The sequence below is a fragment of the Erigeron canadensis genome, chromosome 9, assembly GCF_010389155.1.
Source record: "Erigeron canadensis isolate Cc75 chromosome 9, C_canadensis_v1, whole genome shotgun sequence".
NCBI lineage: Eukaryota > Viridiplantae > Streptophyta > Magnoliopsida > Asterales > Asteraceae > Erigeron > Erigeron canadensis.
Window position 1 is genome coordinate 25,425,970 of NC_057769.1, and position 72,089 is coordinate 25,498,058.

Here is a 72,089-nt window from a genome sequence, read left to right on the forward strand (position 1 = left end):
GAGTAGAGCTAAGTGAAAAATCTGAAAAACTTATGAAATTGAAAAATGTTCATATTGAACTTCAATCTCATGAGTTAATGACTCAGAAACTCCAACTCGAGAATGAAACTCTCAAGGCTGAAGTTTCTAATCTGAAGAAGATTGTGACCTCCTGGTCAAAGGCTTCCAAATTTTATCATCAATGTTTGAGTGAGCAAGTCCCTGCTCAAGTACAAGCAGTGATTGTGGCAATTTTGATGTTGTTGCCTCAATTGCTGACTCATTTAATGATGATGTAAAGCCTAAAATCTCTATTCCTCCACCCTTTTCAGCTTCCATCTCTCCTGAAGAGATGAAAAAGTGTATTTTGTCAAGGGACAAAATGACTACCATGCTGAGATGGATTCTAAGGCTACATCTTCCACCAATGTGCCCTCTTCCCCTAATGTTAAAAGTACCTGTCCCTCAACCAGTACTTATGACATGTTCTCTCATCTTCCCATTGTTGGCATGATGCTACATGAAGGGAGAATTCAACATTCTCCACCTAGAACCTTTAAAGGGGATATTTCAAGTAATGGATATGTACCCATTGCTCTTCAGCGACTATCTGTAAAAGGTGCTGAGCCCTTTAAAAGAAGCACTATTGCTGCTCCCTATGACTATGGTACTCCTTAGCGAGTTAATCAGGTCGTTCAGCAACATTCTAGTGCTCAATCTTCCTCTCAGCTGGAACCTACCCATGCTAATCCCATGACTGAACATGATCGTCTAATGAATAGACGAGTTAGGTTCGCTGATGCAAGACATCAGCAAGTACTTCCCACAAAGGCTGTACCTGCTGATGTTCAAACTCATATGGCATCTTAATCTATGCCTCTAAAATCCAATCTAAGGCATAACACTCCTAAAAAGGGAAGACTGCCCTCAAAAAATAGGTCTACCACTTCTCAGCGGGGACACTTGCCACATCAGCAAGTAAGGCCTATAACTCCTCAGCAGGGACATTTGCCACATCAGCAAATGAGACCCACTACTCCACAAAGAGGACAAATTACTACTCAGCATAGTCAATCCTCTGTGTCAAACATGGAGTACTTACCTCATAGGCAAATGAGGTCAGTGACTCCAAATCGTCAGACCAGACCCATCACTCCAAACAAAGTGAATCAGTCTCAGCAGGGTTCCTCTTCTTCCTATCTTGCTGGAAAGCAAGCATGGACCATGATTAGAGGACCTCAAAATCCTCAAAATCATCATGGTGATTCCATCCTTGGTCCTGTTCCTCAATTGCCCCCTCTTAAACTTAGACAAAGGAGTAAATCCAAGTCTAATCAAAAGAGCAAGGCTTCATCTTCCTTCTCTCCTCAAATAAATGAGCTTACTCAGCGAGTAAATGACCTTTCTTCTCAACTGAGGGACTTCTTCATTCAGAATCAAAAAGGCAACCCCTCTGACAAAAAATGCTATCTATGTAGCAGCAGAGGACATGTTGTCTCTGAATGTGACTCTATCAGCTCAAGAGATGCTTCAGGGGTTGTAGTTCAACCAAACATCTCTATGTCTGCTGAAACATCTTCTACTAGAATCAGTGGAAACCTTCCTACTGAACCTGTACTCAGTGACACCTCTTCTGTCACTGATGTAAACATCGCTGAATACATTGCTGCTCAGCGCATTGAACTTTCCCATTCTCAAAGGGTTATTTCAAATGCTTGGGGGCAACCTTCAATGCTAGTTGAGTATAGTGCTCCTGAGGTTGTAAGCAGCTATGCATATCTTCATAGTAATGAAACCAGTGTAATGCCCTTCAATGAAGAAGATAACACCTTTGGTCTTGTCTCTGTGGGAAATCATACTACTCTTGAGGAGGCTCTCTTTGAAGAGCCAACTACCTCCTCTGAAGTACCTTTAGTTAATCCTGCTGACATGGCCATGGATGAACAAAGTGAACTTGCCTAAATCCTTTCTTTATATCCATGCAGGGCACGCTGGGAAAGAGAGTGTGGTATTTGGACAGCGGTTGTTCAAAACACATGTCTGGCTCTAAGTCCCTGCTGGATAACTATACAGAGGCACCTGGTCCTACAGTGGTGTTTGGTGATAACTCCACTGGTCAGACTGAAGGGTATGGTCTTCTTTCAAATGGCCTCATAAAATTCTCAAAAGTTGCTTATGTAAATGGATTAAAACATAATCTCATCAGCATAAGTCAACTGTGTGATGCTGACTACAAGGTAATCCTTGATAAACATGTAGTAAACATCAACAAGGAAGTTGTCTTGGTAGCACCAAGAAGACGAGATGTATATTTTGTAGACTTCACTCCTATCAAGACTGATAGTGAGACTTGTTTCTTTGCTAAGTCAGCATCCGAGTTAAATTTGTTATGGCACAAGCGTATGTCGCATGTGAACTTTAAAACCATAAACTCACTGGCCAAAAAGAACCTTGTTCGTGGTCTTCCTCCTCTTTCCTTTGAAAAAGATAGACTCTGTGGTGCTTGTGAAAAAGGCAAATGCCCTAGAGCTACATTCAAAACAAAACAAGCCAATTCGGTTAAGGGTTGTTTTCATCTTCTTCACATGGACCTTTTTGGTCCAGTGAATGTCCAAAGTCTAAAGGGTAGTAAATACACTCTAGTAATTGTGGATGAATATTTACGATACACTTGGACACTTTTTCTTAATTCTAAGAGTGATGCTGCTGATGAAATTATCAAATTCATTAAGAAAATGGAAAATCTCAACAGCATAAGGGTTAAAGAACTCAGAAGTGATCATGGCACTGAGTTTAGAAACCACACTCTTGAATCTTTTTGTGCTGATCAAGGGATCTCACAAAACTTCTCTTCTACTAGAACTCCTGAGCAAAATGGTGTTGCTGAAAGGAGAAATAGAACTCTTATTGAGGCAGCACGTACAATGCTCAGTGAGTCCTTTCTTCCCAGTCGGTTTTGGGCTGAAGCAGTCAACACTGCTTGTCACACTCAAAACTGCTGTCTCATTGTCAAAAGACATGACAAGACAGCATATGAAGTGTTGAGAGGTAAGAAACCTCAAATCAAATACTTCCATGTATTTGGCTGTCATGTCTTTATTCTAAATAATAAGGATCATCTTGGAAATTTGATCCTAAAGCTAAGGATGGTTACTTTGTCGGATATTCTGCCATCAGCAAAGCTTTTAGAGTATTTAATACTCGTCTTCAAAAAGTGGATGAATCCATTCATGTCACTTTTGATGAAAGCTCTTCTACTCTTAAAGATATCCAGCCATCTTCTACTGAAGAGATCTTCAATGAGTTCACTGGTCCTCCTATGGAGGATGCTGACTCATTTGTTGATGCTTCTTGCTCACTGCCTCTTGTTAATCAGCAACTCACTGAGGACAGTTCAGCAGAACCTGAACTAGAGCAAGTTGTTGCTCATATCTATACGATTGAGCCAGTTGAGCCTATTTTAAGATCAATCCATGCTGCATCAGCCAAACCTAGATCATTGGCTGGTGATGTGCAAGTTGATGACTCTGCTGATGAAGAGTTTCATGATGCTTCAGCTAATGCTGAAGACATGGGGTCAGCTGATGACCCAATCATTAATGATAACTCAAATGAGTTAAATGGCTCCATTGATCAAACTCAAGTTGAACCTTCAATAACCATTGATCTTTCCTCTTATACTTCTCTTGCTGATCCCATACCAATGTCTTCTGCTGCCACTCTTCTGGTTCATCAAGTGCCCCAACACTTAAATGGACTTCAAGTCATCCTGTTCACCAAGTAATTGGTGATCCTCAGCAGGGCATTGTGACACGATCAGCGACTAGAAATACTTGTCTATATGTAAATTTCTTGTCAATGATCACTCCTAAGAATATTGAAGAGGCTATGGTTGACCCATCATGGGTTGCTGCCATGCAAGAAGAACTAACACAATTCCAAATACAGCATGTCTGGTTCTTAGTTCCTCTTCCTCCTGGCAAAGAACCCATTGGAACAAAATGGGTTTATAGAAATAAAATGGACGAAGATGGTGTTGTTATACGTAGCAAGGCTAGGTTAGTTGCTCAAGGTTACCTTCAAGAAGAAGGTGTCGATTATGACGAAACCTTTGCTCCAGTGGCCAGACTTGAAGCAGTACGCTTATTCTTGGCACATACTGCTTATCAAACTTCACTGTATATCAAATGGATGTCAAAAGTGCTTTCTTAAATGAAAAACTCGAAGAAGAAGTTTATGTGGAGCAGCCACCTGGTTTTGAAGACCTAACCAAGCCAAACCATGTTTATCGTCTTTATAAGGCATTATATGGTCTTAAACAAGCTCCCAGAGCTTGGTACGACACTCTTTCTGAATTTCTTCTTTCTCATGAGTTTCGGCGAGGATCTATACAGGGCACCCTTTTTATCTATAGAAAGGATGCTCATGTCCTATATGTACAAATATATGTCGATGACATCATATTTGGATCCTCCAGCAAGAAACTTTGCAATAAGTTTAGCTCACTAATGTGTTCTCACTTTGAAATGAGTATGATGGGTGAGCTGACCTTCTTCCTTGGTCTACAAATTCGCCAACTTCCTGATGACATTTTTTATAAACCAAGAAAAATATATACGAGACATGCTGGCTAAATTTGATATGTCTAATATCACTACTAAGCCTACTCCTATGTCTCCTCCAAACAATCTCCATGCTGACCTTGATGGTAAGCATGTGAACCCCACTCTTTATCGTGGGATGATTGGATCATTAATGTATCTTACAGCGAGCCGCCTAGACATTATGTTTGCCACTTGCCTTTGTGCAAGATATTAAGCATCTCCCAGGGAGTCTCACCTTCTCGCTGTCAAGCGTATCTTCAAATATCTTAAAGGGACTTCCTCATTGGGTCTTTGGTATCCCAAAGATTCAAGTTTTGATCTAGTAGCATACTATGACTCTGACTATGCTGGATGCATGTTAGATAGAAAGAGTACTAGTGGTGGATGTCAACTGTTGGGGGGAAGGCTGATTAGTTGGTCTAGTAAGAGCATACAGTTTCCATCTCCACTGCCGAAGCAGAGTATGTTTCAACAGCAAGTTGTTGTGCTCAAGTCCTCTGGATGAAAAACCAACTTGCTGACTATGACTTAGATTTTTCTAAAATCCAAATTATGTGTGACAACACTAGTGCTATTGCAATCACTCATAATCCTGTTCAGCATTCCAAAACTAAGCACATTGACATCAGGTATCACTTCATTCGTGATCATGTCATGAAGGGGGATGTTGAAATCTACTTCATCCCCACTGATGATCAACTTGCTGACATTTTCACTAAACCTTTAGATGAAAAGAGATTTAAGGATCTTGTCAGCAGGTTGGGAATGCTAAATGGTGATTCTACTACTTAACTTACATATCTTTTGTAAGTTAAAATCTCTTGACTTATATCAAGATCCTTCAGCAAGTTCAAGTGTGTCTACTTGCTACATAACAAGGCAATGAAGAGCCATAAGTCTTCATCTAGTCCAGCAGCAAACGGCTGCTGGTAAAGACATCTGAAATCCGTTGATCCCTGATGCTTTGGGAAAAAGCATAATAAAAGTAATAGGGTGCTGAAAGTCCCTATCTAGTCCAGCAGCAAACGGCTGCTGGTAAAGATATCTAAAATCCGTTGATCCCTGATGCTTTGGGAAAAAGCATAATAAAAGTAATATGGTGCTGAAAGTCCCTATCTAGTCCAGCAGCAAACGGCTACTGGTAAAGACATCTAAAATCCCTTGATCCCTGATGCTTTGGGAAAAAGCATAACAAAAGTAATAGGGTGCTGAATGTCCCTATCTAGTCCAGCAGCAAACGGCTGCTGGTAAAGACATATAAAATCCGTTGATGGCTGACAATTTGCCAAAAATTGTTTAATACTCGTCAGCCACCACTCTTTCCTTCTTTGTGGTGCTGATTAAAACTTGGTAACCATTCTTTTTAATAAAATAGTGACTCTTTAGTGGATACCTCAGTTTATCTGAGTGTATTCCACTATGTATTTTGTTAATATTTTATTATATACATCTCAAACGGTTACCTCGATTTTCTCCCAAATGGGCAACTTGTACACTGTACGCGCCGTATGAACTCGAGTACAGTTGAAATCGTGGTTCATATAGTCACATCATACTACCCACATACGTACAAATATACAGTGTCCTATAATATAATATAATTTTCTGTATGCCACGTATGTAAGAGAGTACATGTGACGATTCACTTTTTGTAATTATGGGGCCCATATCCATTGCATATATATTCACAATCTCTTCCATATTCCATCTTTTACGTTCTTTTTTTTTTCTCTCTGACAATTTCAAATATCTCTAATCATTCAAATATCTCTCTAAAATCTCTCAAATTTCTCAAAACCTCTTTCATATTTTCCAATCATCTCTAAAATCTATCAAATGGCTTCTTCTCCGCAACAACTCGAACAACCAGAAAACATTCCAGCATATCTCATCTCTGAGACATATGATCCAGGAGGGATCCCCTCTTCTAATCTTGTATCATTCCAGGCCTCGAAACTCATTATTAAGGCCAACAACTATCTTGGCTCTCCTGGTATCCCTGATAAAGTAGAGGGATACTTTTCGATGTTGGACTTCATCAAAGGATGTGATGTCAGAAGGACGATTTACAGAGATCCTGAGGAAATGCCTCTTCATCTCTTAACAGAGTTTTGGTGGACTTGTGATTATGACAAGGTTAATGCTGTTATCACGGGATCGGTGATGAAGGGGGAACACAAAATATCTATCACTGTTGATTCTTTGAGGTACGCTCTTCGTCTTCCTCAGCAATCTGTTGAGCGTCCATTTGTTGGTTTGGTATCTACCTAAGTATGGATGGAATGGTTGGCTACCATTGGATATGGTACCAATATTGAGCCTGTGCAAGCTGTACATAGCAACCCTCAAAAGAAGTTCTTGCCAAGGGTGTGGAGGTTGCTGTTCACACATGTAATACAATGTCTTGGTGGCAACAGTGGCTCATTTGATCAAGCCACTGCTGGTCAGATGCAGATGATATATGCACTGGCAAATGGTCGATTTCTAGACTTTGCCAGTGTCATTTTTGAAGATCTTAAGGGAAAGGTCACCATCAAGAATAGATCAAGTTCAGTACCGTTTGCAAGATTCCTCTCACTGATCTCAAACAAGAATTAAAGGAGAAGTACATGCCTCCTGGTGCTCAATACATGCTGTCTCCCAGGATCGCCAACACTGTATATAAGACTCTGGCATGTGATCCAGACCAATTTGAAGCAAGATTTGCTGAGCTCACTCTAACAATGAATCAGGTACTTCTCACTGTCTTTCCTGAACAATATGCACTAAACCCCTATGGAGCTGGTGTGCTGGTAATCCCCTCAGCAGCCTCCAAAGCTCACAAGAAACCCAAAAAATTAAGGAAATTAAAAATTCTTTATTCCACTTCACCTCCTGCTGCTGTCCCAAAACAGCAGCAGCGAGTACCAAAGGGCCCAACCATTAAGGTTAGGACATCCTCACGGCCCAAGGACAATAGAGACATAGCCAACCCGTCAGCAGTTTCCCAACAGACTGCTGATATGAATACGGGAAACAGACAGCAGCCACCTCATACTTTTGTAGGCGAGGTTGTTGTAGAAATTGGGTCATCCCGGCCCATTAGAGTTGAGTCTACCACTCCAATAATTCCTTCCTCCTCTCAACCCTCTGAGTCGCTGTCAACAGCCAGATCACAGGTGATGCTAGAGACAACCAATTCTACGGCCAATGATGAGTCAGTGCCACAACACACTGACGCTTAGGCACCCGATTCCCCTGACCCTTTAAACTTTTCTATTGAAGCAAGGCGTGTTGGTATTAAGGATGCCGAGAATGTGGTGGTGGAGTCTGGTGCTGATGAGGTCGCACACGTACTTGAAAATATATTTACTGAAGGTGCTGGAGATGAATTGGTTGATAATGTTGTGGGTGCTGGTGATATGACTGTTGAAAGTGCTGATGATTTCGCACAAGAATATTTAGTGGAAAGTGGTGGATTTGATGTTAGTGATGATGTTGAGTTTGATGATGAAGAAAGTGATTTGGATTTGGATGATTTTATGGTTGAGGATTTCCAGCTTGATTCCTCCACCCAGGCTGCTGTACAAGTAAGTGATATGGAGGAGGATGCTGATAAGGAGACTGCTGTTGATGATACTGCAACAGTCATTGAAAATCCTGAAGACGTTGTTGACACTAATACAGCAGTTGTTGGTATAGTTGAACAAGCAGAAGTACAAGCACTGGGCATGCCCTCTTTTGGCATGCCTTCTTCCTTCTTAAGTGCTTTTGGATGCACATCTGGGAAGCCTTTTGATGTTCCATTAACTGCCAAAGAGCTGGGACTCTCCTTCAATACCAACTCTGCTGGCAGGCTTGCCAGAATAGAAGAAAATCTGAATGATCTCACCAAGGCTGCTTCTATTGCAATTAAAATGAAAGATGTTGAAGACGATGCCTTGGTGAATACATTAAAAAGCTGGTATCTCATGCAGCAAGACAACTCTGCCAGCATCGATAAGATCAAAGAAAAATCCATCTCCATGGCTGCTGATCAAATTAAGCTGCGCATATTTTCCTCTTCTATTAGAAGAGATCAACAGGCTATCAGGGGAGTTACTCGATCGTTGTGTAGGACTGGAAATGCCACCAGAATGCTTGCAAAGAAGGCATCCTCTAGCAGTAACGCTGCTGCTGCTGAGGTTAAGAAGCTTGCTGACCTGGTGTCTCCCCTTATCACCCAGGTTGAGAACAATTCTAAGGCAATCAGTGCCTTGGAAACACAATTGGCCAGTCTTCCTCCTCCTCAAGTCTCGTTCACTGAGGAAGATCGTAAGTGCCAACAGAAGCTAGAGGCAGAAGTTGGGGAAATTAAGAACATGCTAACCCAACTTCTCAACAAGAAAGATGCTCCGACAGCAACTGTGGAGGTTGTTATCAATAATACAACCTCCAAGGGGGAGAAAACTGATGCTGTCATCTTGGATCTTGTCTCTGAAGCAGTAAAAAAGGCAGTGGGTAATATGTTTAAAGAAACTGCTGACAAGGTCCTTGATGAAGATGATAATGACGCTACAGCCACTGAAACAACAAATGAAGAAAGAGCATTGGTGGCTGTAGAAGAAACAAGTCCCCCTGCTGGTGCTGAGGGGGAGACTTTAATAAAGTAAGCTGCTGATGTTTCCTCTGCTAATGTTGAGGGGGAGACAGGTGCAAATGTTGAGGGGGAGCAACCATTGACTGTTACTGATGCTCCTCAGGCTCAAAATGTGTTTAATGAAGAGGAAGAGGAATTAAGTCCTCGAACAATAAGAGCAGGATGGGAAGCCGCTCGCATTCAAGAAATGGAGACGGATAGATCCAGAGAAATGCTCCCTATCTTTCATCCCCGTTATGTTGCAAATGCTCAAGTCACTCAAATAACTGAAGCTGGAAGGAAGCAGCTAATAGACGCTGGCATTCTCAGGAGACCATCTTCCTCACTCACTGCTCAAAATATATCCATCACTTCCCTGGCAGGCAATCAATTTCAAGTGATTGATGTTCTCTCTCTTACTGCCGAGGGAAAAACTCAAGAAGAGGCACTAGAGGAGCTAGACAGAAGAAAGTTAAACCAGGAGAATGAAAGAAAGAATCTGCAGTTCATTTCCCAGTTGGCTCTTTCCGAGAAGGATCAGATGGATGCTGAGCAGAAGATGCTGCTGACCACTGGTGGGCCTCAAGCTCTCTACAGACAAAAGCAAGCTGATGTAGAGCAGCGATTGAAAGAAAAAAGAGAGAAGTTTGAGAGTGAGAAGGCCAAGTGGATAAAGATCATGAATGACAGAAAGAGGAAGGAAAGAATAACTGCTGCTGAGGTCCATAAAGTAGCATTGGGAACTAAATCCAATCTGAAGTTCGTAAGGGAAGGGGACACTGCTTCAACAAGAATTGAAGATGTGAAGATTACCAACCTGGGAGCTTCAGAATGGTTTGAAATCTACATGCTGATCAAAAACAAAGAGGCTGCCAGTTATGTACTCCTTCAGAAAATGCTGAAAGACTATTTTGATAAAGCTCTGAAGTTTGAAACAAAGTTTAAGGCAGACCTCCCAATGCTGAGAGCTGTCTTTGGGACCCCGGCAGCTGTTTCTTTGTTAGCAGGCAAGCGTGTACCTAAAAGAAAGCATGCTGAAAGACCTTTGCTTGATGATCTTCCTCCTATTCCCACTGATGCTGGTTTAAACCTGAAGCTTCCTCCTAGAGCTTTATTTGAAGAAGGGAGAGTTCTTGAACAACCTGCTGGTATCTTCTTCAACAACTTTCAAAATGATGAACTTTTCTTCCGCCTCGCTGAAATGGAAAAGGCATCCACTGGATTTCTGATTGGCCTCAGAAAAAGATTTGTCAAGGTATCGAGTGCCAGATCAGTCGTCAGCAGGATAGATGAGGAATTGACAAGGCCTCATAGAAGAGATGACCCAGTGCTGAGGATAGCCAAACAGGAGGAAGCTTATGAAATTGAAGCAGCAATGGCCTCAAATGTCTTTAATATTTAAATTGTATTGCTTGTAATATTTTTGATGTGAAATAAAGACATTCCTTCTTCCCTCATACATGTCTTTAGACTTATCCATTCCGCTAGTCACCTCAGTAAATAAGGGGAGATTGTTAAGTCTGGGATTCGCTGATGAGACTTGCTCGCTGACATGTGTGTCAGTAAGTCCTCAGCAAGTCTTCAGTGAGTCCAGTGACTCATCTTCAGTAGGTTAAATTATCCAATAATCTAATAATGGCGGGAATAATTCAAACAAGATAAAGACAAAAAGGCACATGGTGATTAACCAACTGTAATTTGCCATATACGGTAAAAGTACAGTTTGGACCAAAAACAAGGGGTTTCTCTTTCTTACCCGTTTTGGTAAAGAAGACAATGACACATGATTCAAGTACCATGAGCCAATGGGATGTCGACAACCACAATCTATCACCATCAAAGGAAGGCTGTGTTGCCCTAATTCTTCCTCTATATAAAGCAACACAGCCGCTTAGTATCAAGTGTGTTAGTCACCTTGAAAGTGTGTGTCACTTGTAATTGTTCAAGTTTAAAGTGTGTCTAGACTTAGCAATTACCTTGTTTATTTGTATTCTTGTAAGTCAAGTTTGTAAGATCGACCATGTATTCATCGTTTAATCAATGATACATATGATTATACTTGCATTGATTTATTACAATTGAACTTGTCGTTGTTCTTGTTATTTATCTTCTTATTTACTTTCTTGTCTAATTTAAATATAACATAAGTTGTGCATTCCTGGACCATCAGATGGTGGTTGTCGACACTTCATTGGTTCGTAGTACTTGAATCCAGACCCCTTTGTCTTCATTACCAAATCGGGTATGAGAGAGAAAACCCTTCCTTTGGTCCTAACTGTATCTTTGTCATACATGGTAAAATACAGTTGAAAGAACCACCATGTGACTTCTTGTCTTCTTTTGATTTTAAATCTTCCCGCCATGACTAACAGTTTTGAAAGATACCACCCGCTGACAAGAGTCACTTGACTCGCTAATGGTATGCTGCTGACATACCCCAGCGACCAAGTCTGGTCAGCGAATCCTTAACTCAATAAATATACTCTTGGAGATAAACATATAATTTATAGATAATTGTGTATTAAAAAGATTGTTCTGGGAGTTCAATGTTATTGTATCTTATGTTAAGTTCTACAATATATATGTTGATTGTTAAGTTGCAAAGGGCAAACTGTAAGGCGATCGCGCGTCTTCAGCCAGGAAAACCATATATATATATATCTTTATCGTTACTTTTGGTTTAAAAGTTTCACAGTGGTATACAGGCTTGAACAATTTGTCATGTAATCTGATAGTTAAGTTTTATGCAAAAACCGTAACGTGTTGGCTTTATTTGTGGTTCTTTTCTTACCGTTTAACTAATATGATATCGGGTACTTTCTATGCGCCGTCCTAATGGCTAAAAATACGAATTAACTGGCCTGGCCTAGACGGACAGATCAGCCCCTGGCTAGCCACTTAACTCCAAGTTTTGGGAAAAACACACTAACCCAATCGTCCAGGTATCAGGCATGATAACGAATTAATTATGTTAAAACTCGGTGCCAATTTGATCAAACTTGAATATGAATTTCTCCAATTCATTGGTTGTCTCCCACGTCAATTTTTTCATGAATTGGCATTGGCATTGTGTTTACATTTGGTAACCCTTTTGAACATGTAAATATGATGATGAATTTGGTTAATTAGCCGTTCAATTTTGGGCAATAAATATTAACGATAACTTTATTTGACTAAATATTCAATTAACTCAAAGCTTAAAATTTTATCTGTCAATGTGGGGCTCGTTTTTATTTTGTACGGGTTTTTGTTTCTTAGGTTAAATTCTAAAATTCAATTTCGGGTACGGATAATCTTAAAAAGTTAAAATTATTTAGGTAGTCAATTTTTTCTTCTCTTAACCGTTTGAAACAAGTTGTTGCAAATTCCTTGACTAATTAAACTTCTAATGTTCATGTGTCATGTCAAACTTAGTTAAGTTGCGTTTTGATTTACAAATTTTGATAAAAATCTGAAAGATATGGAATTGAATTATATTTTTAGTGCTTCATTGTTCAAAAATAAGAAATTTCATTGAGTTAGATGTAATTTAACAAATTTTGTGTAGTAACAACGAATAGGCCCATACTGCATAATTGTGTTGACCAGACCTTTTACATTCCTTTCGTGAGTATTATAAACATACGACTTTTAATTTTGTGGGACATGTCAACAATAACGAGGTCCATTTTTCGTTCTTTATCCTCTGTTTTGAGGCCCTATTTGACATATATTATTGATTTCCATTCGACTTAGTTTTCCTTGATTATGAGTTAGTGATATATATAGGAACACAAGATTTTCAGTCGCTAAAAAGTCAATAGTCATACCGTACTTCATTATATTGTACCAAAGATCCATACGCGAAGGAATGTATATATGACTCAAGCACAAATATTCCCCATTGTACCAAGGCGCAATAGTTTAATTAACTCAACGCCTTCTAATCACAACTTAAAACATCCATTACTCAAATCTTATAAAATGAGTCAAACTAATTGACGACGACGTCATATTGTCATGTAATCCTTTTCGCGACTACACCATGTCGTCGCAATAGATGAAGCTAAATGTCAAAAAAGAATCGCTTTTTGACTTCTCAAGTCAAACTAATTAACATACTACGACGACATATTGCTGTCGCGATAAAAAAAAAAAAATACACAATTTGTAGGACATAACAACGAAAGAAAACATGTATAATAATATACACAACGGATCAAGTCCAATCGAGATCGACAGTAGGTGGGGAACACATAGAGAAAGAATCAAAGTATATAAATCTATATGAAGTTAAGTTTCAAAGGTCCATTTGCAGATTCAATTTTTCAACAAGCAAATCATGAATTCACAAGAAACTAACTTTTCTTTTATATTACCAAACAAGATGGAGCTTTTACTTTCTATCGTGTATCCCCAACCTAACCCTCAACCCTCAATATCACCTACCGACACAAAAACAAAACTTGAGAGAAATGGGGGCCATCTTCATTACAAATAGGAAGTACAAGAATATGAGAACTTATACACAATGGGTAACTAAAGGACACAACTTTTTACATTATATATTCTTAAATTATTATTATCATTTTATTATACTGGAATTCTCTGATCTCCTGTATCGTTTTTATACATAGAACAGAATGCATATCACATAGGTAAATGATTAAATAATGAGGTTGATATTTCAATTACAAGAAGTAGTAATGACTAATGAGACCTTAACGTACAAGTAGTATTATTCATTCAATGAGACTCTAATGGCTTTTGACAACATGTGAAAAAAGCTTAAGCATGTTGTTTTCAAACTATATCATACGAGAAATAATTAGGCCATACCCTACTTAAATAGGAGGATCATGCATTCAATGAGATCCTAATGGGATTTGACAAACTTTGCAAAATGCTTAAAGATAAAAGTTTCGAGCAATATTATAATTAGTCTAGCTATACCCGCCTATATACATGTGCACGTACACACTTTTTCTTGTACAAAGTGAGTGAGCTTCAAACAAATGAATTGATCGAAGTTTAATGTTGCCATTGTAGATAATACTAATTATATATACTAATATTAATTAATATTAATAGTCAATGCTCTGTACTTCGATGAAAGAAAGTCTACTTTCCCAAATATTTGTTTATTCCTAACGTTAACTTTGACAACCGTGTTTAACACTAACACAGATAAAAGAAAAATCAAAGAATTGCCACTACCATAATATTTAGCATTTTCTTATTAATTATACTAAGCATATGTACCAAAAGGTTGATATTTAACAATCCGAAACCGGTTGTTAAATCCAAAACCTTTAAAGATGTCCTCAATAATTATCAATTAGGTTACAAATTTTGACTCATATATATTACTGTCGTTATTTTTCTTGGTCTTTTTCAAAGATTTCTCATTTTGTGTTAGTCATTGTTTATGAAGATATATTACTAACAATCAGTTCTTGGTCCTTGCAATTTCGAATGTCAATATTAAATCGAATTATGCGAAGAATTCTAATCTAATCAAAAAATCAAGTAAAAAATTAAAGGATTGGTCAAACAATTGCCACTCAAGTACAGTTTTTTTCACAGAATTAGTTTGAACCCTAAAATCAAAATACAGGTCAGGTGTTACTATTCCATCCCTGTTCATACCAAAAGTACTCATTCAAACCTTTTTTTGTTTCTTTTTCTCCACTCATTTCCTTACCCCTTAGATTTCTATTTGTTCTCCCATTTTCACTCTTCTTCTCTCTCTACAAATCATAAAATACTAAAACATATTCCTCGTTATTAAACATAAATATTCCTCCATTACCATCTTACTTTTTCTTTTTTTTTATATTCTTCATCATCTCTTTCTTCTTGTTTCTCCCCCTTTAGATTTCATCTCCTGATCTATATCTATATTATATCTATCTATAATCTATAATAATAATCTATCTATATCTATATTTATAATATGTCAAGCAATAATAATCTAGACTTAACTTCAACTTCCCCTTTCTCCCTTCAAAACTTGCAAAACCGCCCTGATCTCCACCTCCAAATCCCTCCCGATTCCGAAGACGACACCAACGAAAACACTCCCGGCTCCGGCTCAGGAAGCGGAGACGTCGTCGGGTCCCGTAGGCCACGTGGCCGTCCCCCGGGTTCAAAAAACAAACCAAAACCCCCAGTTATCATCACTCGAGAAAGTGCTAACACACTTAGGGCTCATATCTTAGAAATAAGTAGCGGTTGTGACGTTTTCGAGTCGATTTCAAACTACGCTCGAAAACGTCAACGAGGTATATGTATTGTCAGTGGGAGCGGTACCGTGAATAACGTGAGTCTCAGACAACCAGCTTCAGCTGGATCTGTACTCACGCTTCACGGCCGGTTCGAAATCCTTTCGTTATCCGGATCTTTTTTGCCTCCACCTGCTCCACCTGGAGCAACAAGTTTGACTATTTATTTAGCTGGTGGACAAGGTCAAGTAGTTGGTGGAAATGTTGTTGGAGCGTTAATCGCGTCTGGATCGGTTATCGTTATCGCGGCGTCTTTCACAAATGTTGCTTATGAAAGACTACCTTTAGATGATCAAGTAGAAGATGCTAATACTAACGCTGGTGACGGACATGGTGGTGGATTTCCTCATCCCGATCCTTCTTCAATGGGTTTGCCTTTTTTTAACTTGCCTCTTAACATGCCTAATGTTCAGTTGCCAGTTGATGGTGGTGGTGGTGGTTGGTCTGGAAACATGCCGAATAGGCCGCCTTACTAACCGTGTTGAAATCAAGGGAAGAAAAAAAAAATTAAAAGGTCAGGTGATTAATTAAACTCCATGGATTATTATTATCAAAATTAATCTTGTACAATAACCTCTCTACTCTACTCTACTCTACTCTCTAATTTTTATTTTCATTTTGTTAATTTTCAATCTAGGGATGATTTCTTGGTCATTACTTTTGAATCCTTTATTTTAGATAGAATCATCTTCTTCTTTGTCATGTTGTTGGTATGTTTCTGCATTTATCGAACCGAAAAACGGAGTTTCGCTGTTATCATTGATATTATTATCTTTATCATTATCGGTTATTTTATGTTTTAATTTCAAAAAAACATCCATTGTTTGCTTAATTTTGGCAAGAAAATTGACTCACTTGGAAGCTCACGTGTCATTTTAGGTTATATATATAGAAATTACTAACATTAGATTCTGTATATATTAATTTATGTTACTATTGTATGATATTTTTATCCATGAAAATGTAGTTTTTATTATCCATTGGACTTAAAATTGTTACTGTTATATTGGTTTATACAGATACAGATATACATAAATAAATTAAAGTTCAACTTGGACACTAGATTCAATGAATAAGTTAGCATTTCTACTCTGAGTATTTATATTATTATAATTAAAAATTTCAGGTTCTAATTAGAAGGAATACTCTATCAGTTTCTTCTTTAATGGTTGATGCCCAATAGATGTTTATATTCATTAAAAAATAATGAGATTATTCTATAGTTATTGACCAGGACATTATTACTAACATCGATATTACAACTTGAATGGTCATATTTGTAATTATTGGATAACTAATAATCAACATATATATCTCCATTATTTTAAAAAAATCATTAGCTCCATCACGATTACCTAGTGGCTAGTTCTATGCTTTTATTGCTAGTGTGTTACTTTCCACAGTAAATCTGTAAAAAAGATTCTTAAAAAAATCAAAGAATATAAGGGTTTTGATGAATACATTTAGATAGGTTGTAGGTATTAGTTTGGATCAAAGTTTAGTTGTTACTAGTAGTTTTTTGTGATGTTTTTTTAGTTGCAATACTCATCTTTTTTTTACTAGTCAAAGAAATGTCTAAACCATTTGCAATCATAGAACTATACATTGTATTTTACCATAAGTTATTATTTATGTCTAGAAGGATATATATAATTATGACCAATCTCTCACTACTTTTATCTATAAAGATTAGTTTGTGTTTTTCATCTTCTAAGAAATTAAGAAATGTTTTTTCTTCTTGCATTATATCTATAAATTGACAATATAATTTTATACCATATATATAAAAATCCAAATAATAGTCAGAAGTTAGGGCAAGCTTGCATTGAGGTTATTCAAGGGTATATATAGCCTTGTAATCTGGAACTAAGCATATAGCTACTGATGATGATTGCCTAGCTAGCTTGTGATCACTAACTTGTTCATTTATCAAATCAGATCACTGCCAGATTATTATTATTCTTAAGATCTTGCACTTGGGTAATATATGTAGAGTAGTAAACAAAAAAAGCCTAATATAGATATATGTGATCATTAAATCCAATTAAACCATATAAAAGTAACTGCTTAGTGCCGTCTTCTGTGGGTTTTGAGCCTCAATACCTCGATGGTGTATGGGGGAGGTTAAGATGTAGGCAGACCTTACCTCTACCTAAGTAGAGAGGCTGCTTTCAGTTTCTACCTAAATGGTAGAAAATGCCCTCTAACCTTTGCATGGGATGAGGATCGAACCCATGACCTCTGTTTTCAGAGACAAGGGTGTTTACCACTGATCCAACCATGTTGCTTTTCCAATTAGACCATATATTCTAGTAAATAGGTCATAGAGTGAAAAAAAAAAAGCCTAATAGATGACTCTCACATACGTATGTTGTATATATATATATAGTTTAGAAGCACACAGATTTGTGTTTTAATTACGTGGTGCCTAGATCAGCATGACCAACTAGTTTTAAGATCTAGGGAAATAAACCAATATTAATCTTTAGTTCATTAATTTGCTCATAGCCACCATTGAAGTCTAACTTTTTTTTTTTTAAATAACTTATGTAGGAAACTAGGAATGGTTAACATGAGGAACAATATTTCTTTGATTCTGTGTGTGTTGATCAATACACCATAATTTTTTTTTTTTTTTTTTGTCGTAAATAATTAAACGTGTTTTGATATATATATGTTGTACAAATAGAATAAGAATATATGTAATGTTTTAAAACAAGTAACATGACCAACAATCTTGGAGAATTCATCACTATCATTGGTATAGTCTAATTATGAGTACTTTCAATAAGTAGTAATTGACAAATAGATGCTATTTTAGAACCTTATAAGATATTATAGTTTTAGCCAAACGTGTATCTAAACGACAAGACTAACATAGTTAAACAAATGTCTTCCAAAACTTATTTAGACGTTATAAATACTCCTAGTGGATCAGCTACCTTTGATTATTCTATTGAGTGTAGGACCATATTCTTATTATTATATGTCTACAATGATTTAACCTTATATCTTCACTTTAATTCGTTACACTAATATCTTGTTTATCCTAATTAACAGGCTTTTGGGTTGTGAAATGATGTTCATATCTTACCTAACAAATTTTTGGCATATCTCTCACTCTCACTCTTTTTTATCTTTAGTCAGTAAACTGGACTTGGAAGGCATTAGTTTTTTTTTTACATACAAGTTATTAGTTTATAATTAGCATTTAACACTATAATGTATGACCAAAATAGCATATTCCCAAGAAAATGAAACTTAAAAAACATATTTTCATTTGGGATCATTTGCATACATCGTTGTTTTTCTTCTTTTTATTTGAAAAAAAAAAGAGACTATTTGTTTGTGATTGTGTGTATGCATAAAAAATAAATAGTCTCAAAAACTAAAATAACTAATTAAATACGTATATTTTGAATTTAAGCTTTATGTTGGGTAATAGCCAGTGACAACCAGTCGCCACTTTTCAAAGGGATCCCGAGTTCGAGTCTTGACAAATGCAAACTTGAGATAATCAGCGGATTATTAAGTGGTTGAGATTCATTTGGATACTATCCGGCCTGGCTGGGGGATTAGTGGGTACTAAATAGTACATAGGATCATGGGGTTCCTATCCAATTACCTTTTTTTTTTCCTAATTAGCATTTGAGACATCACAGTGACATCCAATTGGGTCATATGCAGAGCTCGAACCACTATGCCTGGGATGAAACACAATATCTTCGAAAACCCTCCCAATAGTTTACTCCTGCAAATGTAGGAAGTGATATTCAAACCACGCGTGGTGAATTTCTCAAAAGTCTAAGACCTTACCAATCGACCACCAAAACATTAGCCATTAAGAGACATTTATTACGATGTCGTCGTTAAGGCCGATTTAGAGGGTGGCAGACACAACCGACTGAGCAAGATCTGATATTTTAGGGGCCCGATTTTTTATTTCATCCGTGCATGCACTTAACTAAGTGCATTATGAACTATAAAAATCATTAAAAATTAAAACATATAATTTAACTCACATAAAAAAAAGCTACTAATTAGCTTTTTGTGTAACGTAAGTAGCCATTTTTCTCTTTTATTATAAAACAATACATGTATATAATATATTATCATTAAACAATATATATGATATTGTTATTAATTAAAAAAAATGACATATCATTTTGTTGCTTATTGTTCTTTTAAAGTTTTTTATGTTATTTTGAACCTATCGAATTTAAATATTAGGTTGTAGATTTTAGATTTTATTTATTTTAGTTTAATCTTTGATTTAGGATTTAGATTTAATCTTAAATTATTAATTGTTTTAAAGTTTAATATTTGTGTGTTAGTTTATCTAATATAGTTTGTTTGTCTGGCCAAGAAGTTCGTGTTTTTCTCAGCCTAAATATTTAAATCCTTAGAGACAGTTATGATAGTCGTTGCTTAAAAGTAGTAGCGAAATTGATTGCAAAATAAGGGAAATTGGCCACATTAAAATTACCTTAAGCAGTTACACGACAAAAAAAGGATGTGTGTTGATATTGCGATTATAAAACAAAGTCTGTTTTTTCAAAATAGATTATGCGTTTTTAAAACCGCGTTTTGAAAAAGCATGTAGGTACTGCGTTTTCATAGCCAATAATCACTTTTTCATACAAACATCTTTTTAGATTATTTGCGTTTTACAAACGTAATAATCAGATAATCACTTTATAACACAATCCCAAACACCGTTTAAAAGTAATTCACCCATTGTGAAATGGTGTCATAAAAAGATATTTTATTTTAATTTCTAATTATATGAAATACCAAAAAAGGTTAAAAGAATCTTGTCACATCTTTTACGATAACAATGTCGTCCCTATAAGTGTTTCTTTTCTTTTTGTAAAAAAAATAGATTTTTTGTTTTCCAAATGTCAATGGAAGATGTCGTCGCCGAAGGTATTTCGCAACAAGTGGCAATTATCTTAGGACGACATAAGAAAAAAACCTTCCCACCACTAATCAAGTACGTACTAGTATAACATTCTCAATACATCACTAACCACCATTAGTTTGAAATCCACCGTATATCCATAATTATGTTTCGTGAACCCATATATATGCAAATCAAAATCAATAGTCACAGAGAGATGAAAAATATATATAGATTATGTATATGTTGCTATCACGAGAGAGCCGACAACATGCACACCGCGGGTCACATATAATGGTGTGCGTTCGTATTTGGAGCATTATATATACTCAATAAATAAATAAATAAAGGAACAAACTCCACTATGAAGGCACCGCGAGTCTCTAAATTATGGATGTGCTGTACGATCGGTCGATCGCTAAATAACATGAAGGTTATATTAGTATTCATAGTTCTAATACCCGTACGATGTACGGTAATTATATAAATTGTATCAAAAGAAATTCGAATATGTCTCATACATCATCCACTGGTATGAAATAAATTATAGTTAAAATAAACCGTTGATCGAAATTAAATTATAATAAAAACGGTAATGATAAATATAATATATGTTTATTTAGAGTTTATATTTACCTTAAATTTTTAGAATCACATCAAAAACGGAACTTATAAGCATAGTGGATGACGATAAATAACTTTTTAATTTCAAATAGTAAACTCAAAATTTTAAAGTCTTCATGTTAATAACTTATTATAAGTAATATAAATAATAAGAGTTGAATAATTGAGGGGAAAAAATGATAATTTATTAATGAGAAAACGATTAATCAAATAAGGTTATTATATCTTTTATATTATTAATAAGCCAAAAGTTAGAGTTGAATTATAATTCTAATAAGGAAATTGAATGTGTTATTAATAAGTCAAGTGGTAAAGTTTAATTATAAGTCTAATAAAAAATTTGAATATATTTATAAGTAAAAAAACTAATTTAATAAAATAAATAAATTGAAAGGACACATGTCGATCAAGGATTATGCCACGTGTCATTTTAAGAATATGTCAATTCTGTTTTTTTTATTGGTAGATTATATTACGTATATTAATTATATTTTTTTAAAATACAGATTTATGGAAATTGTGAGTCTTTATGGATGCATGCTTATATTTATATAAATGTGTAACTATATGTGTAACTATAATTAAAAACATTCACATTAGTTATAGTTTTGAAAGCAATATTATTTTTGAAAAGAAAATATATAAAGTGTGTAAGACCATTTTCTAAAAAAGCTTCTCACTATAATAAGCTTTTAAAAACTTAAAATTAAATATAATATAATTTTTGAAATGAAAAAGTTAATGAAAAGCTCAATATATATAGGTTTTCTCTTAAACCTATTTTTGTACTAAGTTATATCGTATTTATTCAATTTTGAGTTCTCTAAAGCTTTTTACCATTACGTACAGTGTAAAACTTTTTCTACGAAAAGTTGTGACGTACATTAATTCTTATACACTTTTTCTCAAAAAGTTTTTTAACACTTACTATTGTGGATTGTTACATGGTACTCGTATACTATTGTGGATTGTTACATGGTACTCGTATTTTTTAACTCGTGCGCACAAAACTTATGTTAACTTAATAAAGTCAATGAATACAAAACTTCGTAAATTAAAAGGTTGTCAATCTAGTTTTATTTTTAATTTTATGTCTAAAATTTAAGGGTCATTTTACTGTTTATTTATTAAGTAACGAAATGAATGACTAATGTATATATTAATTAAGGGTTGTGCATTGTAAAATAAGTATTAAAGTAAAATAAATAAGACAAGACATTGATCCTAAAATTATGATTAAATTGATGCACGAAGATTCATAAAACAATTAATGCACGATGATTTTCATGATACATGGTGATCTTAACTGAAGTAAAAACTTATTATTTTATTTGTTTTACATTATATATTACTTGTTTTATTTTACCTAAAACCATATTTATTATACTATTTGTGTTAAAAAACAATTGTTCAAAGGATTTATCAAACGGTCATAAGATCCTGTTTTAATAATTTTACGTTTGCCTATGTCATATTTTGTTTAATAAATCAATAAAGTCTAATAAATTTACAAAAACAAAAATAACAGTCTTTCTAAACCATAAGAAACGATGGGCTTCTACTTTTAATTGGGCCTCCTTTTTAATCAAGCTTTTACCATTATTTTTAAATTTGAGAATTTAAATTTATTTAAAATTACTAAGATATTCCTTTTATAGAAACTCTTTTTATTATCAATTTCATTTTGATAAAATGTTAGAAATGTCTTTTATAAAGTTATATAAAAATTTCTTAACTATCTTAAACACATTTAGCCTACACGAAGCGTACATATCTAATCTAATATCTATTACTTCTAATATTATGTTATAAAACATTTTGTTCTTTTTTCAAATTTCAATTAAGTAATTGAACTACCTAAATTACCCTTCTTCTTTATTCACAAATTTAAACATCTGTACCTAATACCTATAATACCCTTAAATCTCAACTATTCATTTTTCCCTCTCTCCTAAAATCTCAACTACTCATTTTTTTTTCTCTTCTCCATGAATCATATTATTCATCTAATTCATTCAAAATCTTTTATCTCAAAAACCATATATCGATAAATTATAAAAACTGTATGAGTGTTCTTAAAATTTCATACTCTTTAATTAGAGATGTTATTCAATATATTTTCGACGAATTTTTAACTTCGAGAGCAGAGCCCGTACGGTTAAGGCATTTGGCTATCATACTCTATAATTTGACCTATCACTCCCACCATCTCACTGCCGCAACGCGTGAGCACTATCTCTCATATCTTATAATAAAGATTATCACGGTACATAATACTCTTTTTTTATAACTAATTAAGAATTTGCATGCTCTCTCAATCGCAAATCGCAAAGTAAAACCATATTATGGGCCTTACTTTTTCAGGCTATAGAATAATACATATCTGTCACAATGAAACCATCCCTTATGTCATGTGAGTATCCAACTGCAACTGACATTAGGCCCAACTACAAGTGCGAAATGAATCAGTGGATATATCTATTCAATACAAGACGGGTACCTACACAATGTGACAAGGTGACAGCAGTGGCGTCGTGACGGCAACAGATAGTGCTGGTGGGGGTGATGGTAACGATGTGGTTATTAATCTAAAAGTGATTGATGTAAATGGTACTGTAGTTATTTTATAGTTAAGGGATTTATTTTTTGTAAATAACTTTATTAAGAGTATATATTATTGAGATATTAGGTATACATATTTAAATTAATGAATAAAAAAGATAGATACTTTAGATAAATATGAGTGGAAAATATTTTAGAGATATATTAGGTGGATTTAGTGTTTGAGTTAAGAATGTGTTAAAAATTAAAAATATTTTAGGTATTTTAAAGCTAGAGAATTAAAAAGAGGGGAAAGTAATTTATTTATTAATATAGTATAAATTTTTGAAACCGGATAGGACATCCGATGGCTAAAGGCGGTTCACGGTAGGCCCAGTCATACCGCAGAGAAAAACCGGAATAAAAACACGGAAAGTCGGAAAATATATATTTTGTGGCCGATCGGTTTCTTTCTTTAGATGGATAATGACAATACTAAAATTAATCAACAAAAGCAGTTTTCAACACTAAATATTTGTGTGGCCTCTATTTATAGATTAATCGGACAAAAAATAATGCTAGGTCAACCTAAAATCTCTCATACACTTATTCCTAACATTTGTCAAACATTGTTACCATTATCTTATATCTCATATTGATTGTATATATGAATTCAACAAGTTTTCCACATTCAAGCTAACCAAAATTCCCCCCTAAAGAAGATAATCGAGGAATATGCAGGCCATCAAAGATAAAATAACAGATCTGAATGCCACTCGTAAGGCAAGGTCCGAAGCCAAACATGAAGAAAAAGTACGTACAAACTATATCATTTTCTTCAAGTTTTGTATATTTATATTTACGTGAGAAATCAATATAATATACTTGATGCATCGATATAGGTTACGTATTCATGTTTAAGTTCAATATGATAAAAATATGGAATATGCTAAATGAAACTCTTAGGGCTTTACTTAACGTGCACGAAAAGGTAACGTGCATGAAAATGTTGTATATTCCATATTAAAATACCGACCCTCTGAATTTTATGGTAAGTGTACAACTAATTAATGCACCTTACCGAAAACTTTATAAAAATCCTATTTTTAGAAATGTTAAAATTTATGTAACATTTACACATAGCACTCCTTTAAATATTTTTATCTACATTACCTCCTCAACATTAATATTTAAATTACAATATCAATTATTTATCTTTTAAAATATATCCATTAACCTTTTAAATAATTACTTTTACATCAATAGTATACACCACTCGATACCGCCTACGCCACCAATAGTCACCCCACCACCACACCATTATCGCAACCACCACCGTCACATTACACGGGTAATGTGCTAGTACATTTTTATGGGGCCTCCAACTTAATCCTAACTTAAAATTGTTTTCAGTCTTATTCTTTCCAATAATCTCCAAGCTGTATGACAATTATCTTGTAAATATTGCCTTATTTATCTAACTTTTACTCTGTTTTTTTTCAAAACTCTAAAACAATAATAATCCTTATCATCAACAAAAAAGAAAATGACGACATGTTCTACTTTTGTCATCCAACATTTATCATCGTTCTTAGAAGCTAGAAGTGTCTTTAATTTTCTTTTTTAATTATTCAAATTCTTATACATAGGGCCATTTCCTTTTATTAATGACACAGGACACCCGAAATTAGCGGAACGACCTGTTTTTTTAGTTAAACTATTTGCTTTCGTAATGTACCCAACTATGACAAAAAAAAACATAGTAGGTTACACTACATAGCAAGTCAAGTAGTTGGATACATTACGTAACCTTTTGGTAATAGTTGGTTAGATTCACATGTCATTATTCCTATTAACAAAGACCTGCTGCACATATGTAAATTACCTGGGCTTGAGGAGGCACAAACACTGCCCTGTCAGGCCCAACATTTTAAGGGCACAAAATTGTAAAAAATGTATAACGTTCATTACTTATAAAAACTCTGTTTAATATACAAATTTGATAAGGGCCATGGGACTTTTGTCCAGGCTCATCCTGAACACTTAAATCCTTAAGACCGCATTTGCTATTGACGATAACTTTTTTTTTTTTTTTTTATTATATATAATGTATCCTCTAGGATGAGTGATCGAGTTAAGTTGATCGATTTATTACTCATTGTGGTATATTTAGTCAATAATTAACCTGTAGCTAGGACAGTTAAATATGTATGTTTTGATATATGTTACAGGCTGAGAAAGAGTTAGCAAAATCCAGGGCTGATGTAGCCCATGAGATCAGGCTAGCACGAGAAGCTGAAGCGTCAATGAATACTCATGTTAATAAGGCAGTTGAAAAGGCTGCCCAACATGATGCTAAGCTCGCTCCTGACAAACAACATGCCCATAGTAAGGATGCATTGAGCAGCGACGGACAAGATTCTGATGGCAAAACCTCGTCTAATATACCAGCACATCTTTCCAAGTTTATGTAGGTTGTTACCTCAATCATGTATATCCAGGAACTTTTAGAAAAGAAAAAAAAAACCTAATCTTCATCAAGTTAGTAGCTAGTATGATAGATCCACACGGCAATGGTTCCATTTTTATACCAACGTTGTCCTGTTTATATGTATTGCAGATTTGATCACTTTTTGTTAACTTTCTGTAAATGGGATAATTACATTGGTGTATTTCTGTCTTTCATTTTGCATATGGATAAATTTTTGTAATTTTATTAAGTAATTTCGAGGTAAATGACATGTAATACGGGGGAGACGATGGAGATGTCAACAGTCATACATTTATTGGAATATAGAGATGCTACATGACCCACATGTAGACATACCCCCATTTTTTGAAAATCTCGACAAAGCATATGCAGCAGCGAGTGATTGTTATCAATTTATCAATGTCACTAACTCACTCATATCTGTATCTGTTTTCTACCATGATCAAATAAACTGAAAATGCATCAGAAATTATTAACATTATGTAAATATAAGTAAACACGACTAATAGTGACGCGCAGAGTGAACCATCCTTGAATTATTAACTACTTACAAATTGAAGGGATTATCCTTTCGCACAAACGTAAATTTGCAACATTTCATATAAATTAGAATCAAGTAGTCCTTGGTAGGCTATCTAAAGTATAATGACCAAGTCTACCAGTTCGACACAGATTAATAAGCTTGGCAGAAACTATGCCATCAGCATCTCTACATGTAGCTGAAGTCAAATTGAAAACTTTTCTCGGTGTTAGAATTGTGTTTCAATCAATTCTTCCATATCTTTCTCATGTTCAATATTATCTTTGAAAGCTGCTCTGTCATCAAACAGAGCTCGGCGAACAGCTTGCACCGTAAATTCCTATAGGAAGGTGTTGGAAATCACGATGTAAATATATAGTTATCTTTTCCTCGGGAGGGAAATAAATAAAATAACTATACCAGTTAAAGCTAATTTGGAAGAAAGTTCAGCATCAACAACCTCAGGAGGCAATATTGCAGGCATCTCACCGTTCTTATTTTAAAACTGTTCTTAATTGATTGTCCCCATATATATATATATATATATATATTAGGATTGCATCCAATCTGAAATATGAGTCATAATTTCAAGCAATTATTTAACTGAAAAAAATATGCAAACGAAGAATATACCTTTAAACCGGTGATATCTTTTGTCTCCCCAGGATTTGCACTCACACTGGCATGTTTTAACTTTCCTTACTCTTAAACATTAGAGGCAGACAAACACAACAAATAGCAATTTTGAGTGTGCTAATGACATAAAGTACAGCGCTAATTCGGCCTATTTGATGCAAGGAATTTGCCAAAGAAGATTTCCCAACATTTGGATTACCGAGGAGTAGTACAGTAGTTATGTGAGTGTTATTGTGTTACTAGAATGTGTGGCCCTTCCTATGTCTCTAACTCTCTTGAAGAAAGTTTAGGTGATACACGAGGATGCTTTTAGGGAAAAAGTTGATTAGCCGGCACTATTGGTTCAATGCAGCCACCAATGTGCCCGTGTCATGCTGATAGAAGTGGGTTCCCTGATACGTGTTGACGTTCAGCCACCACTGTTCAGTGGATCGATGTTGAATCAAGTGGCTGCAAGTTTGGTTTAGGAATCATGGTTTTCTTCTTCTTTTCTTTCTTTAACAGCGAAATCATGGTTTTCTTGACACTTATTTGATCCTAAAATCCAGATACTTACTGTTAAAGACGCTGAAATTTGCTTTAAATTCTGAAACTCTCTAATCCTGGGCTCTTGATGCATAAAGTTGGTTGCTTATATCACTACTTGTTTAGATTTCCTAATTTACTTGTGAAGAGTTATTTTAAAATTGGGTTTTGTTAATGACAACCCTTAGGGTCGTCAGTAAAAACTAATTGGGTGCATTAAAATTTGTACCTTGCTGTTAAAAAAATAGGGAGCGATTTTTAATATATAATGTACAAGTTTTTAAACATGTAATATGTTGTTAGTGACAGCCCTTAGGGCTGTCATTATCATTTTCCTTTAAAATTAGTTTTTTTTTTCAAGTAATGAAATTCCAATAAACTTTATTTGTTGTACATTTTCACAAATTTTTTTATTGTCTTATATAACGGGCAAACTTTCAAACTTCATACACAAATGGCACTTGGATGACCCGGTAACCAAGTCACCCATAAAAGTCATATTTACCAGCAAAATTCCGGCAACCAAATACCAAATACCAAAAATCTATATCTCATATTTATATCAAAAATACCAAATACCAAACACACACATTTCTAAGATCTCTTTCTTAACTTCACCTGCAACACCTACACATACACTACACACAGAACCTCCATTACAATTTACAACATCAATTAAAGTTTATTCATATAATAAAAACGATCCTGGAAATACAATAGAGTACAACTGATCATCCATGACGAATGCTGGCTCGTAGTACACGTTTGAATAGAAACCCAACGTTCGGATACGAGGCAAACACTGATGCACTATTTATTAGGGGAATTGATAAAAGTATTATGCATATCGATTAACTTACCACAATTCTGCATTACTTATACAATATGGTTTAACATTTGCACAACATGATAAGATTATCAAAAGAAGTGGTGCCACTCTAACTTCCCATTTATTAATGCTGACTCTTTTACTTTACTCTTTAGATTGATGCCCTTGTCATCGAAAGGTTCGCTGCATTTATATTTATAAACATGGGATTAGTAGTGATAAGAAATGAAATAAGAAACCTTCCATCAATACAAGTTAGAAAACTCTAAATTCTAGTATAGCCGATGCAATATAATTCAATCAACTCGTATCTTGGTTTGAAATAGCCTAACCCAACCCACTCGATAAACATGTTTGTCTTTTCCTATCGACATTGTATGTCAGTGTTAGCAAACTATTTACATACATTTCAGTTAACACTAGTGTATTCTAGTAATAGTTAACAAGTACTAACATACATCGTAACTATTACTAACACACATCTTAGTTGAAGATGTATGTTAGTGATAGTTAACCTCTTAACCTGTATGTTAGTACTTCCATCCATGGTGAAGCCATGACAATCCATGGCGAAGCCATGACAGCTCAGGGTTGCAACCCATAGGTAGATCACCCACCAATTACTCCCTATGTCCTATCACCCCTTATAACCTATCATCCCCACCAGCTACCTATTATCAAAAACTCATTCATCTCCCAAAAATGTCTCTAAACATAATAAAACCCTACATCTTTTCCCAAAATCACAATTAAAAATAAAGAAAAATTCATCATCATCATCGTTTCCTAAAGTCCCCAAATACTTTACATCAGCAAAATAATATTATGATAACCTTTTAGGCTCCCATAAAATAACTTTTTATCCTTTCGACATGATAGTCAGACCCAATAATCATCATGGGTCTCTAGAATTACCAAAGAATATCAAAGGGTATCAATCTATCCGTAGTTTCACCCATGTCCCTCTCATTCATGACTGCATCATGCATGACCCTAAAAAAAAATCTACATTCATCTTCTTTGTGAGTTTTGGTGAACTTTCCATTTCGAGGAGGAATCCTCTTCTATTGATGGTACCATCATTCTGGGTATAAAAAATATCTATGTGTGCTGACTATCTTCATACCATTCTTATTCTTCCAAAAGACACTAAGGATCAACCTTTTGTGGAATCAACAACAGTCGAATGAATGGAAGGAGTGGTTTCCATGCATGGAATATAACTAGAGATTATTACTTGTGGATGTAACCAATTATGACCAAATGTCTATGTTATGTAAAGATCTCGTAAAATGTCAAATGGACGTTCAAATCCCGGTTATGGGATGTACCCGACCAATCAAATACTTACAAGGGACAGAATATATATGGTTGTCACATATACATGGGTACATCGAATAACCGGGATTAGAAAGTTCATTACATGGCATAGACATTTTACAAAATCTTTACATAATATAGACATTTAGTCATAGTTAGTGACATCCATAAATAATCCAATATAATTACAACCTAGTTAAGCCAAATCCAATCCCTAGCAACCCTATAAAAAAAGACCTTCATATGTGGAGGTTGTTTACCCATACCATCTAATGCCTAACAGACAATTGTGGTTGTTACAATGAAGCCTCTTTCACTTATTATATGCCTATGAATCGCGCCCTCGTTACTAGACGCCATATTAACTATGCTCAAATCATCTTTGATAATATGAAGCAAAAGGTCACAATAAGCAACTGTTCCCATATTGTTTCGTTCACCAGATTCTTCTAACTCAACTTTAAACATGCGTTAGCTAAAGACTATGAGCAATCAGAAGACAACTCTATCATGCCAGCAAAAATTAGAGCTGCTATCTGCAAACAGGTTGGTGAGCCTTTTGTAGCACACATGACTCACATGGAAGAGGACAACTATTGGGAGTCAACACTTTAAAATAGTGAAGTGACTACTCGAAGTGCTATGGACTCCAAATTGTCCAAAGAGACTCGCTCGCTAGAAAATCCCCTGCGCCCTCTAAAGTCTCCATGATGTCAACCAAGAGGTCTACCTAGGCAATGTGCTTAACCATTCAACTTCATGCTCCGCTGCCATCCTAAAACGGAAGCAAGTGTACTAAAGGTCAAACTGTAAATAAAAAAATTAAGAATTCCTCACTAGCCAATGGTGATAGTCAGCAAGCCCAATAGCAGCCTCCAAAAAGACTGTTGATGAGATAAAAGAAAGCAGTGAGCAATCACCTCAAAATTCTGTAGGAGAGGTTTGAGAAGATAAAGGGTTACCCCAGCCCACTAGTAGTCTGATCAAAGTACTACAAACATTCACCTTCTCCTCCTTCACCATCTGAGTCGCAGTCGGCACATGCTAGATCACAAGTTGTGTTACTGCCAATTCTGGTGCTGATGAAGTCTTGGCAAAACAACATGATGAGACTGAGGCACTCATTAATCCCTTTCCCATTGCTTAAAGTGTTCCAATACCAACTTTTCAAGAAAGTAGCGGAACACAAAATGTTTCTTTTGTTGATGATATGAAGGTCATCGATTAAAAAGGAGCTGGCAATGACTTGAATATAATGAAAGAAGATAATGTGTTCGAGCTGGCTACATAAGAAGTAGTCAGCGGGTAGTTTTTAGAGAATACTTGGTCAAGATATAGGCCATCATCTATGAACCTCAACCTGCTCAATCTTGTTCTCCACAAAATGAGAAACTTCCACCTATGCCACCTCCACCAACCTTCTCACCAGTACGCCCAAAAGATTAACCTCCAACTCTCATTCTTGAATATATTTCTTTGTTTCATCCTGTAATATTTGTGATTTTGACCCGTTGACTATTTGTGTAACTTGACTAACTAATTTTAGTTAGTAATGTAATTGAATGTCATTCTATAATTTAATGACGTGTATTATGCTAGCCGAGACCATTTGACCGTTTTATTTGATACCGTACTAGACGATGTTTAACTGATTAGAAATGTGAATGGGTTATCCATGGGTTGACCCATGACCCATCCCAATTGACCCAACCCTATCTCCTCCCATTCTTCCATCTCCCATCCATCCACTCATTCACTCTTATCTCTCTTTCTCTCTATATTGAATGCAAGAACAAGAAAAACACACAAACACTCTCTCTCTCTCTCTCTAAATCCTTACATCATTTATTGTGTTACAATTTAGATTAGTGTTAGAATAATCATCATCATCATCATCATCATTTTAGCATTATATAGAAGTGGACCATTCACTGAAGAGGACCTTCAAAATTATTAAGGGATTGTTACACTAGTAGATGAAGAGGGTGAACATTTTGGATAAAAGTATTGAAGGTTTTGCTGCCCTTCAGCAAGCTCGCCATGAAAAGAGAGGTAGAGTAATTGTTGTACATGTTCTGCGCTTGCTGCCTACTCTAGGTAATTTTAAACAATCAGATGTTCTTCTTGCTCACATCTTCCTAGTACAACTATGTCCCCACTCTTACCACTGAAATTTCCAAACTCAACCATTATACTAGCCAATGATGATAAACAATTGCTAAGTGAGCCTATGAGTAGAAAAATCACTCTTCAAGGGAGCTCAATGAAATGAAGGGAATGCTAACTGAGGAGGCTAGGCTTCCTCAAATAAAATAAAAATAAAAATGGAAGTAGCAAAGTCCTCAGCTCCCTCAAAGAGGGAGAATAAGGATGATGAGTCCAACAATGGTATTGGAGGTAAATGATGATGATAATCAATCCAAATGACGTTTTAAAATATCGTTGAGTTTGTGCTAACAATAGTAAAGGGGAGCATGGTAAGGATAACATTGTTGAGACAGTGCCAGCAGGTGTGGTGTGTGGGGTGGGGGGGGGGGGGGGGGGGACACCACTTAGGAAGTGTCACAAAGTGTTGAAAATAAAAATGAAATATGAGTGAAGAGGTACCGGCAGTGACTCTCAGAGAATCTATACTAAGAAGGGATGAACCCCTGATTGTTGAATCTCCCAGGATTATAATTATTGAATTCAATCGCAAAGCCTCGAGGCCACCACAAGCAACTTGCAAAGATCCCTCGAGAAATAACAACTCACGAAGGAAAAACTGTGCTAGCAGATGAATAAGAGACTCAACACAATGAAATTGATCTAATAAATGAGCATAAGGCCAAAAAGTAGAGGGATGAAGAAAGAGAAAATGAAAGACATCAAGGCAAGAAAGTGTTCATGGGTGATGTAGTCACTAGCCATGCTGCAGCAGCAACTCATGCTGAGACTCCACTGAGCCAACTTGAGTCACTCACATTGCTGAAACTCATCTGGTTAATGTTTGAAAACTGCTACCACTAGTATGACATCTACTGAATTGAGAAAGAAGCAGGAGAAGAAAATTTTAAACCTTACATAGGTGAAAATTAGTTATCAAAATCAAATGCACTAATTAACACATGTGAAAGTAAATAAAATTAGTAGATATATACAAGTATAAAGAATGGACTAAATGAAAGTTCACATAAAAATAGAAGCTTTCTCAAGAATTAGAGCAGTTGATAGGCTGCAACTTATAACAGCCAATATATTCCCACTTCCATTTTATATGTGAGGGATGGGAATATAAGGCTGTTAGGTACCTAAGCTTAGGTGAGGAACACTCACATATTGTTTTTTCAATCCATAAAATTCATGAGGGCCCAAGCATTTATTCATTAATCAAGAAATATTAAAAAATTTGTATGTGAGGGTTCCATACCTAAGCTTAGGTGCCGGACAACCTTTTATTCACTTTTCCCTTTATATATATATATTATCTAACTACATACCTGGGTCCTGGTTTTAATAAAAAGGTTTCCTTGTCTAACACGTAGGAGTCATTCCATATCCACTCCTTAAGGCTTGACATATGCTAATCAAACATAACAAAAAGTCAATATAATTAAGTTTAAGCTAAAAATCTTAAAGTTTATTACATTAAACCAAAATCAATAATACGATTATTATCCTCTTAGAAAATGTCAACTTGTCACAACTTTAGACATTAATAACTTAAATCTAACCCACTATACTACATTTTTTTAAAAAGGCAAAAAAGATACATTAATAATGAAAGACCGTCCAAATAAAGCTAGAGGTCAAGATAAAAAATACAACCTAGATTACAACAATTGCAAAATAGTAAGTATAAAATGGTTGGAAAACACTTGTGTTAATTATATTTTACCACTATCGTACATAATAATACTTTAATGAATGAATTAGCTAATAACAACTTTTTACTACTCGTAATAAATTGATGTAATTCACAATGCAGCACTTACTTCATATCTTGATTCATAGGAAAGGTCATACTCTTCTTCATATATGTCAAATATTTTATCCAAATGCTTCTGGCTCAAACGCTGAAAATCAATACAATGTGATTAAACGATAAAGTGAGTTAGTGTTAAGTTACAAAATAATATTTTTTCTAATGGCAGAATAAATTTGTATCATAAAAGAACCATTGGCTTTGCAGGGAATTCGGGTAAGAAAGCACCGTACTCGACAGCTTTTTCAAAATGGTAACTCTAGGAAGTACTCCGGGATGACCATCCGCATGCATGACGAGAACCTTTAAAGTTTTGATTACATAACTTCATTTTGCATTGGCTGTGAATATTTAGTTCGTGTTTGGTTGTAGAAAATGTTTTTTAGTTTTCATTTCTTATTTTCTAGAAAATGGAAGAGGGTTTTTATATAGAAAACAAATGAAAATTTTAAAACGCGTTCAAATTAAAAAAATGCTATTTTCATTTTTCATTTTTAAAAAATTGAATACATATCACAGATGTGAGGGGGGAGAGAGATAGAAAATGGAAAACAATAAAAATATAATATGTAGAAATGTTGAATACATACCTTGGCAAAAGTTAGATGTATTTTAAAGTATTCAACACAAAAAAATTTAACGTCTTTTATGTTTGTATGTTGATGATATTTTCACCTATTATATCTATACTTCTATACTTCTATACTCCCTTATAATAGAGGAAGTCCTTTTTTAATTTCTCAAATTACAACGTTGATCTACCTAATTTACCCCTACCTTTTATAGATAATTACCCTTTTATCCCAAAACCTTTCCAATCACCACCACCTATAACCACCACCACCAGCCGCCGCCGTCTTAAACCACCACCAGCCGTCGCCGCCTACAACCACCATCAGCAACCGCCGCCACCTCCACCAACTTCGTTACGTACCGTTACCATCACCTGTCGCCGCCGTCATTACATCACCACCGCTGTCGCCTGAAAATTCATGAATCCCGCCGGAAAATTTAAATCACCACCGCTGTCGCCGCCGTCATTACATCACCACCGCTGTCGCCGTCATTACATCACCACCGCCTGAAAATTTAAATCTACGATTTCTCCTCCGTTTCTTCGAATTAGAACTCGAAATTGTCACCAAAATGCTCCAGGACAAAATCCGCACAAACCCTTGCCAAAATAATACCGATTTAAAGTTCGCCGGAAAATTTGAATACTCGCCGGAAAAGTGAAAAACGTGATTACTCTTTCACTTTTTCAAATTAAGACACAAAACCATTCTAATCGAATCAGAATTCAATCGTGAACAAACCCTAGCCTACTGTTCTGTCCAAACACTTCACCGGAAAATTCACTGGAAAAGGTCAAATCGGTGAAGATCCGGTCGATTGTTGTCAGATCTGGAATTTCTCCGTTATATGGTGGTGTATGATGATGTTGATGTGGTGCAGGCAGTGTTGGTTGGTGATGTTCGGCGACGGTGGGCGGTGGGTTTCTTAAGAAGATGAAGATAATAAATAAGAGTATTTGTAATGGGAACACCAATCTTACTTTCTTTTACAAGGTTCTTCCATGTTTGGAAGCTGCGGATGGTATAGCCAGAAGTTGCAGAAATTTCCGGTCATGTCAGCATATAAATACTTTCATATCTATAAATCATAGTCATACATATATACGGAAGTGTATATATATGTGTATGTGAATATATATATATATATATATATATATAGTGTTGTAAATCTCGGCCGTCTCGGCCGAGACATCGGATCAAATATCGGAATCGGCCGGTCCAGGAGACGAGATGGCTAGGATCGGTCAAAAATCGCGTAAACGCTGGTGAACATTGGAAAACTCGTTGGATCGGGTCAAATATCAGAATATCGGTCAAATATCCGGTCAAAGTATTTTTTTTTTTTTAAAAAAAAAAATCTATATTCTCAGAATATATCATATATTTATATTTATATCTATTTATATTTGTCATTTTTTTGAGAAAGTTATACAAAAGTTCAAGATTTATGAGTTTTTAATATATATTTAAACTTTTATTACATATATTTCCATAAACTATTATTATTATTCACTATTCACCCAATCCGATATCTTCTCGATATCTCCCCAATTTTTCAAAATCTCCCGTCTTTTCACCTTGCCGATCCGATCCAATCCGATCCTGATCCCCGAGTTCTACAACCTTTTATATATGTATATATATAGGAAAGTTAATTTGAGTACACATGGAAAAAAAGTACAAAGTCGTTGGATCAAAGCTTTGGATGGATCAGATCAAGCCTTCTTCCTGCTTATTCTTCCTTCTCCGGCCAGCAGCCTGCTTCTTCTTCTGCGAGACCACCTCCTTGTCCGGCAAGACAACCACCACCAGCCACCATCATCTCCGACCACCCCAACCAGGGTGCTGACGCCTGCAACAAGGGCTTCGCCCGTACCGTAGCAAACCGTCACCATCTATTGGATCGCCACCCATCAAATCCATACGATTCCCATATGCGTCCCTTGACAACCAGTTTAGAACGGATGAGGGCCACTGGCCCGTACCGTATTCACCCGAAAACGAACCTGATTCTCGCCGGAAAGTCGCCGGAGATGTCGCCAGAGGTGGTGGCGGTGGTTGTTCATTGGAGAAGAAGGAAGAAGGAGGAGGTGTGGCGGTTGCTGGAGAAGAAGGTGGCCGGAGAAGTATGAAAAAGGTTATACTTTTTGTACTTTTCCCCTTGTACACAAAATAATCCACCCATATATATATATATATAGGGTAGAGATCCAGAGAGAAGGTTCTTAAGGAGAGAAGGTCCATTTTTTTTTAACTTGTTTTCTTGATATTTTTTCACTTTTTTCATTCTTTTTTTAATTAACTCAATCCATACAAAAATTTTAAACAAAATTAAATTTTTTTTTTTTCTAACCCGAGTTAGTAAGTCATATATGTAAGAGTACGGTACGGGCTTCGCCCTTAAGAATATTAATAAGGGGTAGCTAGTGGGAGTGATAGGTGATAGAGGGTGATAGGTCATAGGGGGTGATTGGTGATGGGGTGATCTACCTAACGGGCTCCGCCCTTAGCTATCATGGCTCCGCCATAGTCTGATAGGCTTCGTTTATAGCTTACGGGCTACTCCCTCTGAAAAAAGTGAAAAAAGAAAAAAAGTTCAAAAAAAGAAACTAAAAAAACAAAAAACGAACCTTCTCTCCCAGAGATCACTATCCTATATATATATATATATATAATAAAGGGAGTGTATATGCGGCTATGTTTAAAAGTAATCAAAGGATAAAGAAACAAAAAGATGGAGAAACATAAAAATATAGACTCTGTGAAATAAGCTTTGGAAATGACGTCTGCAAGTGAAAACAAAAAAGAAAGTAAAAGCCTAAAAGGGTAGGGTCATTTTATTAGGGTATTAATAGGAATTATATTATAACATAAATAAGCTGGTAATAAATTTTTATATAAAAAAAATCAACCTTATCAGTTCTCATTTATATTACACGTATTTTCAAAATTAATAAATTTTTATATAAAAAAATCCAATCCGAGTTTAAAAAATCATGACACCCTTCCTCGCCGATCCTATTCTGATTCTGATTCTCGAGTTCCGTACCACAATTAAACCGCCGCATTGCGCGGGCATATGACTCGTATAATTAAGTAGAGATTGACGTGTGACTGCCGTCCTCTAGTAGTTAGTCTTGATACCGATTTTGAAAATCTTCAAAACATGATACTGGTAACGGTCCTATATTTGGTAACATTTCGTGGTACCGCGGTCTCATTTCCCGTAAACCAATAAAACTGGGTATGGTTCCCAGTCCGATCCCCATTTCCCATTCAATACTACTTCCTTGTATCGAATGAAGATGGGACTGAGACTTTGAAAAGTTATGCTATGACTTTGAGAAGCCCACAAAATTTTCTAAACAATAATCCCATTTCATGAATGTGTATCTTACAAGGGAAAAGGAAGAGCATTACTTGGAATGTTGATTTTTCCGTTGCTGGGTTCATATCATGCCTGCTCATATTCATATTCGTCGACCATACTCCCAATTTATCAACCATTCGATCCTGATGGAAATGTAAATGTTGAATAAGATAGACATAGATTGTTATATTTTTACAAAGCAAATCATAAGATAAAAAGGGTTTTCGTTATTTGCACGAGATGCAAACTAGACAAGAACCTTTAATCATAAACGAGATTGGGAGATACGTACATATAACTCTATAAACACAAAAACATGTCCAAGTATTGGAAAAGATCGAACTTCATACTGCAAAATAAGAACCATAGTCAATCACTCATAATGAAAACAAGAAGTATGCATTTGGATTTTCTATATGTTACTTCTTCCGTCTTATTTTAGGATTAATATTCTCTAAAGTTGTAGACAATTTTTAGTAAATGGAGAATTTTGACCATTGGATTATAAACAATGGTCAAGATAAAAAAATCATCTTTGAAGCTTGACCATTGATTTTAATCCAAAGGTCAAGATCTCTCAAACTTGATCAGTAAAGTTGGTTTCAACATTAAAGGATCTTTATCCATTATTTTATATGTTGATTCGAGTTAAAATAAAACAAGTACTAAAGTAAACGAAATAAGATAATAAGTTTTGTTTCAATGAAAATTATCGTGCATTATAAATCATCGTGCATCAATATATATAAAAACTAGTGCTTTAAAAAGCAACCCCTTCGTCTTTTTTTTCTTTCTCAAATAATGAACCACATACATAAAATACTCCACTCTGTTATACTTGCAATAACCCATAATGAAATAATTTATAATATCATCTCTCAACACTTAAAATAACTACAAACCCCTCCCCTCTTTTACATTAATATGCCACCACCCGTCGCCAGTAGCACCGCCACCACCACCGCCGCCGCAGTATCAAACCGAAATAAGATCTAAGATTGACATCTAGATACACTGATTTACCATAATAATAAATAGAGTCAATGCGGACTCCACCGTTATCAAACTAATACCTATTCTGTTTAGCACTTTAGGTGCTTTTGTTGCGTATAATGTAAATCTAGCGCCACCTCTGCCTCCGCCGCATTGCGCGGATACTCAACTAGTTTGGATATAAACGTACAGATGAGGATTTCTTTTAGGAATTAGTTATTTAGGTTGAATAGAAACTAATTAATGCTAGGATAGGATTTGGATACTTTACTTTGTACGCTCCCAAAGATTTTGCGTTCGAGGACCACCATGAAGTCAATCTGTCCCTCGTAGATTTCATATTGAAATAATGATAGCCGGTCAAACACTCCGGGTGCAAAAGCATGCTATAGGATCAAAAAAGTTACAGAAGATAAAATTAAAGTAAAGAACATTATGAATTAACGTAAGATTTACTTAAAGTAAATTAAGCAGTAGTGAGTACCTATTAAAAAGAATAGTAGTGAGTACCTATTAAAAAGATGGACGTCAATATTTTCGAAAAGTTGGGTAAATATCTCGTTAATAACTCTAGGGGGCACCTGATAAAAACCCAATTACATAAGATATCGATATGAATCAAAAGAAAAAGATTAAGTTATCGAATACTCAGACATACATGACTGTTATAGATATAATTGGCCGGATGCATAAGAATTAATTTTTGAATTATAACAAATTATAACTTGTGCATTTGGAAGAAGATGAACATGATTTGTTTCCTATAACTGAAAGGTACTAAAAGTAAGATTTTTTTTCCAAAATGGGCGTATATGCAAACACATTTGCAAAACAAGTTTTCATGTTTCAAACTTCGCAAAACAAGTATGCCTGGCACTTGAAGTGCTGGATTCATCCTTTTTACTCCAACCCGGCAATTGTAATGCCGGTTTATAAAATTTATAATACATGAATCTAAAACATTTATATTTGGCACGTAGTGAAGAATAGACTGAAGCCGGCAATCTAAGTGTCGGGTACGAGATTTTTGTCAGAATCCAGCAATTCAACTGCTGGGTTTAAATCATGGCAAAACGTGGCTTGATTTGGCATCGTAAGGACTGACAACACAGGCTTAACCGTCATTACAATTGCCCGTTTGGAGTGAAGAGGATGAACCCGGCTTTCAAGTGCCGGGTATACTTATTTTGCGAATATTGAAACACAAAAACTTGTTTTGCAAATGTGTTGGCATGTACGCCCATTTTGGAAAAAAAAAATCCTAAAAGTAAACCTGAGCTCATCTTTTTGACGAAATCAGTTTACTATTTTTCAATATGATTACAAATAGATGTAGAAGGTATAGGCATACATAGTTTTTTTTAAGTCGGAGAAGATGCTTAGTTAACCAAGTGCTGAGGGACTGGGAACTAGAAAAGAATTCATCAAAATCTTCCGTTGGATGGCATCTCATTATTGCCTGCATGTTAGAGTTATATAAGATGAATTATGGGTCCAAGAATCATCAGTAAATTTAAGAAATCATGTAAATCAATGTAGAAATTTGAAAATACATACCTGAGTATGTAACTCCAGCAGTGATCCTAACTCCTCCCTCAAGAGGTCACTTATGATGCCATACAACTTAACTGCATATTCCATCAATTGCTGCTTGAAAAGAATAACAAACATTATTAAGATTAGAACAAAAAAGTATGACAGAAGGCAAGAATCAGACAAATTCTTAAATAACGTATTGAAAACAACCAGTTAGATTAAATTCATTACCTTCTTTCTTGACATTCGAATTCTGTCCCTAGTTTGGTTAAGAAGTCCAGTACCAATAAATTTGCTAGCAAATATACCATAGACTCTGTAGTATGTTTCTTCTGCAAATAGGTGAACCTTTATTAGTAATGAAATAACTTGGAAATTGTTTGCTTTTAATTAGCTAGTGATGATTTTTCAATCTAGAATAACAATCTATATCTTGTTTTCTATCCTTCATGTGGTAAGTTACTTTTATATATTCATTTAGCCCATCATACCTGTAAGGCCACATATTCCTTTTAAGCCAATTTCTAATCCGAAATCCAAAAGTGACCGACAAAATCTTGTTCATTTGTATGTAACATGACATAATACAACTTGTAACAAGTAGTAGTGATGTGAGAGTTTTTAAACCTTATCAGCATAGTATTTGAATACAAAAGTAAGACTTCAGAAACCCAAATTGTTTCACATTATCCTCGTAAGTTCAACTATGTCATATCATATCTAGATAAACTATATTATGTCCCTTTTGGCTTTCGGGCTACAATATGGTTAAAAATAGCTAGTTATAAAAGTACTATAGTTAAATAAATCAAAGGAAAATATTGTCACAAATATGAGAGACAAAATAAAACTAAGTTGATATTTTATATAAATAACCCTCAGTTATTTTTTATCTCTACTGACAACAAATTGCATATCCTCTCACATATATTTTTTTCTCCCAAGTCCTGCCATCTTTGTTTTTAAAGTTAATACAAACAATAGTATCTTGAATAGTACTTATATTTACATTATCAGATATAGATGAAGTACCTTGACTGCTACATTGAGAATCTGAACAAGCCGATCAAACACGTTACCAATTTCGTCGACAAAAGAGTTTAAATGGACTAGATGGTTGTATATGGTAAATGCTACAACCGGTTTGCCATCACTGATGGATCGCATGTCACCCATAACACACTTTATAAGGGGAGGATTCTTCTCCTGTACCCACATAGAACAAAAACTAACATTACCATTAACAATATATACATGTGACATAATACATTGATAATAAATGGTTATGGCTATTTTAACTCTTTATTATTGTTATTGTTAATTGAGATCGACAACATGGTTAAAAATCCGGTCATATCCTGTTCAATAAGTTAATAGCTTTTCAAAGTACTATTTGAGCAATTTTGATACCACAAAAATAAAATTTTGACCCATGAAACATTCAAATAGTGTCATTAGCGACTTCGGTATGATAGTCACATATTAACCGATGATTAAAAGAGTGCATTTTTATTTGATGAATACTGACAAATAACCTTTGAGGTAATTAAAAGGGAAGACTTACATGATTATGCAATGCTGTCTCAAACCTGCTGATAATCTCCTTCATACTAGGGCGTTCGTTTAGATCCAAGCTAATACACTTATATGCAATGTTGATGAATGTGTAAAACGGACTAATTTCAACATTATCTTCTATCTGAGGATCAAGATACTGAATCTCAGGTATTTGATCTCTAATATGGGGATCAATTAACTTCTCCACTTCATTATTCTCATAATAGCGTCGGACAAGATTTAACAGAGATCTTGCCTTAGCCTCTCCAATGTTCTTTCGCCAATATGCTAGCATCCCACTCAACATTTCAAACATTACCACGCCAAGAGAGTATACATCAGATTCTTTCGTAAGGGTGCTCCTTTCACGGTAATTAGGATCCATGTAAATGTCGGTCCCCGCAACATTTGTATGGATTTCACTATGTTGTTGACCTTTGGAACCTGGCTTTGACAAACCAAAATCACAAACTTGTGCTTCCATATTTTCATCTAACAATATGTTTCCACTCTTTACGTCTCTATGTATCACTCTAAAGTGCTCCCCAAGACCCGAGTGAAGATAATTGAGTCCTCTTGCAGCCCCTAAGCAAATCTTGATTCGTTGCTCCCATGTAATACAACGACTCCTGCTGCGCTCTTCAAGGTGATATTCAAGGCTTCTATTGACGGCATACTTGAAAACGAAAATCATCTCATTTCCTTCATCACAATAACCAATGAAAGGAATGATATTTTCATGGTGGAACCTTGAGATCAAGTCAAGCTCGTTATCGAACTCCTTCTTTCCTTGGTGACCATTTTGATTATGGCGTTTGATGGCAGCTGTAATGTTTTGCCACCCTTCAGAGAGTTGTCCTTTGTAGACGACTCCAAATCCACCTTCTCCAATTATATCTGAATGGAAGTTGTTGGTGGCCTTTTTTATCTCCTCTAGCGGAATTTGAAATTTTTTGAAGTCAATCTCCGAGGAAGACATGATTTTTGGTTGATATTAGTAATTAGTCAAGATGATTGTTGTAACGGCAGCTGTGCTATTCTATATATACGAAACCGTGTTTTCTTGTATCTACCAACCTATATCTTGCCCATGACTCATAAAAAATATTAGTCAATGACCATAACAAACCCATACACCTAAAACCCAAGTAGCAATATAAAAACTAATAAAGGCATCTATTCCCTCATTTATCAAAGCATCAAAAATATAATATTTTAATAACTTAATATAATTTTCAGTCGTCTTCCCAAATGCCCTTTTGGGAAAGAAAAAATCAACAAAACTGTTGGTGTTTGTTTCGTTGGATTATCTTCTTCACCAAAACTATCAACCTCTAACCTCCAACTTAACATCTTACTGCCCCCTTAAAAAATCACTACTTCTAACAATTATATGCATAAGTAATTTCTAATTTTTTTTTAAAGAAAACATAAAAAAATTACTAAAATATGGCGTTGAGAAACCATTTTAGTATAACAAATTACACCTCCCTCATTGTTTATATTAACTTATCTTAATTAGTATTATTATATATAATTAAATATGATGTTGAAAAACCATATGTAACGTGTCAGGTTAGGATACCTTTTAGTGGATCATAATTCATAAGTCACATTGTTTATATTATCTTAGTATATATTTTGTAGTTTTACCTCTAATTAAGGTGAGGTTGTTAGGTGTTACATAGCCATACTAGCTAGATTGGTGTTAAGCACGCAGGATCTGGTCCCAGTTCTTGAATATGGGACTTGGGTGCTCAAAAAAAATCAGGGATGGCATTTGGGAACTGGAAATTAGTTAAAGACGGGGGCTGCTAGGTTTGACATTTCTCTCAACAGTTGAGACAAGGATCAAAGTTGAATCAAATGGTTTTCTTCAATTTCCATAATTCTGGGGCTGATATGCATCAAGTTGGTTGCTGATTACTACTTCTTGTTCCGGTTTCATATCAAGTTTAGTTGAAAAAAAAAAAAGTAAGTAACTGCTCAGTGCCGCCTTCCGCGGGTTTTGAGCCCCAATACCTCGACGGTGTATGGGGGAGGTTAAGATGTAGGCAGACCTTACCTCTACCTAAGTAGAGAGGCTACTTCCAGTTTCTACCTTAATGGTAGAAAAAACCCTTCAACCTTTGCATGAGATGAGGATCGAACCCATATCAAGTTTAGTTGGTTTTTCTAATTCTGATGGTATAACTTGATAGCTTCGGATTTATCTTCCGTTCAACTGGTCAAGTTTTGGTTTCCATACTATGATCATAATATCATACTGCAAAAAGAATATTACTGCAAACAGAACATAATCACTTAATTGACTCATCCAAAAAAAAAGCCAATCAAAGTTCTGGAAGAACGTATCACCTTAGTTTTCGAGTGATGAGCAAGATCCATTTTATTCGGCACAATAATGTTCCTCGACAAAGATGGTAAATTGGTAAGTATCTCAGATTCTCAGCTATCCATATTCAGAAGATACCATCCATCTGTAAGAAACACATATAGTAATTCAAAAGGAGCATGTCTAAGGTAGTTCTTTGAGACATTTTATCAAACAGTTGGCATACATAACCAAAGAGAACAAAGCGTACCCTTGCGTCTCGGACATCAAGGACAATATCGACAGGGATTCGGTGAGAAATGGCACGAGATGCGGCACGCATATGATGGTTGTACCACCAGCTTGAGGATTTGGTATCTCATATTTTCTTGACTGAATTACCCAATTTTCGAACTAAACTACCCATTCCCGCCATTAATATGATAGATGATTATTAGTATATTTTTTGTTATGGAAACAAAATATATCAGCCAACTATGGCGTATACGAATTAGCTTTATATGCAGAATAATACTAGTAAATTTATTTTGATCAAATGTGAATCATATTTTAATTATTAGGTCCCTCCTTATACTACCAACTTCTTACACACTTCTTCCAGTATTCATCAGTTTTCTCTTTTCTAGAACACCCAAGAACACCCCATTTTTATACTACACGCTTCTTCCCAACTACTTTCACTATTCATAAATTATTTTATTATTTTATTTTTCTACATTAAATAATTGTTAATGTAAAAATTTATATGTAAGTTTATTAATTTAAACTTTTATTAATAATAAATATAAATACTATACTATTTTAAAAAAAAATCTATGTATGAATTTTGGGGTTAAATAAACTGAGATAACTAATTATAAATACAATATAGATATGGATCTTCTTCCTCGTATTACACATATAATACACACACATCTGCACATCACGATTCACACACACTCACCAGCACATCACGATTCTCACACACACACACACACCATATGAGAGTTAATTTCGTTTTTTTTTTTAATTTATACGTCAGTCAAACAAAAAATTGGGCCCCACAAATTAATTGTTGCGCGTCTACAAATGGGAGAAACACCTTGGACGCAACCCAAGACGCGATTGTGCTAATAGCTTCCACCCTTGAACCGCGTCGGACGCCCCAAAACGCAGGTATAAGGACCGGCCTTAGAAGCTCCCAAGAGGAGCATCAGTTTAGCAAGCGACTTGCGTCTCCAAACAAACGCCATGAGCATGAGCGCGTCTTTTTTTGGGACTTAGTAAAGAGACGAGCTTGTCTGCGGCATCGTTGTCCTCTTCCCTTTATTAATTTTGGTGGTTTGTGATTTCTTAAAAATGATTAGATAGGAAGGACATGGCAAAACTAAAGCATGAAAATACCATTAGAACATCCACAACTGAGAGTTTTTTCAAAAGCTTATCATGAAAGATTAATTCATAAAAAGTTTTTCCTCCAATGGCTCAAGGCTTTAAAAAGCTTGAAATCCTTTAAAAAACATTAAATTACATACGAAAGAGAGTTGACTTGAGGAATAATAAGTCATTAACAAAAAGCTTTTATCTCCAATGGGAAAAAAAACTTATCGTTTAAATCAAATCTTGATAGACTAGTAAAAAGCTTTTGAAAAAAGCTCTCTATTGGATATGCTCTTAAGAGCCCTCTTATGGGTCCATTTTATCATTAATATAAAATAATGGTGTTTAATTTAAAATTGAGATACATTTCATATTATTGTTAAAGTAGTAAAACTTGTAATTAGCCATATATAAAACTCTTGTTGATAGAATTGTTTTTAACCTTTTTGATAATAAACACACTTATGATATTTTTCCCTCTTTCTCATCGGCTTCCTCATATCATATACACACTCAAAACATGCACATAACCTAAATTAGTTCCAGAGCATGGTGAGTTAACTGAAGGATCCACAAGCTTATTCATAACTAAATTCGTGTTATTCTTTAAGAATCTGAGCTTAATATTGAAGAATTTGGTTATCAAGAGCTCTATTTTATTCTTGTTATTGAGAACAAAAGAAAACATACATATATAGCCAAAGGCTACTACAAGAAAACCGAGGAAAAGATAATAGAGACTAACCACTTTGACTAACAACTTGATCCTACAAATATGTGATAAGCAAATGGATAAACATCAGTTTATTTTGTGTAATATCCAACACTCCCCCTCAAGCTGGAGCATGTAAGTCTTTCATACCCAGCTTGACAAGTAGTTCTTGAAGTTTCTTGGTCCCAAGTGGTTTCGTAAGAAGGTCTTTTATTTGAAGTTTTGTTTCAATATGCTTCGGCTCTATTTCTTTTGATTCAACTCGTTCACGAATAAAATAACAATCCATTTCAACGTGTTTCATTCTCTCGTGGAAAACTGGATTGTTAGCAATATGCCGAGCTGCTTCATTATCACAAAACAAAACTGTTCCACCATGCTGTGTTTCATCGAGTTCAGTCATTAGCCATCTAACCCACAAGATTTCGCTAACTGTTGTTGCCATGGCTCTATATTCCGCTTCTGCCGAGGAACGAGAGACAACCGATTGTTTCTTTGATTTCCACGATATAGGAGCTCCACCCAACAATAAAAGGTAACCAGTTCTTGAACGTCTTGATAAAGGGCAGCCTAACCAATCCGCATCACAGTAGGAAACAAGTCTTGTTCCACCTTCTTTTGGTAAAAGAATCCCTTGACCAGGTTAACACTCTAGTTGCTGCCTCCATGTGAGTTTGACGAGGATCCGAAACGAATTTACTTAATATATTTACCGAATAAGTGATATCCGGTTGATTGGCTTGTAAATACAGTAGCCTTCCTACCAAACGCCTGTATTGATTTGCATCAACTCGCTATTCTTCCTCCCCCTTACCAAGCTTCAAAGTAGACTCCATAGGAAAAGGACTTGGCTTGCATCCAAGAAACCCACTATCTTGCAAAATGTCCAGTGTATATTTCCTCTGACTCAACACTAGACCTTCCTTTGTTCGAGCAACTTCAATACCCAAAAAGTACTTTAGAGACCCAAGATCCTTAATACTGAAAAGATTATGCAGCCGTGATTTGGTTTGTTGAATGGTTTCTAGGTGATTTCCAACGATAAGCACATCATCGACATAAATCAAGGCTGCAACAAATATTGTCTTGTGCTTATATATGAAGAAGGAATGATCAGCTTTGGACTGAATATTGTCTTCATGTAAACTTCCTCTTCCAAGTCCCCGTGTAAAAACACGTTGTTTACATCCAATTGATGAATAATCCAATCGCGTTTTGTGGCTAAGGCGAGAAGAGTTCTCATAGTGACCAATTTTGCAACAGGTGCAAATGTTTCATGATAATCTACACCCGCCATTTGAGTGAAACCTTTAGCGACCAATCTCGCCTAGAATCTTTCTAACACTTCCATCGGGTTTGTACTTGATTTTATAAACCCACTTCGAATCGATAGCTTCCTTCTTAGGAGGCAATGGTTCAAGAGACCAGGTTTCGTTTTGTTCAAGAGCCTTGATCTCCCTTTTCATCGCCTCCCTCCATCACTCATCTTGTGAATCTTGGTAAAATGTTTTTGGCTCATCATGATTGGTGATGGCCGCAAGAAATATTTTGTGAGCAGCGGAAAAATTATCATAAGAAACATAATAGGCAAGGGGATATACCGTGGACGAAGCATGATCAGAAGACGGGTGTGCGTGGTCGATTGAAGGAGGAAGATCCACATGATAATCTTGTAGTCGTGATGATTGTGTTCGAGTTCGTTGCTGTCGTTGATACATATTTGCAGTATCATTTTCATTCTAGACATTTGTGTTGCATGAGCTATATTGATATTTGTTTCATGCACACGTTCTTCTATTTCATGTACATATGGTGAGGAATTATCAACCAAAGAGTCACAATCCAAGGAGTGGTCAACAGTGGCAGGTTTATGTGGTATTCCATCAACATCATTAAAATATGCATTATATTCCTCCAATATTTCTTTGTCTCCTTGAATGCTAACAGGTCTACTACCTATGGCAAATGGAAAGACACTTTCAAAAAAAAGGACATCCCTAGAAATAATTAATTTTCTTTTTCTCTAAATCATATATTTTGTATCCTTTAGTGCCAAAAGGGTAGCCCAAGAAAACACCTGCATTTGCTCTTGGTTCAAGTTTGTCTCCCTTGGTGTCAGTGTTTCGAAATATGCCAAACACCCAAATACCTGCATGTGTTTATACATCGGCCCTTTCCCAAACATAATTTCATAGGGTGTTTTTTGCTTTATTACTTTTGATGGCAACCTATTAATAATGTATGTAGCCGTTAACACACATTCCGCCCAAAATTTGACCGGTAAATTTGCTTCAAACCTTAAAGCTCTGGAAACTTCTGGGAGATGCCTGTGTTTTCGCTCCACCACCCTATTTTGTTGAGGGGTGTGGGGACATGCGGTTTCTAGAAGGATGCCATTATCATTATAAAACGCCTTCATCTTATTTGAGGTAAATTCCCCCCATTGTCACAATGAACACTTTTAATTTTCTTTTCAAATTGGGTTTCTATCATGTTGTAAAAACTGATTAAACAATCACTTGCCTCATTTTTGTGCTTAAGAATGTAAACCCAAACAGCCCTACAAAAATCATCCCCCAATGTAAGAAAATACTTTCCACTAGTAAGTGAGAGAGTTCTATAACCTCCCCAAATATCACAATGCACCATATCAAAGCATTCTATGGTTTTTATTGAACTAGTTGAAAAAAGTAATCTAGTTAACTTAGCTCTAACACATGAGTCACATAAATCCATATCTGAATCAAAAACAATATCTTTCAAAAAATTGATGTGAGATAGCTTAATACTAGATGGATGACAAAGTCTTTTGTGCCATATATTTGTTGCTTCCACAGTCATAGCCTTCGGATTTCCTTGAATCGCTTCCATCCTATAGAGACCACCACTGCACCTACCCGTTCCAATCAAACTCTTCGTCCTCAATCCCTGCATAACAAAGAAATCCGGGAAAAAAGTGATAGCACATTGCAAATCTTGGGTTAGTCTACGGACCGACAAAAGATTGCACTTAAAACTTGGAACAAAAAGCACATTTTTTACTCTAACCCCCCCTTTAAAAAGAACCTCTCCATTCCCTTTTACAGGACTGGTTTGGCCATTGGGAACTATGACCAGAAACTCATTAGCACATGTCTTAAGATTGTCGAGCAATCCCCGAGCATGTGTCATGGAATCGGTCGCCCAGAGTCCATGTTCCAATCATCGTCTTTATCAACACTACCTGCCATATTTGCCGCTGGAGGGTTGATCTTCTTCTCCTTTTGTTCTTCTTTCTTCTTGATGAGTGATTATTTGTGACTTTTTCCCCATTCGTTTGTCATGATTTTGAGGTATAAATGAATCATTAGTATGCACTTTAAGGTACTTAATGGAATTAGGTTTGTGAACAGGTTTGATTTGAGAGATGACTGATCGAGAGAGTAGAAATGAGCTTAGGAAGATTAAGGATGAAGTTCGGGAGATGTATGTATGAAGAATAAGAGCTAAAATAAGGAAACGCGTGCGAACTGGAGCAACCAGCGCCGCTGGTGGACTAACCAACGCCGCTGGAATCGTACAGGAACCAGACCAGCGCCGCTGGTGCACCTCCAGCGCTGCTGGTCCCCTTCAGGCAATTCACGAGCGTCGCTCCTCAGTCACCAGCATCGCTCGTCCCTTCAGATTACACAACCAGCGTCGTTGGACTAGGTCGGCCAGAATTAGGGTTTTTTGTTTGCCTATAAATACCCCATTATAAACCCTAAAAACGTAAGCAGAGCACATAGGTCGAAAGTGACGGCTAGGGATCGAGAATTTGGACCTCTCAAGCACTACGGAGCAGATCTAACATCATCAGACGCTTGGGAATCCAACCTAGTGATTTATAATCACCCGGTTCTATATTCTTTCTTTATTTTCGTTATCTCTAGATTTCTATGTTATTTTATTTCATCAGATTGTTCATGGCTACTCAGATTATGAGTAGCTAAGTTACTAGACATTCGTTTGGACGTGATGTAAACATAACTTGATTGTTGATTATGGTTGATTGTTGAACAGTTTCTATGCTAAATCGTTGATCCATATTTATTTGAATCTGAATTGTTATTAGTTTTCATATACAAATTGATTTTTATTGATTTGGTCGAGTCGAATTGGATCCGCGGCTCCAGGGTCATTTTAATCTGTTTGCGAAACATTGATCGTCTTTAATCAGTGTAACCATTTGATCTATAACTGGACATTTGATTGAGAATTAATAATTGGTTCAAACGAGTATGTGTTTAATTAGGTTAATCTAGCTGATCTGGCGAACGGATACCGGATCCAGGTGGTTAGGGTAATCAATGTCTTTTAACTTTAACAGGAACAAAGACTTACATAAAAGATTTCAGTCATAGTTACAGGCTCAGTTTTTAAAGCTCAGTGAGTGACCTTAACAGGAACTCATTGAAGTGTCTAACCAGTCGAAAGGCAGTCAGGCTAAATAATTCAAGTGAATCTAACGAGAATCTGAATGTGAAAAGAGTCGTTCAACAACTTCAAATGTAACCACTTTTAAGCATGTCAATCAAAACCAAACGAATGTCAGTTTTACATTTATTATTGTTTTCAATTTCATATGCACTTAGTTAACTAGGAAACCCCCAAAAGAAAACTGTATTTTAAGCATGTCAATCAAAGCCATTGATTCTGGCACTGTTTTCTTTCCATGGTAGGCTGTACCAAGTGTTGGTGTCGGCTTCATAGCAAGAATCTGTGTTCAAATTATTGCAAAACTAGCATCCAACCCCATTAAAAATTCATACAATCTTTCCTTTTCTTTCAATTCAATGAGCTTTTTCCCAATATCACACTTGCATTCTTCACACTCGCATCGAGGGGTTTGTAACATTGTGTCATTTTCATCCCATAGTCCACAGAGTTTAGTAAAATAAGCCGACACAGTGGATCCTTCTTGACGGGTCATGGTGATTGATTTCTTGATCTCGTACGTCCTTGGTGCACTTTCTTTACCGAACCTTTCCTGTAAATCTTTCCAGATCTCAGATCTCCTGTGCTGTGTTTGCATATTTAACACTTACTCTTATCTCCTTCTCCATCGCAGTAGTGAGCCATCCTTTTATCATGGCATCACACCGCATCCAATTCATATATTTACCATCAGTTTTCTCCGGCTTTTTTATGGATCCATCCACGAATCCTATTTTATTCTTAGCAAACAAAAAATTGGTCATCTTCTGGACCCAATCATTGAAGTTGTTGTCCGTGAGATTGTCATTTACTTGCATTTGCTTTGGATAGTCGGAGGGGTGGAGATAGAATGGCGAATTGGTGTCAATGACATCGGTTATCGTTGGTCGTATAGCCTCGTTTACACTCGTTGATTCGTCCTACGTTTGTTATAGGTAGTCGGGAATACTTGCTTTGCAAGGTGACCTTGGTTATCGTTTGTGTGCGCTTCTACGAGGTAAGATAACATTTTTTGTCACCTGATGGTACAACAAAACCCGTTTTCATAATTTAAACCTTCCAAATGTTTATGATGCTTAAAAGTAAGTTAAAGGGTGACTATGGGAGGTTGTTACGGGATATGTGGCTTATCATTTATGATGTATGATATGCATTTGCAGGTTGCAAAGGTAAGATGTAAGTCCTTCTGAAATGAAATGCTGGCGTATTATTATACGATTTTGAAATGATGATGTGCCTATGTTATATGTTTGTATGCATGGCTTGAATACCGAGTCACTAGACTTATGATTAGGATTTCCATGTTCACGTGCACGTTAAGGGCCCTAAAGTAAAAGATCAATTATGTGATTAGTTTAGGTAAAAGTGTAGCCTAAGCTAATACGATTAAGAAATCTCGAGCATATGTAAATTCTTGTCTTAAGCTTAACCCGTGCTAGTTCCTATGAGCTAGTGCATATGTGGTCACGTGGTTTGGGAATCTAGATACCTCCCGTGGCATAGTTATGTTTGATTATTCCGGGTGAAAGTAACTAACCACCGTTGCATAAAGGCATAAAGGGTTATCCAGTTGGAATGACGTAAGTCTATTCCTTAACGGCGCCGATGGACCACCTTATGGTTTATCCATCATGTCGGATTTGAGGACTCCATGTATGGTCTATGACCGCTTGCACACAAATCCCACATCCCTATGTAAGTGGCGTAAGTCACTTAGCCTACGTCTAGGCAAAGAAACAAAGTAAAGAAAATAAGGAAAAGAAAGAAAGTAGGCACATTAGGTATAAGATATCCTAATGTGATATGATTATGTGTGCAATGATTTATATGTATGTGATATTAACATCAAAAGATGTTTTTGTTAATATATCTGAATTGGAAAATGTTTTCAATCTTGTTATCTTATTTAGCTAACTTATTGCTAACACTTGTTCTTTTGAAAATGTAGTGCCTTCAGGATAAGCAAGTTTGAGCTAGGAAAGGATTAGCTCGGTGAGATAGATAGAAGTAATAAAGAAGAATAACATCAGACATTGAATGTTTAGAATTCACCTTTTAGCCTTATGTTTTGGTTACTCTCATTTATGATTTATGAACATGATATAATGATGGCATTTATATTGGTGCTATAACTTGGATTTCATTTATATTGTTTCTATGATGCATTAGTAACACCATTTATTGAAAGGTACCATCCGGTTACGGATAGGGAAGTTTTAAAGTGAAAGGTACCAAATTTTAATATATTTTTTAATATATATTGAAATTTAAATTTATATTTTGTAGTGCTCATTTGACACTTCATCTGCCACATAATTATTTGTCTACGTAGCCATTTGCTTATTTTTTTTTTTTATTAATTTTAAATAGCAAATAAAAAATACCAAATACAAGATTAGAACTCATGACCTCTAACTTTTAATATTATGTTTGCTTATTTTTTGCAAACTACGGTTGATATTCAGTAAATATTAAAATTAATCAAAAGACATTGATAATATAATTATCTATCTTCGTAATTTATCTAATTTTAAATTAATACTTTTGATGTATGTATGTAAATCTTTGTTTTCAAGTAATATTACTTAAACTATTATATATATTTGTAATCAATTTAATGTAATATATATTTAATACATCGCGTGGAGCATATTTGGATTAAATCAGTTAATGGATAAAAATAGGATGGAATGAAATGCCATGCAATTTACTAATGTAGTAGTAATACTTTACAAATAAAGTTGGTACACCCTTGACAAAGTGCTGGCTGGATTACACCCGTTTGAATACAAACCGAAAGGCCGGATACGATGCAAATACTGAATTAGGATTTATTAATGCGGACTCTCTTACTTTGCTCTTTAGAATGATGTCAATGTCATCGAAAGGTTCACTGCATTAATATGTACTGAGATTGTTAAATTAAGTAGTTGTAAAGGGTGTTTGGTATGATGGAATGGAAATGGGAGAAAGGGAATGAGAAAGACTTCCTTTGTTTATTTGCGACGAAGAAAGGCAATGAGAAAAGAGAAAGGAGAATCAATTTCATTCACTCCATTCTCTACAAATTGTAGAGAATAAGTGAGAATGGAAAAAAAATTTTTTTTTTTTTTTTGAAGATGTTATATGTAATAAATGTATTATTATTTAAAATTTTATTTTTTTTTATATATATTCATTCTCTGTGGGTACCAACCAACAGAATCCATTCTCTTTCTAAATAATCATTCTTTTTTCACTATTTCCATTCTTTATGATCCCCTCCTACCAAACACCCCCTAGGGATAAAATAAAAAAACGTCTAAGATATGCAAGTTATAAAATCTCAAACTAGTATATATATACCCGGAATATAAGTTTGGGGAGGGGTAGCTAGATTAATTGTATTGGTTATAGCTAGATTTGTATTTGTAATTTTACTTTTAAGTAGCTAATGTCTTGCAAGTCGCTTATTTTTTATAAAATTTTGTCGATTTTTTATATAAAAAAACTATAACAATGAAACATATGCTTACATAAAAATAATGGTGTTTAAAAAAAAAAAAAACTATCATCCGCCAATATAATGGGCCATTTCATATAACTAAAACCAAATCCAAACCATCTAATTATAATGTCAAAACTTTAAGCTTAAACACAACTCACAACTCACATAAACACTAACTCATGCAACCCATATTAAATCAAATTCAACTTGACAAAAACATAAAAGAAATTTTCTGTACATTCTATTTAATCCACATAATAAATAATAGGGATAACGTAACCATAAAATAAAAACATATACGGAGTGAAGTATTTGAAAGATATACATATTAAATATTAAGATTAATTAAGAAGATTAAGATAGATATATAGAAAAACCAATGATAGTGTACAAATAGCCGATGTCTTAACTAAAAGGTTTAGACGGTTTTTGGTTCGAATTCAAAATCGTTTCAAAGCTACGGATCATGCCTAACGTTTTCTAATGATGAAGTTAATAGTGGTCTCCAATATGGATGTTGAAAACTTCAGATAAAATGAAATAAACAATGTACGCGATTACTGCTTAGCTCGATATATCTGAAGTTTCCATTATATGTAAATGTACTACTTATGTGAACATCTAATCAACTGCATACCTGGGTCCAAGTTCTACCAAAAAGGTTTCATTGTCGTCTAACAAATTGCAGGAGTCCTGCCTTATATACTCCTTAAGGCTTGACATATGCTGGTCAAAGATAACAAAACGTCAGGATAATTCAATTGTATATGAGTTGAGATCGATCTCCTTTTAGAATATAAACTCTCAAGTTTTAGATTAAATCAATCAAAATGTTGTAAATATGACAAAATGATCCACCATCAATTAAAATAAAAGCCGATATGTTTTTCTTCTAAGAAAATCATTGGGGATGTAAATATGACAAAATGATCCACCGCCAATAACTTACAACTTAGAAGATCCAACCTATCCTAGTTCTCAGTTAATACTAATGGTGAGATTAAGGGATATTTTAAAGGGGCTAGAGGGCTGAGGCAAGGGGACCCAAGTAATGGAAGTATTTACATTAATGATTAGGAGATTAATTAGAGAAAAAAGTGGTTTTAACTATCATTGGGGATGTAAAGAGTTGGGTATCACCCATCTGCATTATGTTATGGTGATTTTAGATCTGCACGGTTCATCAAAAATGCATTGGATGAGTTTAGCAAATGGCTCGGGATTGTATCCTAATGTGGGAAAAAGCTCTATATTTTTTGGGAATGTAAAACATGATGCTAAACAACAAATTAATTATAGACTTATTGGGATATAAAGTGGGCAAGTAACCTATAAGGTATCTGGTAGTTCCACTGATTACTAAGGATCTCAAAGTTAATGATTGCCGGGAGCTCATAGACAAGGTTAAATGTAAAGTAATGAACTGGAAAAATAAAAGTTTGTCTTTTGCAGGGAGATTACAGCTCATTGCTTCTGTATTAAGTTCAATGAAGATTTATTGGACGTCTTTCTTTCTATTACCAAAGGCAGTGACCAAAGAAAATAACAAGATTTTCAAAGGTTTTCTATGGTGTGGGGGAGAATTTAGTAAAGGAAAGATAAAAGTAGCTTTAAAAGAAGTATGCTTACCAAAGGAATATGGTGGATTAAAAGAATGAATCTTCATCTCCTAAGGGGGGGAGTGAGCAGAGTGTTGATAATAGAAGAGGTTTCCAAGGATTCTCTTGGGCCAACTGAATGGATTAAAATTTATAAACTAATCAAAGATAAGAAGGATGATAGATATAGGCTGCTAATTGCCATGGCAGGAGAGCAAATAAAGAAAATAAATCAAATGGAAAAAAAACACAAGATCAAAGACTCTCTGCTCAACGCTGCCAGACATCCATTCCCAGCACCTCCACCTCCACCTCCAATAAGGAGGGTTCCATCAAAAAGACCAGCGACCACCTCTCACTCCTCTCAGCTTCCTTCAATTCTCATAGCAGTCCCCATGTCAGATATTGATAATAAACCGCTATTAAATCTAAGAATGCCTTCTAGCTGTCTTTATATGGAAGGTGTTTATGATGAAGTACATGGAGGGTTCTGCTTTTGCAATTTCCATGGACATGAACTTTTCTTCAGAACCAATGAGATTGAGATTAGTCCTTCTGCCTTTCTACTTAAAATAAGAAAGTATTGCATCAACTTCCAATGATCCCGAGTTCATTAAGCTGATTGATCAAAAACTGTTGAAGCCTAAAAAACAAAAGGATGAAGCATTCATCAAGCCTAAGCAAGAGTCACCAAGGGATTAAGTGGTGTTTGTAATAACTGTAATGCTGGTTTTTGTAAAGTTTTTTACCTTACATAAAATCTGCCACTTCATTTGATTCACTTGTGAGTTCAAGTAATTTCTACTCAGCAAAGTCTCCTCAGCGAATAGTGAGGATTGTAGAGTCATGGATTCGCTGAGGAGACTCAGCGCTGAACTTTGTCAGCGATTCACCACCAAGATTCCTAAGTCAGATATAGGTGGGAAAATGAAGACAAGAAGACTGGTCCCCAAAGACACGTGTTGATCAAGTAGAATGAAGACTTGTGACCTTGTACCAAAATGATACTTTGGTGTTCTCTTTCATACCCGATTTGAAAACTAACAAGATGAAGATAAAGACACCTGTAGACCAGTCTTACACACCAATGGATGATCGACATCCTTTCTAGTGTCAACATCTAATGGGTTGTCATGTGATGCCTTCTCTCACTCTATATAAGGCATCATCTAACCTAGTCACACTCTCGTTGGTGTATGCCACATTTTACACTAAGTGTGTGTTTCTACATCTTTGTAATATTGTTAAGTTTTTAGTGTCAAGAACTTAACAATTATTTATCTTTTCTTTCTTCTAAATACGGCCAAGTATTCACTATTTAATCAATAAAACACATAGTTAACTTATTTATGCAACACCCGTGAGTTGACCACGAATACTTTTGAGTCAAAATAATAATTTAAACTTGAAAATGCGAACTCGTATTTATTTAGCGGCATCGTATTTGAAAATAGGCCTCGTATTTTATAACGACCTCGTAATTTAGTTATTGACATCTTATTTCCTTTTCAGCATCGTATTTCGGTCTTCCTCGTATTTCATAGATGGCATTGTATATTTGGACTAGTATGGTGACGTAGCATCGAATCCTCCCATCTTACCCTACATATAAATAGTCGTATTCTCCTCACACTTTCATTTTCCATCACCTTAGCCACCTAGCAAAAACACACACACTTTTGCTACCCCATTCTGTCATACTACCCCATTTTTGATACCTCACTTTACTACCCCAAAAAAACAAGTTTTATGGAAATCAAACCTTATTTTGTTTAGATTTAGCTTCAATAACAGTGTTTTTACGTACTAGCATCATCGTAAACATCTATTTTGGGCAAATCCGATGTAAGAATCAAAACCTTTTTTATGTTGTTCTTTTGGTATTTTTTTGGTTTTTCCTTTAACACACACACTACACAGACCAAGTATCATACTTTTTACATCCAACACATTTAGAATTATATACTACAACTTTTGTCAAAGTTTCATGTGATTTAGTTAACAAGTTCTTGAGATTTAAGGATTTTTATACAATTTTTGTAAACTTTGTCCAAATGGGTCTTTAAGATTTAAGTCCGTTTTCGAGTTTCTTACTTTAGTATTGTTTTCTCATCATATTTGTGGGTGTAAAACTACAATTTGATGTTAAAAACACCTTTTCGATCGAAAGAAACGATTAGGGTTTTCTAGAACAAAATTAGGGATGAACAGCTCCAATTTATGACCCCGTTAACTATTCCAATTTCATTTTTTCTTTTAGTGAAATACTACCCCAAAATTTGTGACCTCGCATTTCCCTATTGTGACATCGCAATTGAGACTCCAATTACTACCTCGTAATTTAGCCTCTCAATTTAGCTTCTTAATTTAGCTTCTCAATTTAGCCTCTCATTCTCTCAATTTCAATCCCTCAAATAAGATCCCAAATCTCAATTAAGATCCCAGTTCTCAAATAAGACCCCAGATTCAACTTAAGACCACAAATTCAATTTAAGACCTCAACTTTCGACTAAGACCCCCGATTTCAATTATTACCTCGATTTAGTCAACTTTGGTCGGTTTGGTTAACCTTGGTCAAGTTTTGTTGATTTGGTCAACTTAGTCAAACTCGTAACTTGGTCAACTTTGGTCAAACTTGTAAAATTGGATCAAAGTCAAACTAGTACACTTTTGGACAACTTAGTTAACACTTGGTGGCACATTACGAGCATGTACACAATTAATTGTTGATGGTCCACGATTGCACAACTTATGTTTAAATTTAGAATACAAGAAAGAAATTAAGCAAGCAAGTAATTAACAAGAGCAATGTAAAGTTCAATTGCAATACATCAATGCAAGGATAATCATATGTATCATTGATTAAACGATGAATACATGGTTGATCTTACACTTGACTTACAAGAATACAAAAGAACAAAGATAATTGCTAAGTCTAGACAGATAAGAAAACTTAAGCAATTACAAGTGATACACACTTTTTAGACGGCAGAAGCACTTAACACAATGTGGCTGTGTTTCTTTATATAGGGGAGAACATGAGGCAACACAGCCTGCTTTGATTGTGACTAGAAGATGGTTGTCGACTTCCAATTGGCTCATGGTACTTGAATCATGTGCCTATTGTCTTCTATACCAAATCGGGTAAGAGAGAGAGAGAGAACCCTTGCTTTGGTCCCAACATGTACATTTTCCATTCAGGGCAAATTACAGTTGGTCAACCACCATGTGACCTTTTTGTCTTTATGTAGTTTGAATATTTCCCGCCAAGACAAACTTAGGTCAGCATGCATCTCGCTGAAGATTTTTCTTCGTCTGCTGACGACTTGTTAACATACTTGCTGACGCCGTGTGTCAGCTAGCAAGTCTTCTTTAGCGAATCCCAGACTTAACAATCTCCCCCTATTAGCTGAGGAGACTTGCTGGATGAGAATTACTTGAGAATGTACAGAGATAATGAAAGAAGGCTTTTTATTTCATATATAAGGTTACATCATTTACAATTTACATGTGAAAAGTGCTGGAGGACGCCATAGCAGCTTCAATCTCATAAGCTTCCTCTTGCTTTGCTATCCTTAGCACCGGATCATCTCTCCTATGAGGCTTCATAAGCTCCTCATCAATTAAGCTGATGACTGATCTGGCGCTTGATACTTTGACAAATCTCTTCCTAAGACCAATCAGAAATCCAGTGGATGCCTTCTTCATTTCATCAATGCGGAAGAAAAGTTCATCATTTTGGAAGTTCTTGAAGAAGATGCCAGCAGGTTGTTCAAGAACTCTCCCTTCTTCAAAGAATGCTCTAGGAGGTAGCTTCAGATTTAGACCAGCATCAGTGGGAATAGGAGGAAGATCAGCAAGTAGAGGTTTTTCAGCATGCTTCCTTTTAGGTATACGCTTGCCTGCCGATGAGGAAGCAGCTGCTGGAGTTCCAAAGACAGCTCTTAGCAATGGGAGGTCTGCCTTAAATTTTGTTTCAAACTTCAGAGCTTTATCGAAATATTCTTTCAGCATCCTCTAAAGATGTTCATAACTGGCAGCCTTTTTGTTCTTTATAAGCATATAAACTTCAAACCATTCAGAAGCTCCAAGATTGGTGATTTTCACATCTTCGATTCTTGTTGGTGCATTGTCCCCTTCTCTTACGAACTTCAGGTTTGATTTGGTTCCTAGGGCTGCTTTGTGAACTTCAGCAGCAGTTATTTTCTCCTTCCTCTTTCTATCACTCATGATTTTTATCCACTTGGCCTTCTCGCTCTCAAACTTCTCTCTTTTTTCTTTCAATCTTTGTTCTAAGTCAGCTTGTGTCTGTCTGTAGAGAGCTTGAGGCCCACCGGAGGTTAGGAGCATCCTTTGTTCAGCATCCATCTGATCTTTTTCGAGAAGAGCCAACTTGGAAATGAACTGCAAGTTTTTCTTTTCATTTTTCTTGTTCATTTTTATTCTATCCAGCTCCTCCAGTGCTTTTTCTTGAGTTTTTCCCTCGGCAGTGAGTGAGAGAACATCAATCATCTGAAATTGATTTCCTGCCGGGGAAGTAATGGATACATTTTTAGCATATAAGGGGGAGGGTCTGCTGAGAATGCCAGCTTCTTCCAGCTGCTGCCTTCCAGCTTCAGTAATCTGAGTGACTTCAGCATTAGCCACATAGCGAGGATGAAAGATGGGGAGCATTTCTCTAGAACGATCAGTCTCCATTTCTTGAATGCCAGCTGCTTCCCATCCTGCTTTTAGTGTTTGAGGACTTGCTTCCTCTTCTTCATTTAGCACATTTTGATCCTGAAGAGCATCACTCATAGCTAATGACTGCTCCCCCTCAGCAGTTGCACCTGTCTCCCCCTCAGCTTCAGCAGGGGGACTTGTTCTTTCTACAGCCACTAATTCTCTTTCTTCTTTTGTTTCGGTGGCTGTAGTATTATCATCTTCTTCACCAAGGACCTTGTCAGCAGTTTCTTCAATCATATTGCTTACTGCCTTATTTACTGCTTCAGAGACAAGATCCATGATGACAGCATCAGCTTTCTCCCCCTTGGAGGTTGTATGATTGACAACAACCTCCACAGTTGCTGTCGGAGCCTCCTTCTTATTGAGAAGTTTAGAGAGCATTTGCTTGATCTCCCCAACTTCAACTTCCAACTTCTGCTGGCGCTTACGATCTTCCTCAGTGAATGAGACTTGAGGAGGAGGAAGACTGGCCACTTGAGTTTCCAACTCACTGATGATCTTGGAATTGTTTTCGACCTGGGTGATGAGGGGAGACACCAGGTCAGCAAGTTTTTGAACCTCAGCAGTAGCAGCTTTACTACTAGAGGATGCCTTTTTGGCAAGCATTCTGGTGGCATTTCCAGTTCTGCACAGTGACCTAGTCACTCCCCGAATGGCCTGCTGATCTCTTCGAATAGAAGAAGAAAAGATGCTCAGCTTAGTTTGATCAGCAGCCATAGAGATGGATTTCTCTTTGATTTTCTCGATGCTGGCCTTGTTTTCTTGCTGCATCTCATACCAACTTTTTAAAGTGTTCACCAAGGAATCATCTTCAATATCTTTCAGTTTAATCGCCATGGAGGCAGTCTTGGTGAGATCATTAAGACTTTCTTCAATCTTAGCAAGCCTGTCAGCGGAGTTGGTGTTATATGAGAGTCCCAACTCTTTGGCAGTTAACGGGAGATTAGCAGGCTTGCCAGAGGTACTCCCAAATGCTTGAAGCGAGGAAGGCATGCCTAAGGAGGGCATGCCCAAAAGTTGTGTTGAGGAGGCTGCTTTTGGTGCTATATCAGCAGATTCAAAGTGAGTGACAACAGCTATACCTTCAACATTTACAGTGGCTGCTGCACTGTTATCAGCAGCAGTTTCGATATCAGCATCCTCCTCCATATCACTAACAGGTACTTCAGCCTGGGTAGAAGAATCCAACTGAAAATCTTCAACCATAAAATCATCCAACTCAAGATCACTTTCTTCATCATCAAACTCCACATTATCACCACCATCCAAACTACTGCATTCCACAACATTGTCATCCTCAAACTTCTTTTCATTACCTTTCTCAGCACCAGACTCAGCCACTACATTCTCATCATCAAGACCACCACCTCTTGTTTCAGTTATAAAATTCAAAGGGGTAAGGGAACCGGGTGCCTCAGAGTCAGTGTGTTGTAGCACCAACTCATCATCGGCCGTAGACTTTGCTGACTCTAGCAACACCTGTGATCTGGCTGCTGTCAGCGACTCAGAGGGTAAAGAAGAAGGGGGAATTATAGCAGTGGTTGACTCAACTCTAGTGGGCTGGGGTGGCCCATGTTCTACACCAACCTCACCTACAGACGTTTGAGGTGGCTGCTGAAGGTTTCTCATATTCTCGTCAGCAGTCTTTTGGGAGACTGCTGATGGGCTGGCTGGGTTTCTAGTCTCCTTAGGTCGTGAGGACTTCCTAACCTTCGTAGTTGGACCCTTTGGTACTCGTTGCTGTTGTGTTGGGACAGCAGCAGGAGGTGAAGTGGAAGAGAGAGTAAGTTTTCTTAATTTTTTCAGTTTCTTATGAGCTTTGGAGGCTGCTGGGGGGATTACCAGCACACCAGCTCCAGAGGGGTTAGGAGCATATTGCTCGGGAAAGACATCGATCAGTACCTGATACATTGCTGGAGTAAGCTCAGCAAATCTTGCTTCAAACTGTTTAGGATCACATGCTGGAGTCTTGTATACAGTATTTGCAATTCTGGGCGACAACATATATTGAGCACCAGGGGGCATGTACTTTTCCTTTAATTCTTGTTTAAAGATCAGAGAAAGAAATCTTGCAAATGGCACCGAACTTGATCTATTCTTGATGGACACCTTACCTTTAAGATCTTCAAATATAATACTGGCAAAGTCAAGGTATCGACCGTTTGCCAGTGCATAAATCATCTGCATCTGGCCAGCGGTGGCTTGGTCAAATGAGCCACTGTTGCCTCCAAGACACTGTATCACATGAGTGAATAACAGTCTCCACACCCCTGCCAAGAACTTCTTTTGTGGATTGTTGTGCACAGCTTGCACAGGTTCAACGTTGCTCCCATATCCAATGGTTGCAAGCCACTCCTTCCAAACTTGATTGGTCACCAACCCAACAAACGGTCGCTCAGCAGATTGTTGAGGAAGACGAAGAGCCCTCCTCAACGAGTCAGCAGTAATGGAGATGTTGTGTTCTCCTTTCATCACTGATCCTGTGATGACATCATTAACCTTGTCATAGTCACACGTCCACCAAAATTCTCTAAGCAGATGAAGAGGCATTTCAACAGGATCTTTGTAAATCGTCCTCCTGACGTTACATCCTTTGATGAAGTCTAACATGGAGAAGTATCCCTCCACATTTTCAGGGATACTTGAGGAGCCAAGATAGTTATTGGCCTTTACTGTGAGTTTGGAGGCTTGGAAAGAAACAAGTTTAGAGGAGGCGATCCCTTCTGGATCATATACTTTGGTGTTAAGATAAGAGAGATTTTGCTGTTTGGAAGCAGACGATGAAGCCATTTTAGATAACAAGGATGACAACAATTTGAACGATGGAAGATTTGAGAAAATATGAGAGATTTGAGAGGTATGAGGAATTTGAGAGAATTTGAAAGATTGTGAGTTTAGAGCGAAAGGAACGTAAAAGGTGGAATATGGAAGGTATTGTGATTATATATGGCATGGATATGGGCCATATTACTGTAAAAAGTGAGTCATCATACATGCTCTCTTTCATACGTGGCACAAAAAATTATTTAAAAATTTTCCGTTGTACCTCTATACGTAGGAGAGATGTATGATGTGACTATGTGAGCTATAATTTCAAATGTACTTGAGTTCATACGGCGTATACAGTGTACAAGTTGTCCGTTTGGGAGAACGTGGTAACCGTTTGAGATGTATATAATATAATATTAATAAAAATACGTAGTGGAATACACTCAGATATCTAGAGGTATCCACTGAAGGATTGTATAAATTTAAAGAAATGGTTACCAAGTTTTAATCAGTACCATAACAAGATAAAAGAGGTAGATGCTGATGAATATTAAACAATTTTTGGCAAATTGTCAGCCATCAACGGATTTTAGACGTCTTTACCAGCAGCCGTTTGCTGCTGGACTAGATAGGGACTTTCAGCACCCTATTACTTTTGTTATGCTTTTTCCCAAAGCATCAGGGATCAACGGATTTTAGACGTCTTTACCAGCAGTCGTTTGCTGCTGGACTAGATAGGGACTTTCAGCACCCTATTACTTTTGTTATGCTTTTTCCCAAAGCATCAGGGATCAACGGATTTTAGACGTCTTTACCAGCAGCCGTGCTGCTGGACTAGATAGGGACTTTCAGCACCCTATTACTTTTGTTATGCTTTTTCCCAAATTATCAGGGATCAGCGAGTGAAATGAAGAGCTCGCTGATGATTTTGACTTAAGAAGTCGCTGCTCATCTTCATGAAAGGAATATGAGCAGCAAAACATGAGTGATCATGTTGGATTAGTAAAGTCACCGTTTAACATACCCAACTTGCTGACGAGATCCTTGAATCTCTTTTCATCTAGAGGTTTAGTGAAGATGTCAGCAAGTTGGTCATCAGTGGGTATGAAGTAAATTTCAACATCCCCTTTCATGACATGATCACGAATGAAGTGATACCTAATGTCAATGTGTTTAGTTTTAGAATGTTGAACAGGATTATGTGTGATAGCAATAGCACTTGTGTTATCACACATAATGGGGATTTTTGAAAAATTTTGGTCATAGTCAGCAAGTTGGTTTTTCATCCAAAGGACTTGTGCACAGCAACTTGCACAGTAGTGGAGATGGAAACTGTATGCTGTTTCTTACTAGACCAACTAGTCAGCCTTCCCCCCAACAGTTGACATCCACCACTGGTACTTTTCCTATCTAACATGCAACCAGCATAGTTAGAGTCAGAGTATGCAACTAAGTCAAAAGAGGAATCCTTGGGATACCAAAGACCTAAAGAGGAAGTCCCTTTAAGATATTTGAAGATACGTTTGACAGCGAGAAGATGAGACTCCCTTGGGGATGCTTGATATCTTGCACACAAGCAAGTAGCAAACATAATGTCGGGACGACTCGCTGTGAGATACATTAGAGAGCCAATCATTCCACGATAGAATGTGGGATTCACATGCTTACCATCAGGGTCAGCATGGAGATTGTTAGGAGGAGACATGGGAGTTGACTTTGTGGTGATATTAGACATATCAAATTTGGCCAGCATGTCTCGAATATATTTTTCTTGGTTTATAAAGATGCCATCAGTGAGCTGGCGAATTTGTAAACCAAGGAAGAAGGTTAGCTCACCCATCATGCTCATTTCAAAATGAGAGGACATTAGTGAGCTAAATTTGTTGCAAAGTTTCTTACTGGAGGATCCAAATATGATGTCATTGACATATATTTGTACATAGAGAACATGAACACCCTTCCTATAGATAAAAAGGGTGGAGTCTATAGATCCTCGCTGAAACTCATGAGAAAGAAGAAATTCAGAGAGAGTGTCATACCAAGCTCTGGGAGCTTGTTTAAGACCATACAATGCTTTATAAAGAACGATAGACGTGGTTTGGCTTGGTTAGATCTTCAAAACCAGGTGGCTGCTTCACATAAACTTCTTCTTCGAGTTTTCCATTTAGGAAGGCACTCTTGACATCCATTTGATATATAGTGAAGTTTCGATAAGCAGCATGTGCCAGGAATAAGCGTATTGCTTCAAGTCTAGCCACTGGTGCAAAGGTTTCGTCATAGTCGACTCCTTCTTCTTGAAGGTACCCTTGAGCAACTAACCTAGCCTTGTTGCGAGTAACAACTCCATCTTCATCCATTTTATTCCTATAAACCCACTTAGTTCCAATGGGTTCTTTGCCAGGAGGAAGAGGAACTAAGAACCAAACATGTTGTCTTTGGAATTGAGTTAGTTCTTCTTGCATGGCAGCAACCCAAGATGGGTCAACCATGGCTTCTCCAATATTCTTAGGAGTTATCATCGATAAGAAATTAACATATAGACATGTGTTTCTAGTCGCTGATCTAGTCACAATGCCCTGCTGAGGATCACCAATAATCTGGTGAGCAGGATGACTAGAAGTCCATTTAAGTGATGGAACACTTGATGAACCTAGAGGGGCAGCGGAAGATATTTGCATGGGATCAGCAGGAGAAGAATAAGAGGAGAAATCAATGGTAATTGAAGGATCAAGAGAAGCTTGATCAGTGGAGCAATTTGGCTGATTTAAGGTTTCAATCATGGGGTCCTCAGCAGACACCATGTCTTCAGTGTGAGTTGAAGCATCATGAAACTCTTCATCAGCAGAGTCATCAACTTGCACATCATCAGCCAGTGATCTAGGTTTGGCTGATGCTGCATGGATTGACTTTAAGATAGGCTCAACTGGCTCAATCGTAATAGATATGAGCAGCAACTTGCTCCAGCTCAGGATCTGCTTCACTATCTTTAGTGAGTTGCTGATCAAGAGGAGGCGAGCAAGAAGCATCCACAAACGAGTCAGTATCTTCTATAGGAGGGTTACTAAACCCATTGAAGATTTCTTCAGTGGAAGATGGCTGGATATCTTTAAGAGCTGAAGAGCTCTCATCAAAAGTGACATGAATTGATTCATCCACTTTTTGAAGACGAGTATTGAATACTCTAAAAGCTTTGCTTATAGAAGAGTATCCAACAAAGTAACCATCATCAGCTTTAGGATCAAATTTCCCTAAATGATCCTTATTATTAAGAATGAAGACAGGACATCCAAATACATGAAAGTATTTGATTTGAGGTTTCTTTCCTCTCAACATTTCATATGCAGTTTTGCCATGTCTTTTGACAATGAGGCATCTATTTTGTGTGTGACAAGCAGTGTTGACTGCTTCAGCCCAGAACCTGTTTGGAAGTGAGGACTCACTGAGCATAGTGCGTGCTGCCTCTATAAGAGTTCTATTTCTCCTTTCAGCAACACCATTTTGCTCAGGGTTTCTAGTAGAAGAGAAGTTTTGTGAGATCCCTTGATCAGCACAAAAGGTTTCAAGAGTGTGGTTTCTAAACTCAGTGCCATGATCACTTCTGAGTTCTTTGACCCTTATCCTGTTGAGATTTTCCATTTTCTTAATGAATTTGATGATCTCATCAGCAACATCACTCTTAGACTTTAGGAAGATTGTCCAAGTATATCGTGAATATTCATCCACAATTACTAAAGTGTATTTGCTACCCTTTAGACTTTGGACATTCACTGGACCAAAAAGGTCCATGTGAAGAAGGTGAAGGCAACCCTTAACAGAGTTGGCTTGTTTAGTTTTAAAAGTAGCTCTATGGCATTTGCCTTTTTCACAAGCACCACAAAGTCTATCTTTTTCGAAAGAGAGAGGAGGAAGACCACGAACAAGGTTCTTTTTGGCCAATGAGTTTATGGTTTTGAAATTCACATGCGACATACGCTTGTGCCATAACCAATTTAACTCAGATGCTGACTTAGCAAAGAAACAAGTCTCACTATCAGTTTTGATAGGAGTGAAGTCTACAAGATATACATCACTTTTTCTTGGAGCAACCAAGACGACTTCCTTGTTGATGTTTACTACAGTGCCTTGATGCTTATCAAGGATTACTTTGTAGTCAGCATCACATAGTTGACTAATGTTGATGAGATTATGCTTTAATCCATTCACATAAGCAACTTTTGAGAATTTTATGAGGCCATTAGAAAGAAGTCCATATCCTTCAGTCTGGCCAGTAGAGTTATCACCGAACACCACTGAAGGACCAGGTGCCTCAGTGTAGTCATCCAGCAGGGATTTTGAGCCTGTCATGTGTTTTGAACAGCCGCTGTCCAAATACCACACTCCTTTACCTAGCGATCCCTGCATGGATGAAGAGAGAGTAAGGATCACTTTATTCATCTAAACCTATGTCAGCAGGATTTTCTGGAGGAATTTCAGTGGAGGAAGTTGGCTCTACAGAGAGAGCCTCTACCAGAGTAAGATGATTTCCCACTGAGACAGGGATAGGATTTTCTTCATTGGTGGGAAGGATTCTGGTTTCATGGCTATGAAAGTATGCAAAGCTGCTCACAACTTCAGGAGCACTGAATTCAACCAGCATTGAGGGTTGCCCCCAAGCATTAGAAACAACCCTTTGAGAATGGGGAATTTCAATGCGCTGAGCAGCAATGTAGTCAGCAATACTTGTATTTATGACAGAGGAAGAGTCACTGATAACAGGTTTAGTAGAGAGGTTCTCACTGATCCTGTTAGAAGAGGAAGATGTTTCAGCAGCTGTAGGGATTTTGGATTCACATACAACTACTGGAGCATCTTTAGAACAGAAAAGAACACATTCAGAAGCAACATGTCCTCTACTGCTACAGAGATGGCATTTCTTGTCAGAGGAATTGCCTTGACTTTGAATGAGAAAATCCCTCAGTTGAGATGAAAGATCATTCACTCGCTGAGTGAGTTCATTTATTTGAGGAGAAGAAGAGGAAGCCTTGCTCTTTTGCTTAGACTTGGACTTATTCCTTTGTCTAAGCTTAAGAGGGGGCATTTGAGGAACTGGACCAAGTATGGAGTCAATATTATGATTTTGAGGAGGCAAATGTCCTCTGATCATGGTCCATGCTTGCTTCCCAGCAGGGTGAGAAGAGGAGGAACCCTGCTGAGGCAGATTCTCACGAATAGGAGTAGTGGATCTGACTTGACGCCTTGGAGTAATCGACCTCATTTGCCTATGAGGTAGATACTCCTTGTTGGAAATAGATGATTGATAGTGCTGAGAGGGCACATGTCCTCTTTGAGGAGTAATAGACCTTGTGTGCTGATGAGGCAAACTTCCTCGCTGAGGAGTTTCCGATCTATTCAGAGAAGGCTGTTTTCCCCTTTTTGGAGTGACATGCCTTAGATTTGATTTTGAGGGTAAGGAATGACATACAGCATCTGCATGTACACCCTTTGTGGGAAGTACTTGCTGGTGTCTTTCATCAGCGAACCTGACCCTTCTATTAACTTGTTCTATCAAAGAATTTGTATGAGATGGTTCAAGTTGAGAAGATTTAGCACTAGAAATTTGCTGACTGACGTGATGGTCCTGCTGAGGGATACCATAGTCATATGGAGCAGCAATGGTGCTTCTTTTGAAAGGTTCAGCAACTTTTGAAGATAGAGGCTGAGGAGCAATGGGTACATACCCATCGCTAGATATATCTCCTTTGAAGGTTCTTGGAGGAGAATATTGAACTCTCCCTTCATGTGGCAGCATGCCAACAATAGGGAGATGAGAGAACATGTTAAAAGTACTGGTAGAAGTACTAGTACTTTTAGCATTTAGAGAAGAGGGATCACTAGAGGTTGCTGAAGCTTTGGTGTCCATCTCAGCATGATAGTCATTTTTTCCTTTGACAAAATACCGCCTTTTCATTTCATCTAGTGAGATGGAAGACGAACCAGGTGGAGGAATGGATACGTCAGGCTTCACATCATCTTTAAAGGAGTCAGCAATGGAGGCAGCAGCATCAAAATTGCCACCAATAACTGCTTGTACTTGAGCAGGAACTTGTTCGCTTAAGCACTGATGATGGAATTTAGAAGCCTTTGACCAGGAGGTCACAATCTTCTTAAGATTAGAAACTTCAGCCTTGAGAGATTCATTCTCAAGTTGAAGTTTTTGAGTCATCAACTCATGAGATTGAAGTTCAACATGAACATTCTTCAATTTCACAAGTTTTTCAGATTTTTCTCTCAACTCTGCTCCAGCAGAGTTAAGTTTCGATTGAAGTTCAGCACGTAGACTTTCTACGAACTGAAGATCACAAGACAAAGACTCGATGATTTTGGTCTTGTCCTGATTAGAAGAAGAGAGAAGAGAGTGTACCTTTTTAACAGTGACATTCACCCACTGACTAGAGGAGACTTGATCCTTGGTCAGAGCATCACTGTCAGCAAGTGCCATAAGGTACATGGCATCAACATAATCGTCATCATCAGAATCATCTGAGTCAGCCCAATCATGTTCCTCAGCAATCAATCCTTTTGCTGGGACTTTATCCTCTGTTTCAGCAACCTTGGCCTTCAGCTGATAGTATTTGTTCCTATAATCATCAGCAGATTTTGGAGGATTAGTTTTGGAGGCAGCAGGATTGGGCAAGGAGACTCTACACTCCTTCTGATAGTGGCCTTTCCTGCCACACCTCCAGCATTCTTCCTGTGATTTATCAACAGGAGGTTTGAGGGGAGTAATCGTTTTTCGATTATTCCATCTTTTAGAGTATTTTCTTCCAGCAACAAGAGCAAAGCCCATGAAGTCATTAAACATTTCTTGCTTTTCTTCATCATCCAGCTCATTAATAAGAGTCTGAATAGATGCTGGAAGATTCGAGCAACTGGCACCATCATAGAGATCGATGGGCTCAGTAGAGACAAGAGCAACAGGGTCTGAAATAGGATGAGAAGAGATGCTGACAGAAGAAGAGGAAGAGCCAGCATGTCTTTTGGCATCAGCAGAAGCTCGAATATTTTGAGCCAATGCTCTTTCTTCAAATTGAAGAGTACCAAAAAGTTCTTCAAGATCAAACTCTTGGATTTTCTTCGTTGTACGAAGAGTTTGTCTTAAGTTTTGCCACTTAAGAGGAAGAGAATCAATGAATTTGTGACATACCTCAAAGTTATCATGGGTAATGCCAACATTTTTCATATCATTAAGCAACCCTTTAAAGCGAGTGTAGGTGCTCTCAAGACTTTCATCGGGTAGAGAGAAGAAATTTTCATAAGCTCTTTTTAAATCAATTTTCTTGATTTTAATGAGGTCAGCAGAGCCTTCATAGGTGCTGACAAGTCTATCCCATACTTCCTTTGAAGAGGGATACTTGATGACCAGCTTCATGATTTCAGTAGGAAGAGTTACTATAATCATGTTTTTAAGTCTGGCATCAAGATTTACCAGCTTTCTTTCTTCATCTGTCCATTGGACCTCTGGTTTAACCAGGTCAGTGACTATTTCAGGAGCTTCAGGTGTAGTTCCTGGAGTCCTTTGGACGTACATCGGCACATATGGACCCTCATTTAATATGGTCATTAAATAGGGTTCCACACCAGCGATGTGAAGAAGCATTCTCTCCTTCCAAGACCCAAAATCTTTGGGTTCAAACTTAGGAGGTGTTGACACGTAACCAAAGTCACGTGTGTTCACAAGGTTGGGAACAGAAGACATGGTTCTTGTTAAAGAATTTTAAGAGGAATTACAGAACTGGAATTTTAAGTGTAAACAAAAGAAGGCAAACAGATCTTGTTCCAATGATTTAGGAACGGTAGCTCTGATACCACTTGATGGTCCACGATTGCACAACTTATGTTTAAATTTAGAATACAAGAAAGAAATTAAGCAAGCAAGTAATTAACAAGAGCAATGTAAAGTTCAATTGCAATACATCAATGCAAGGATAATCATATGTATCATTGATTAAACGATGAATACATGGTTGATCTTACACTTGACTTACAAGAATACAAAAGAACAAAGATAATTGCTAAGTCTAGACAGATAAGAAAACTTAAGCAATTACAAGTGATACACACTTTTTAGACGGCAGAAGCACTTAACACAATGTGGCTGTGTTGCTTTATATAGGGGAGAACATGAGGCAACACAGCCTGCTTTGATTGTGACTAGAAGATGGTTGTCGACTTCCAATTGGCTCATGGTACTTGAATCATGTGCCTATTGTCTTCTATACCAAATCGGGTAAGAGAGAGAGAGAGAACCCTTGCTTTGGTCCCAACATGTACATTTTCCATTCAGGGCAAATTATAGTTGGTCAACCACCATGTGACCTTTTTGTCTTTATGTAGTTTGAATATTTCCCGCCAAGACAAACTTAGGTCAGCATGCATCTCGCTGAAGATTTTTCTTCGTCTGCTGACGACTTGTTAACATACTTGCTGACGACGTGTGTCAGCTAGTAAGTCTTCTTTAGCAAATCCCAGACTTAACAATTGTGATAACATGTAACAGATTGATTGCATACCGGTTACTTGCTTTCTGATATCTGGCTTAGCTTAAACTTGTTGCTAGCTGTCAGGTGAGTTTTCGTAGCCCTTTTTTACTTATGTTTTGGGGTGAGAGGAATACAAAATGTGTTTTCATATATGCCGTAACTGCTTTCATTGTTATTCGATGGCTATTAGACTACTTATAATATTGATACACATACTAGCCAGGTCATGTTTATGACTGTAAGGGCACGCATTGATACACATTCTAGCCAGGTCATGTTTATGACTCTAAAGGCACGCATTGATAC

General features: G+C 36.5%; 4 protein-coding genes across 4 annotated transcripts; 2 read left to right on the forward strand and 2 right to left on the reverse strand.

Annotated features, from left to right (window-relative positions):
- Positions 1–15,115: 15,115 nt before the first annotated feature.
- Positions 15,116–16,031, forward strand: LOC122583407 (AT-hook motif nuclear-localized protein 23-like). Its single transcript, XM_043755813.1, has one exon. The coding sequence runs from the start codon at positions 15,116–15,118 to the stop codon at positions 15,917–15,919; it is 804 nt and encodes a 267-aa protein (XP_043611748.1). The 3' UTR covers positions 15,920–16,031.
- An 8,058-nt stretch (positions 16,032–24,089) lies between these two features.
- On the forward strand, positions 24,090–26,180 carry LOC122583929 (late embryogenesis abundant protein 6-like). The gene is made up of 2 exons (XM_043756305.1): positions 24,090–24,321; positions 25,740–26,180. Exons 1-2 carry the CDS (start codon positions 24,244–24,246, stop codon positions 25,980–25,982), a joined length of 321 nt encoding a protein of 106 aa, XP_043612240.1. The 5' UTR covers positions 24,090–24,243; the 3' UTR covers positions 25,983–26,180.
- A 2,162-nt stretch (positions 26,181–28,342) lies between these two features.
- Positions 28,343–37,875, reverse strand: LOC122583864. The gene is made up of 4 exons (XM_043756239.1): positions 37,789–37,875; positions 33,804–33,884; positions 33,309–33,391; positions 28,343–28,692 (listed from the first exon to the last, which is right to left on the reverse strand). The coding sequence occupies exons 1-4, from the start codon at positions 37,873–37,875 to the stop codon at positions 28,599–28,601; spliced, it is 345 nt and encodes a 114-aa protein (XP_043612174.1). The 3' UTR covers positions 28,343–28,598.
- Positions 37,876–40,494: 2,619 nt separating this feature from the next.
- On the reverse strand, positions 40,495–42,803 carry LOC122583408 (probable receptor-like protein kinase At5g59700). The gene is made up of 3 exons (XM_043755814.1): positions 41,832–42,803; positions 41,300–41,473; positions 40,495–40,599 (listed from the first exon to the last, which is right to left on the reverse strand). Exons 1-3 carry the CDS (start codon positions 42,801–42,803, stop codon positions 40,495–40,497), a joined length of 1,251 nt encoding a protein of 416 aa, XP_043611749.1.
- Positions 42,804–72,089: the final 29,286 nt, after the last annotated feature.

What these genes read in the sequence shown, in the direction of transcription:
- LOC122583407 (XM_043755813.1), top strand. Translation starts at nt 15,116, where the DNA reads ATGTCAAGCAATAATAATCTAGACTTAACTTCAACTTCCCCTTTCTCC.
- LOC122583929 (XM_043756305.1), top strand. Translation starts at nt 24,244, where the DNA reads ATGCAGGCCATCAAAGATAAAATAACAGATCTGAATGCCACTCGTAAG. An exon ending in AAGCCAAACATGAAGAAAAA is followed by an intron (nt 24,322 to 25,739) that starts GTACGTACAAAC and finishes TATATGTTACAG; the next exon opens with GCTGAGAAAGAGTTAGCAAA.
- LOC122583864 (XM_043756239.1), bottom strand. Translation starts at nt 37,875, where the DNA reads ATGGTTGATAAATTGGGAGTATGGTCGACGAATATGAATATGAGCAGG. An exon ending in CGGAAAAATCAACATTCCAA is followed by an intron (nt 33,885 to 37,788) that starts GTAATGCTCTTC and finishes ATTGATTTTCAG; the next exon opens with CGTTTGAGCCAGAAGCATTT. An exon ending in CCTATGAATCAAGATATGAA is followed by an intron (nt 33,392 to 33,803) that starts GTAAGTGCTGCA and finishes ATGTTTGATTAG; the next exon opens with CATATGTCAAGCCTTAAGGA.
- LOC122583408 (XM_043755814.1), bottom strand. Translation starts at nt 42,803, where the DNA reads ATGTCTTCCTCGGAGATTGACTTCAAAAAATTTCAAATTCCGCTAGAG. An exon ending in AGACAGCATTGCATAATCAT is followed by an intron (nt 41,474 to 41,831) that starts GTAAGTCTTCCC and finishes ATGTGGGTACAG; the next exon opens with GAGAAGAATCCTCCCCTTAT. An exon ending in TTCTCAATGTAGCAGTCAAG is followed by an intron (nt 40,600 to 41,299) that starts GTACTTCATCTA and finishes ACCTATTTGCAG; the next exon opens with AAGAAACATACTACAGAGTC.